We start from the raw sequence: 71,275 nt of genomic DNA on the forward strand, positions 1-71,275 counted from the left end.
CTGTGAACCATCAGATTCTCATGACTGCCCTCTCAGACCTGGGCATCTCTGGATCAGCTCTAGCCTGGCTTCGGTCATACTTGTCCGAACGAACCTTTAAGGTATCCTGGCAGGGGCGTGTCTCTGACTCTCATAACCTCTCCACCGGTGTACCGCAGGGCTCAGTCCTTGGTCCTCTTCTTTTTTCAATCTATACTTCTTCTCTAGGCTCTATCATCCATTCTCATGGCTTTTCTTATCACTGCTATGCAGATGACACACAGCTCTTCCTGTCTTTTCCGCCGGATGACTCAACTGTCTCATCTCGCATCTCTGCCTGTCTCTCTGACATCTCTGCCTGGATGAGAAAAAGACACCTTCAACTCAACATACCCAAAACTGAACTTCTAGTCTTCCCTGCCAGACCTTCAACTCAACACAACATCAGCATTAACATTGGATCTGCGGTGATATCACCTACTAAGTCAGCCAGAAACCTGGGGGTCATCATTGATGACCAGCTGACCTTCACAGATCACATCGCCACAGTCGCTAGGTCGTGTAGATATGCCCTCCACAATATCAGAAAGATCAGACCCTATCTGACGGAATACACGACCCAACTCATTGTACAGGCGTTGATCTTATCTCGCCTGGATTACTGCAATGCACTACTGATGGGTTTACCGGCATCCACGACCAAACCCCTCCAGATGATCCAAAATGCGGCAGCACGCCTCATTTTCAATCAACCTAGAAGGTCTCATGTCACACCGCTCTTCAGATCTTTGCACTGGCTTCCTGTGGCTGCAAGGATCAGGTTCAAAGCTCTGTCTCTTGCCTACAGAGTGGTTAACTCCACAGCTCCATCTTATCTCAATTCAATCATTCAGGTCTACATCCCCTCCCGTCCACTGCGCTCAACCAGGGAACGTCGTCTGGTGGTACCAGCACCACACAGTCGACACCAAGGAAAACTGTTCAGCTCAGTGATCCCAAGATGGTGGAATGAGCTGCCTATCTCTGCACGCTCAGCCACCTCACTTGCAATCTTTAAAAAACTGCTGAAAACAGAACTCTGCATCTTCCTTTGCACTTAAAAAAAAAAAAAAAAAAAAAAAAATTCTACCCTTTCATTCTCACATCTCTTGAAACAGAAACACTTTTTCGATAGCACTTTGCTTTGATGTTGTTTCTTCTTGACTTAGATTTTGTTTGCTTGCCTTGTTCCTCACTTGTAAGTCGCTTTGGATAAAAGCGTCTGCTAAATGACTAAATGTAAATGTAAATGTAAATGTTATTCTCTAACCTCAGCAGATCAGTACCTAGATTACTTTACTCCTCTTGAAGAGAATGAACTAATTTCACTCATCTCTTCTGCAAAATCTTCAACCTGTACATTAGACCCTATACCGACACACTTTCTAAAACAGATAGTGCCAGAAATAACAGAACCCCTGCTGACAATCATAAATTCCTCACTCAGCTGTGGGTATGTCCCAAAGTGTTTTAAATTAGCAGTTATTAAACCGCTAATCAAGAAACCTGATCTCGACCCCTGTCAGCTGTCCAATTACAGGCCGATATCAAACCTCCCCTTTATCTCCAAGATTCTCGAAAAGATAGTAGCTGGGCAGCTATCCTCGTATCTTCATAGAAATAACATACACGAACTCTATCAGTCAGGATTTAGGCCTCATCACAGCACAGAGACGGCACTTGTTAAAGTAGTAAATGACCTCCTATTGACCTCTGATCAGGGTAGTGTCTCTATGCTTGTGCTACTCGATCTCAGTGCAGCTTTTGACACCATTGACCATAGTATTCTCCTTCACAGACTAGAAAATGTTGTTGGAATTAGGGGAACGGCCCTCTCCTGGCTTAGGTCCTATTTGACTGACCGTTATCAGTATGTAGATCTAAATGGCGATTACTCCACATGCTCTCCAGTGGAGTTTGGTCTTCCACAGGGTTCAGTTTTAGGCCCCCTGCTTTTTTCCCTCTACATGCTTCCTCTGGGCAACATTATCCGTAAACATGGTATTAACTTTCATTGTTATGCTGATGACACACAGTTATATGTTTCATCAAAACCAGATGAGATCAAACTGCTTAATAAAGTTGAGCAATGTGTAAAGGATATACGAGACTGGATGCTAATTAACTTCCTTCTGCTAAATCCTGATAAGACAGAAGTACTAGTTATAGGATCATCTGCAGCTAGAAGCAAGATGTTAGACCACACCGTAACTCTAGATGGCCTTTCTGTTACATCTAGTGCAACAGTAAAAGACCTTGGTGTGATTCTAGATTCCAGTCTTTCATTTGAAGCTCATGTAGATAATGTCACCAGGACAGCTTTCTTTCACCTCAGAAATATTGCCAAGATAAGGAATATTTTGTCACGCATTGATTTTAAAATACTACTTTTGACATTTAAAGCATTAAATGGTCTTGCGCCGCAGTATCTAAGTGAACTGCTAGTGTCTTATGATCCATCATGCCTACTTCGATCAAAGGATGCTGGCTGCCTGTCAGTACCTCGTATCCTAAAAACTACAGCTGGGGGCAGAGCTTTTTCTTACAAAGCCCCAAAGTTATGGAATAGCCTTCCAAATAGCGTTCGGGACTCAGACACAGTCTCAGTGTTTAAGTCTAGGCTGAAAACCTATTTATTTAGTCAAGCATTTGAGTAAATAGATTTGGGAAGGACTCATGGACGTAGAGCATTATGGTGAACTGGTATGTTTAGATGCTGTCTTCCCAACTCTCACTGATCACTCAGGTTTGTTGATGGTGAAGTGATCGGTTGCTCTACATCCCAGTGAGCCCTCATGTCTGTGTTTCCTTCTGGCCTACCCTTTTAATTAGGCTGTCATAATTAGTCCTGCCGGAGTCCCTGCTGCACTATTGTAAATCTACATTCACCTCAAACTTTATCTGACTGTGAATACAACTAACTGCCATCTCTCTCTTTCTCTACCTCTCTCTTTTCCTTCTTCCTGTCTCTCTGTCGAGCTACACGTCATTCCACCCTTTGCCCTCTGGACCTGTCTGACTCGTCCTGATGCCCAACTTCTGGCTGGAGATCTCGTCGTCTGGATCCACCGTTTGCCCAGTGGGATGCGTTTGAAAACTGCAGTTGGTCACACACTACTGTGAAGTCGGTCTTGGCCTCGGTGGACGTCGGAAGCTGTTTCTCGGAGGTCTCGACTCAACGCTCGATAGTCCAGGAATGGAACAAGTCTGCCTGCAATTAACTAACTGGACTCCACATTAACTTAAAGACTTTAACTGTTATACTGGACTGCCTGCTGCCTACACAGCATATAATCACCCATATGAGGATGGGTTCCCTGTTGAGTCTGGTTCCTCTCAAGGTTTCTTCCTGTTGCCTTCTCAGGGAGTTTTTCCTTGCCACCGTCATGATTCATACACATTCACTGTTCATGTACTGTTCTTTGGTTGTGTAAAGCTGCTTTGTGACAATGTCAATTGTTAAAAGAACTATACAAATAAAATTGAATTGAATTGAATAACCCTAGACACTGGCCCAAGGTTCACCACGACCAGGTTCACGTTTCCAACCGGTTTTCCCCACTCAGCAACACACCTGCTGAGAAACCCACTCTGATCATTGGCAGCTCTATAGTCAGAAACGTGAAGTTAGAGACTCCAGCGGCCATAGTCAAGTGTATTCCTGGGGCCAGAGCGGGCGACGTTGAGTCCTATTTGAAACTCCTCTCTAAGGGTAAACAGAAATACAGTAAAATTATAATTTACACGGGAGTTAATGACGTCCGATTACAACAATCGGAAGTCACAAAAATTAACATGGAATAAGTGTAACTTTACTAAAACGCGGTCGGACTCTGTAGTTTTCTCTGGACCCCTTCCCAATCTGACCAGTGACGACATGTTTAGCCTCATGACGTCATTCAACCGCTGGCTGTCTAAGTGGTGTCCCTCTAACAACGTGGACTACAGAGACTAAACCTGGGCTGATTAGAAGAGACGACATCCATCCCACTTTAGATGGTGCGTCTCAACTCTCTAGGAATATGACAGAGTTTATTAGACGACCTAAACCCTGACATGTCAGAGTGGAGCCCAGGACGCAGAGACGCAGTCTTACACACCTCTCTGCAGCTTCCTTACAGCCGTCACCGCCCAAAAACTACCATAACCCCATAGAGACAGTGTCTGCTCCCCGAGTACCTAAATTATTTATATCAAGAACCAACAAGAGGAGTTATTCATAAAAACCTAATAAAAATAAAAAACAAAATAACAAGACAACAATCAAATGTGGACTTTTAAATATCAGATCTGTCTCGTCTAAATCCCTCTTAGTAAATGTTGTTAGAGTACAAATGATTTACTCACTGATTTATAATTCTCTTATTACATTTTTGTTTGATTATTGTTTCTTACTTCTTGTCATTATGAAGGATATTTGTTTTTGATGTTTAATCCTGTCAGCAACAGGAACATGTTATACTCTGCTGATGCTGCACTCTGCACACAGACATAAAACAGGTCAGAGGTCAGCATTCTCAGAGTTGACCAGTTCTTGTTGCTATACACCTATGAGCAGTGTTTTATCCTTATATGGAGTTCTTTTTCCTTGTAAAATGATCATCCTTTAACCAAACCAGCCCACATCTGTGACTTCAGGGTGTGTCTCATTTGTAATAAAAAGCTTGCACAAAGGGGGAACGGACGGAGTTGGAGATAGAAATTCCTGGGTGAAGCATTTATGATGCTAAGACCTCAGGCTCCCCTTGCAAGTAAAAAGGCAGATTGTCCTTGTTGTGCTTTATTGTCTCCATTTCTTAATGTATGACAAGTGTTGTGGTAATTTTGGACCCAACAAATGATTTGATAACTGACCATCAAATAGACTTATTCTGTCTTACTGAAACCTGGCTGCAGCAGGATGAATATGTCTCTCTGAATGAGTCGACCCCCTCAAGTCATGTTAATTATCATGTTCCTAGAAACACAGGTCGGGGTGGAGGAGTAGCAGCAATCTTCCACTCAAGTTTGTTAATCAACCCCAGACCTAAACATAGTTTGAATTCATTTGAGAGCCTCACTCTTAGCCTCTCTGATCCTAACTGGAAAAATCCAAAACCAGTCCTGTTTTTTATTGTGTACCGTCCTCCTGTCCCTTACTCTGAGTTTTTAACTGAATTCTCAGAGTTTCTATCTGATTTAGTTCTTAGTGCAGATAAAGTCATTATAGTGGGTGACTTTAATATCCATGTAGATGTTGATGATAACTGCCTCAACACTGACTTTAATTCACTATTAGACTCTAAATGTAAATAAACCCACTCACTGTTTTAATCACACCCTTGATCTTATTCTGACATACGGTGTGGAAGTTGATCAGTTAATAGTTTTTTTTATCTGACCATTTCTTAATAACATTTGAATTTACAGTACCAGACTTTACTAAACCTACAGATAAGATTCTCTACAGTAGATGTTTATGTGAAAATGCTGTTGACAAATTTAAGGAACTGATTCCATCTTTTATTTCAGAGCCATGTACCAACACAGAGGAAGGCAGTTATTTCAATGTTACTCCAGCACAAGTGGACTATCTTGTTAATAGTACTGGTGCTTCACTTGGAACAATACTTGATACTGTTGCTCCTCTGAAAAAGAAGCTAGTGAGTCAGAGGAAGTTAGCTCCATGGTACAATTCACAAATCCGTAGCTTAAAGCAGAAATCACGTAAGTTGGAAAGGAGGTGGCGTTCCACCAATTTAGATGAATATTGCTTAGCCTGGAAAGATAGTTTAATAATATATAAAAAAGCCCTGCGTAAAGCTAGAACTTCATATTACTCCTCATTAATAGAGGCAAATAAGAACAACCCTCGGTTTCTTTTCAGCTCTGTAGCCAGGCTGACAAAGAGTCATAGCTCTGTTGAGCCTAGTATTCCCTCAACTCTCAGCAGCAATGACTTCATGAATTTCTTTACAAATAAAATCATAACTCTATCTTCTTCTCTTTTGACTTTTCCCATCAGGGGTCGCCACAGCGAATCATCCTTCTCCACCTAACTCTATCGTGAGCATCTTCTACCCTAACACTAGCCAACCTCATGTCCTCTGTTATAACATCCATATATCTCCTCCTTGGTCGTCCTCTTGTCCTCCTGCCTGGCAGCTCCATCTCCAACATCCTTCTACCAATATATTCACTATCCCTCCTCTGAACCATCTCAGTCTGGCCTCTCTGACTTTGTCGCTAACTCAGACAACGTGAGCCGTCCCTCTGATGTACTCGTTCCTTATTCTGTCTAACCTGGTCACTCCTAAGGAGAACCTCAACATCTTCATCTCTGCTACCTCCATCTCAGCCTCTTGTCTCTTTCTCACTGCTACCGTCTCTAACCCATAGAGCAGAGCTGGTCTCACCACTGTCTTGTACACCTTTCCTTTGAGTCTTGCTGACACTCTTTTGTCACACAACACTCCTGACACTTTCCTCCACCCACTCCAACCTGCCTGCACTCTCCTCTTCACCTCTTTTCCACACTCTCCATCACACTGAACTGTTGACCCCAAGTACTTAAACTCCTGCACCTTCTTCACCTCAGCCCCCTGTAACCTAACGCTTCTACCTTGATCCCTCTCGTTCAGACACATGTATTCTGTCTTACTACGACTGACCTTCATGCCTCTTCTTTCCAGAGCAAACCTCCACCTCTCTAGCTGTTCCTCCACCTGCTCTCTACTCTCACTGCAAATTACAATGTGATCAGCAAACATCATTGTCCAGGGAGATTCCTGTCTGACCTCATCTGTCAGCCTGTCCATCAACATAGCAAACAAGAAGGGACTCAAAGCTGATCCTTGGTGTAGTCCCACCTCCACCTTGAACTCCTCTGTCTGACCTACAGCACATCTCACCACCGTCATACTTCTCTCATACATGTCCTGAACTACTCTGACGTACTTCTCTGCCACTCCCGACGACCTCATACAGTACCACAGCTCCTCCCTCGGCACCCTGTCATATGCCTTCTCTAAATCTACAAAGACACAATGCAGCTCCTTCTGACCATCTCTGTACTTTTCCATCAACATTCTCAAAGCAAAAACAGAGTTTTGCTTTGAAACTTCTGAAAATGACAGGACTCTGAGTTGTACCTGAAGTCTGAGGTGTACAGGGTGAAGAGGAATGGAGACAGAACTGTCCCCTGTGGAGCACCTGTGCTACTGATCACAGTGTCAGACACACAGTTCTGCAGGCGGACGTACTGTGGCCGGTTGGTGAGGTAGTCCATGATCCAGGAAATCAGGGGAATGTTGACCTGCATGTTTTTTAATTTCTCTCCCAGCAGTGCAGGCCGGATGGTGTTGAATGTACTGGAGAAATCAAAAAAGATGATCCTCACTAAGCCCCCAGGCTTGTACAGATGGGTGTAGGTGAGATGGAGAAGGTGTATGATGGCATCATCCACTCCAATATGGGGTTGGTAAGCAAACTGGAGGGGGTCAAGTGAGGGTTTGACCAGAGGTCGGAGGGACTCCAGGATCAGCCTCTCAAAAGCCTTCATGATGTGTGATGTCAGAGCCACTGGTCTGAAGTCATTGAGGACTTTGGGACGTGGCGTCTTATTCACAGGAACCAGGCACGACTTTTTCCACCCTAGAGGAACTCTCTCCAGGTGCAGGCTGAGGTTGAAGATGTGTTGGAGAACACCACATAGCTGAGGAGCACAGGCTTTCAGCACCCTTGGGCTGACTCCATCAGAACCTGCCGCTTTTGTGGGGTGAAGCCTGTTCAGCTCTCTTCTCACCTGCTCAGCTGAGACTGTTAGGGTGGTGGCTGAGTCGTGTGGGGCAGGAACTGAGGAGCAGTTAGTGAACTGAAGTGGGCTCTGTGGATCAGCCTGGAATCGATTGAAGAAATTATTCAATTCATTGGCTCGGTCCACAGTCCCCACATTCTCCTGGCTGCTGGACTTGTAGCCAGTGATGGTCCTCATGCCCCTCCAAACCTCCCTGGTGTTGTTCTGTTGAAGACTCTGTTCCAGTTCTTTCCTGTAAACCTTCTTCCCCTCCCTGATCCTGACAGACAGCAGTCTCTGGACCCTCTTTGCTGCCTCCCTGTCTCCTGATCTGAATGCCTTCTTTTTGTCATTCAGGATGGCTTTAATGTCCTTAGTGACCCAGGGCTTATTGTTTGGGAAGCAGCAAATGGTTTTTGTGGGTACGTGGGTGTCCACACAGAAATTAATGTAGTCAGAGATGCAGTCTGTCAGTCCATCAATGTCCTCACCGTGAGGTTCACAGAGAGTCTTCCAGTCTGTCTCTTCAAAGCATCCCTGCAGGGCAAGGTGTGCCCCCTCTGTCCACCTCTTTACAGTTTTAATGGTGGCAGACTGCCTGTGAACCAAAGGTGTGTATTGTGGGAGGAGATGTACCAGGTTGTGATCCGACTTTCCCAGAGGGGGGAGGGCAGTGGAGCTGTAGGCATCTTTAACATTAGCATACATCAGGTCCAATGTCCTCTCCCCCCTGGTGGGACAGCTCACAAACTGGGTAAAGGTAGGAAGTGTCTTATTGAGGGTGGTGTGGTTAAAGTCTCCAGAGATCATAAAGAAGGCGTCAGGGTGTCTGGTCTGTAGGTTGGAGGTGACCGTCTGAATGACGTCACACGCAGCAGCAGCGTTAGCGGATGGAGGAACGTAAGCGGTGATTAATATGGTGTGAGAAAACTTTCTGGGCAAATAATATGGACGAAGTCCCACAGCCAACAATTCAATATCAGGGCTGCATACACGCTCTTTCACAGTTACATGACCAGGATGGCACCACCTGTTGTTAATGAGAACGGAGAGCCCCCCTCCTCTCCTCTCGCCTCCTGTCACAGCTCACGGTGCTGAAACCGTCTATATTAACACTGGAGTCAGGAATACCATCATGCAGCCATGTCTCTGTGAAACACATTAACCCTCGAGGCACCTTTAAAATTACCATACACTTTTTACCTTCGGGACCCCAAACGGGCCCTCTCATAAAAGTGAAATAAAAATGCGATATATCAATATTTTTTTTCACTTTCACCACATCAGATCTCTTCAACAGCTTCAGACCTATCCATATATATAAAGGTTTTTATTATTTTTGTATGTTTTTTAGGTTTTTATGCCCTTTTTGTCATGAGAACCCCCGATTTTTCAACAGGCAAAAACGCAAAACATGCAGTATTTACCAAAAATAAGATACAAAGTGAAATATTCCAAATGAGGGTATTAGAGCCTTGACTAAGTGAATATTTGATAACAACTTTGATTTTGATGCATTATTATTTTTGGAGCAATATGAGTTTATTCAAAAAACTTACACCTTTTAACTTCGGGACCCCAAACGGGCCCTCTCATAAAAGTGAAATAAAAATGTGATATATCAATATTTTTTTTCACTTTCACCACATCAGATCTCTTCAACAGCTTCAGACCTATCCATATATATAAAGTTTTTTATTATTTTTATATGTTTTTTAGGTTTTTATGCCCTTTTTGTCATGAGAACCCCCGATTTTTCAACAGGCAAAAATGCAAAACATGCAGTATTTACCAAAAATAAGATGCAAAGTGAAATATTCCAAATGAGGGTATTAGAGCCTTGACTAAGTGAATATTTGATAACAACTTTGATTTTGATGCATTATTATTTTTGGAGCAATATGAGTTTATTCAAAAAACTTACACCTTTTAACTTCGGGACCCCAAACGGGCCCTCTCATAAAAGTGAAATAAAAATGTGATATATCAATATTTTTTTTCACTTTCACCACATCAGATCTCTTCAACAGCTTCAGACCTATCCATATATATAAGGTTTTTTTATTATTTTTATATGTTTTTTAGGTTTTTATGCCCTTTTTGTCATGAGAACCCCCGATTTTTCAACAGGCAAAAACACAAAACATGCAGTATTTACCAAAAATAAGATGCAAAGTGAAATATTCAGGATGAGGGTACTAGAGCCTTGACTATGTCAATATTTGATAACAACTTTGATTTTGATGCATTATTATTTTTGCAGCAATAAGAGTTTATGTACAAAATTTAGACCTTTTATCTCCGGGTCCAAAATGGGCACTCTCATAAAACTGAAATAAAAGTGTTATTTAGAAATATTTTTTTTCAGTTTTACCACATCAGATCTCTTCAACAGCTTCAGACCTATCCATATATATAAAGTTTTTTATCAGTTTTATATGTTTTTTTTAGGGTTTTATGCCCTTTTGTCATAAGAACAGGAGAGAAAAACTCATATGCAATATTTACCAATTTGTTATTTTCTGTCAAAAGATATATTGTTTTGTCATGTGTGTCTGTGTGTTTAAAATGCATGTTGATGCATAAACCACAGATCCCTGTGAGGTGAATTTAGCATGCATGCACTCCACATTTGGTGCACTGGTTCCACACCCTTCTGCACTGTGGGCACAACACACACTGCTTCTGCTTTCTGGAAGTCCCTGGCTGTAGCTTCTCCTCCTCTTCTTTCTCCTCATGACCATGGTCCTGGCCCTGGGCTTGTCGGACCAGTCTGTCTGCAGACAGTCCTCTGTGCAAATGCCTCCTCTTTGCCATGGCTGGGGCAATGAGAGCTCTGTCAACCGACTCTAAGAAGAGATGCCAGCTGCAGCACTTCGTGCTGTTCCAGCGTGGGTCCACAGAAGTGAGCAGGACATAGGCATTGTAACATGACATGTCCATCATGTCATATTCCTGGATATACTTGAAACCTGCATGCATATGAGGTCTGCATGCAGGCAGACAACATCTTCAGCCCATAATATCTTCAGACAACCTCTTCAACCCATAATTTCCAGGTTTGGAGGGCACATACTCTCAAATGCAGTCTCAGGGCCGCTGATCCTGACAAATGCAAAGTATAAGTCCATCCTGGGGTCAAGATGGGAGGGGGAAAGAATGTCAGGGGCTCTTCATGTGTGGCAGACCAAAGGATTTCCCCATTTTTTGATCTCTATTGAGATATTACCACTTTCTCTTCCTCCTCCTCCGAGTTGCAGGTCCCCTAGTTGCCTAGCAGGAGTTCCACCTGACTCTCGGTTGACTTTTCACTGCTGGTAACTTGCTCCTCACTCTCCTCAGAGGACTGCAAGTCTGCAGCAGGGGCCTCGCCTAGTTTCATTCTTCCCCTGATGGCTGTCTTCAGGACATATGACCAGCCAGACAAGGCTGCAAACTATTCTCCCTGCATGTTTATGCAGGTGCATGTCTGTGTTTACTACACATCCAAAAGGAGAGACGAGGCTCTCTCTTGATAAGCCCAATTGGCCTTTGATGACACACACACACACACACACTCACACACACACACACACACACACACTCACACACACACACACACACACACACACACACACACACACACAAAATGTATTCTCAATCACTTTCACTCTGTTTTATAAACTGAGCCCATTGGGCCTTTGATGACTGAAATTTCACATGCGGACACACTAACTCTCTCTCACACACACACTCACACACACTCACACACATAAAAAATACATTTTCACCCACATTCACACTACTCTTTTACATCAGTCCTACACACCAAGACCATTTTTGTGGTGCTCAGATTTCTTATTGCCATGCATTTTGGTAACGTAAGAGAACCAGTCCTCGATCGAAACCTTATGTGATAAAACCCTGCTGACCCTGGTGGTTTTGGGGGGGTCATGAACCGTAAAACCTTTTTTCCCTGTATTTTGAAGGTAGAGGCTTAGATTTATTTGGTATTAATGGGAAAAGAATGATAATAGGTCAGGATTACAGTATATCAAAAATATGTCGTTATAATGGAAGTCAATGGGACCAAAACGGGTCCCGAGGGTAAAGAGTGTATGCATTTTGCATATCTCCTATTCTATACACCTTGTAATAGAGGGGAATTGGAATTTTAAAATTTAGAATAAAAGAAAAATCCTGGGGAAATTTCATACAGATAGCCTTTGAATTGACTGAGATATTGAAAAATGAAAAAACAAAATCAGCAGAATGTACACGTTTGGTACCCCAAGGTGCCTCGAGGGTTAAACTACACTCTGTAAAGATTTTCTCCATCCTCACCAGAGCTGTCAGTTCGTCCATCTTATTGTCCAGTGATCTTACATTACCCATAATCACAGAGGGGAGATGAGGTTTGAATCTTCTCACCTTCTCTCTGAACATCGCTCTTCTCCGTTCCTTATTTCCTCCTTGCTGTTTTTTGCCTCCCCTACATCCCCTCGTTGTCCTTCTTCTGATCTCCTCTGGGATGTTTAAAGTCCCGGACAAAGTTTGATCCTTTACTCCGGTCGTCCTCAGTAAGATCAGCTGATCCCGGGTGTAAACAAAGGAGCTGGCTCCATGGTGATGGAGCAGCTGTTGCGCTCCGGTCTTTCGGATTAGTGAGAGAATGAAACCAAAGGTAAAAACGGAGATAAAAACTCTCTAGAACAACATGATCTGAGAAGAACTTAATTTCAAAACTAGTAACTTATCTACACAAATGGAATAAAAATAATAAGATAAAATACAGAAAAAGACATCACAAGATGAGAACAACGGTAAAGCGGCTGCAGCAAGGCTCGCGCCTGTGCACTAGTGACAGACAGGAGAGACAGGGAGCAGAGGAGGACAGACAGAAACAGGAAGTCTCCTCCTGACTCATCAACTGCAGCTGACTTTCAGTTTCAAAGGAAGTGTGCTGTGCTGCAGAGATTTTCACAATAAAAGCCCCAAGCAGACATTCTGTTAATGATTCTGATCTGAATCAGCTGCTGCTTCTCAGAGACTTTTCTCTGGTTTCACTGATAGAAAACATTTGACATCAGAAACCTCTAAGTCAAAACATCAGCAGGTGTCAGGACCTGGATCAGACTCTGCTGACTGAAGGTCCACTCAGATATTCTAGTGAACTACAGTTTCTGCTGTAGAACCACTTCTGTCAGACGTTGTGTTTTCACTTGTCTTGGCTGAAACAGTGTTTTCTTAGTTTCAACTCATGACTGGAGACAAAGAGACTTTTCAGCTCAGTGGGAATAAACATGAACCTGGGTTGACTGATGTTAATGTGACTGTAGTTACTCTTCTTTTCTTCTTTTAAATAACAACATAACCATTCATTTAGTGTTCTGAAGAGCATTACTACATGTTCTTACTCCTCTACACTGGAGCTTCAGATTGTAAAACCAGAACATGCTGACGTACTGTCAGAACATGAAGGCTCAGAGCAGCATGAGTCATGTTTACTCTGCAGTCAATCAATAGTAAAGCTGCAGTAAGACGTAGGAAATGAACCATGTTGCACAAAAAAGGGTTTTTTGGACATTTTGTACCAAAGTAAATTCTAAAACGTACTTTTATTTGTAACAGCTCATCACCACTGTACATAAAGAGGTCTCTCTCTCTTGCAGCTGATCTTTGTCTTTAGTACTAGAAACATTTCTCCTCATTCATCATCATTCTCACCTTTTAATAGTTTTACAGCAGAAATGTGAAATCACTCCACAACAAACACTTTCTGCAGTGAAAACCTCTCATTTCTCCAACATGTACCTTTTATTTACACCATTAACGACACGTTCAGTTCAGAAGTTAAACTGAACATATTGGATTTCTGCACAAACCTGATTTATGGAACAAATCTGGACTCAAACCTTCAACTTCAACACTGGTTCAAATACTTATTTTCTCTCTTATCTACCTTAAGATAAGAGACATCCTTGCTGTGGATTTCTTTGGTCTGTGATATTAAACCAAACACATCAGTTCACTTCCACGATCCAGAGAACCTCCTGTGCCTTTACAGGAGGTTCTCAACATGTTGTCAGCTACAGAAACAGTCAGTAGCTGGTCTTAACCAGTTTATACAGAGACAGGACGTCTGACTATAGGTGATGCATCAGTGTTTTATTAATATATAATGAGAAGAATCTCATCCTGCAAACAGTGACTAGTCACTAATGATGATAAAATAAAAGGAACAAAAGATTAATTAACACGACAAATAGAGTAGAAAAACCTCCGAACTGCACTGAAGTACAACACTTAGTAAATGTACTTAGTTACTTACCACATGTGGAGGTGGAGACTTCCTGTTCAGATCATCAGGAGGAGCTGACGTCCTGCAGGAGTATTTAAAGCGTCTAGTCGTTCAGTCACTTTAGAGGAAGATGAAGACGCTGGAGCTGTTGATGATTCTGGTGCACGGTAAGAAACCTGTTAGGATCTTAGTGGACGTGAGTTAACTCAATGATCCAATGATCCACTGATCGTTTCAGTGTTCTAACTGAACTCTATGTAGAAGACTGAAGCAGAAGTGATGAAGAGCAGGACCTGACTTCAACAGACGTCTTCAAACCTCTGTTTTTCATGTTCTCCTACTGTCATACAGACAGTAGACTGTATGACTGTCACCTCCACTCTCCTGTCGGTTCCACCTCCTCTGTTCTACCTGGTTAATTCAGCTGCAGCTGTTTGTTCTCCTCACTGTGTTAGAACCGTCTTCTCTCAAGCTGCCGTTCCTGCTGTGACACTGAAGTTTTTCTCTTTCTAAAGTCACAATTTGAATCACATCAGACTGGATTCAGTCATTGGAGCTGTCGTTTGTTCAGTTCTAGTTCCAGAGTTTCTCTAGCAGATGAACCGTGCAGTTAGAAAAAACGTCTTACTCACAGACTTTACGTGAAACATGTTAAACTTCAGATAAGAACAACGCTGAGTTTCCAAACAGGTCGATAGTCAGAGATCCCACAGCGGAGACATGTCCTCATTAAAGTTCCCGTCTCCTGTCTAAACACAGCGTGTTGAAGTGTGAACTTCGCCCACACAGAGCAACACGATACAAAGTCAAACACAGCGTCTGACGGTTTAAACTGGGCCAACGACCTGCAGCACGGCCAGGTTAGAGGAGGCTGAGAGGAAACTTCAGGGCCCGCATGAAAACACTGTGGATTCAACAGTTGGTTCATTTAGTAAGAAACAGACATAGAAGGAGAAACAGGAACCTTTAGACAGACTGCAGACTTCAGCCAGTGTCAGTAACACTGATCTTTTTGGTTTCAGAGCCGAGCTCCGTGCCCGTGGTGTCAGGTTCACACTTCAGTGTTGTTAACGACAGATACAACACTCATTGTGTTTAACTTGAAATGATGATATCAGAGTCTGCAGCTGTAACAACCTGCTCCTGCCTTCAGGTGGCAGCAGGTTGTTGTGTTTAACTTGTGTTTAACTTGAAATGATGATATCAGAGGCTGCAGCTGTAGTTTGATGATGTGTTGGGTTCATTGTTGTTGATGACAGATACAACACTCACTGTGTTTATCTTGAAATAATGTTTCAGAGGCTGCAGCTGTAACAACCTGCTGCCTTCAGGTGGCAGCAGGTTGTTAAATCCGCAGCTGTAGTTTAATGATGTGTCGAGTTCAGTGTTGGTAATTACAGATACAACACTCACTGTGTTTATCTTGAAATAATGATATCAGAGGCTGCAGCTGTAACAACCTGCTGCTGCCTTCAGGCGTCCAGGGTGTACCCCCCCACAGGCACCAGCACTGCCACAGTCTTTAATCCTTAGTGAGGATGATGAATCTTCTTCTTCATTCATCAAACAAAAGCTTTGACACTTTCCCACATGTACGACCTGATCTAAGGATTAAACTGACCTCTGTCCTCCTGTTCCAGGTGTGTCTGTGCTGCTGCTGTCTGGACTGACGGTTTCTGAAGGTGAGCTGATGAAGAGAAGGTGAAGGTCTTCACTGACCCTCCAGTACTGCAGTTACTCAGAACCGTGTCCTGTGTCTCTCTGTCCTCCAGTCTTTTTGAACGTCAGCCCAAACCGTCTGCAGTTCTTCATCAGAGAGTCGCTGTCCCTGATTTGTGTTGAAAATGGACGTCTGGTCGAGGGATGGACAGTGATGAAACACGGCGGAGGACACAACCTGTGTAGACCAGGTCTACGAGACTTTGGCACGATGAACGGATCCTCTGTCTTCCTGTCAGACCTGGGTGACAAGGACACTTCGTTCTACTGGTGTGAAGACAAAGATGGACAGATGAGTGAATACACCACCATCCGAATAGAAGGTAGAGACACTCAGTGTCTCACTTCCTGTTTCTGTCTGTCCTCCTCTCCTCCCTGTCTCTCCTGTCTCTTCATCACTTCCTGTTTCTGTCTGTCCTCCTCTCCTCCCTGTCTCTCCTGTCTCTTCATCACTTCCTGTTTCTGTCTGTCCTCCTCCCTGTCTCTCCTGTCTCTTCATCACTTCCTGTTTCTGTCTGTCCTCCTCTCCTCCCTGTCTCTCTTGTCTCTTCATCACTTCCTGTTTTGGTTGTGTAAAGCTGCTTTGTGACAATGTCAATTGTAAAAAGCGCTCTACAAATAAAATTTAATTGAATTGAATTGAATTGTTTCTGTCTGTCCTCCTCTCCTCCCTGTCTCTCCTGTCTCTTCATTACTTCCTGTTTCTGTCTGTCCTCCTCTCCTCCCTGTCTCTTCTGTCTCGAGAGCAGTTTATATACATGATGATTAATGTGCTGGAACATGAAGCGATGACTTTATCAGTAGCAGCTCTGAACTCAGACCTCGCGTCCTTCGTGTCCAGCTTTCAGTCGTTTTCTCTCAGCAGGACTTTCTGCTTCGTCCTCGTGTCCCAGGGATTCTGGGATTTTCAGACTCCATGCTGACTCTGGCCTGTTGCTCTGACTGTGTCTGTGTTTTTCAGACCATGCGATCCTGGACATCCCTGCTCTGCCGGTGCTGACAGGAAGTGACCTCACCCTGCGTTGTAAAATGAGGAACGGTTCCACAATCCCAGCGTTCTTCTACATTAATGGAAGCCTCTCTGCAGCTGAACCTAAAGAGGAGTTCAAGATCAGCAACGTCCAGAAGTCTGATGAAGGCGCCTACTCCTGTACCCTTGTTACGTATGGGAGATCTCCGATGAGCTTCCTGAGGGTCAGAGGTCAGGACACTGTTGTCTTTTCTAGTCCTATGACCCCCTCACACTCTACAAGTCTTTTTGATGATAATGTGATAATTAAAGATTTTCTCTCCTACAGATCCTCCATCAGCCGCCCCTCCTCCTCCTCCTCCTCCTCTTCAACTTCAAGGTTTTAAACTTTATTCAAACTCAACAACACAAACACAACAGTGATAAAAGGCATGTTCTCAGTCTGTCCGTCTCTGTCTTCCAGTCTCTCTGAACGTCACTCCAAACCTTCAGCAGTTCTTTGGAAGAGGTCCAGCCGTCTCTGTGAGCTGTCTCAAAGATGGAAAGACAGTTGAAGGATGGACAGTGAAGAGGACCATAGAAAACAAGACTCTGGCATGTGGAGCATACTGTTCAATGTCTGAGAGGTTTATTGGTTCCGCCTGTGTTCTGAATACCTACATGATCTTCACTGGAGTTTACTGGTGTGAATCCAGGACTGGACTGAAGAGCGACCAGGCCACCATCACTATAACTGGTACAGGAATAGGTTTCTTACTGCAACACATGCTGTATATGACTCTGGACTGTTGCTGTAACTCTGTCTCTACGTGACTCTGGTCTGTCGCTGTAACTCTGTCTCTACGTGACTCTGGTCTGTTGCTGTAACTCTGTCTCTACGTGACTCTGGTCTGTCGCTGTAACTCTGTCTCTACGTGACTCTGGTCTGTCGCTGTAACTCTGTCTCTACGTGACTCTGGTCTGTCGCTGTAACTCTGTCTCTACGTGACTCTGGTCTGTCGCTGTAACTCTGTCTCTACGTGACTCTGGTCTGTCGCTGTAACTCTGTCTCTATATGACTCTGGTCTGTTGCTGTAACTCTGTCTCTGTGTGACTCTGGTCTGTTGCTGTAACTCTGTCTCTACGTGACTCTGGTCTGTCTCTGTAACTCTGTCTCTACGTGACTCTGGTCTGTCGCTGTAACTCTGTCTCTACGTGACTCTGGTCTGTCTCTGTAACTCTGTCTCTACGTGACTCTGGTCTGTCGCTGTAACTCTGTCTCTACGTGACTCTGGTCTGTCGCTGTAACTCTGTCTCTACGTGACTCTGGTCTGTCGCTGTAACTCTGTCTCTACGTGACTCTGGTCTGTCGCTGTAACTCTGTCTCTACGTGACTCTGGTCTGTCGCTGTAACTCTGTCTCTATATGACTCTGTGTGTTTTTCAGGTGGTGACCTGATCCTGGAGATTCCAGCACTTCCTGTGTTGACAGGAAGTGATGTCACTCTGCGCTGTAGAAACAGAAACGGTGAAACAGTCTCAGCTTATTTCTTCAAGAATAATTTAACCTACGATGGATCTAAATCAGAGTTCATCCTCAGTAGAGTCCAACCGTCTGATGAAGGTCTCTACTCATGTTCTACTGAGACACTGGGAGAATCTGCTCAGAGCTGGCTGGGGGTCAAAGGTCAGGACTCTGATGTCACTTGCTGTTTGGAGATATAACTTAACATGTTGAGCTGATTAAAATGTAAACTGTAAAATCCCAGCACTCAGACAGTTTCTTCTCTCCTCTCTACAGATCCTTCTCCAGCCTCAGATCCATAGTCTTCACCAACTCATGTTGTTTCACATCTGTTTTATTTTTTGCTCTAATTTTCTTCATCAGGGAAAAAAGAGACGTGACAGGAAACGAGAGCTGTGACAAAAACTTGTCAGGCTCGACCAACTGAATCAATAAGCATCATGTTTGATTAATGAAAAGGAAGTCGTGAGAGTAGACGTGTTTATGTCTGCATCAGTTTTCACGTCTGAGCAGATAAAGTAATTATTAAAGTGCTGAAGTGTTGATTGGTGAACTGAGAATGGATCAAACAGCTGATTCTACACGAGAGAACGAGTTGTGGACTGGAAACTTTTTATTACAAATAAATGATTCAAACACGTGTGAACGATGTCTTTCTTGTTTTATTTGTTTCTTCCTCTGTCAGATTTTGATATGCAGTTCCTCCACGTTGTTTTTCTGGACAAGTCTCTAAATCCCAGTTTGTTCTCCAGAACAACAAGAAATTCTACAAAGTCCTGTTCTTCGTGCCATCATGTGGACACTGCACATGTTCAGGAACCAACAGTCCAACGTGCTGCGTCTCCGGTTCCTAGATCTGAATCTGATCCACATCAGACCCCCTCACAGGACTTTCAGAGACTTGTGTGTTCACTGTGGTTTCTCTGCTGTCAAAACTTTCATATTTTTCATCAACTGTCAGGAGCCATTAATAATCACACAGAAAGACTTGAAAGGTCAAATCATAGCATACACATGCATCTTCTCAGAAAAAGTTGTTTCTCTCAGAGAGAAAGAAAAGATTTGAACAGTTTCTTCAGATGATTTAACTGTGTGTTTCTACTGTACTTCCCGTATGTTTAGTGCATGTCTACAGACTGCAGAATTGACTGTATAATTAAATAAAAACACATTAAACATATTAAAATTTTGATCAGTCTGAAGAAAATTAACCTTATGTCCAAGGAACGGTTGCCCTCATTTCTGCCTCTCAGGCTGGGTGGTGGAATTTCTACATCTGTAACAAGGTTTCTGGTGAAGTATTTCTGGAGATGATCTTAGACTTGTAACGTTAAGTTAACATTAACCTAACGTTAATCACCATCACCACCTAAGAATTAGTTTGATGAATGTTTGAGAAGACGAGCAGCCTCAGTGTGTTGGTGTTACCTGTAAGACTCCAACCAGGGCACACAGCTCTTTACCTGTTGGGGTGAACGGGAGAGTTCACGCTCTGTGGAGCTGAGACCTGCTAAAAACCAAACACCTCGAGTTAAAACGTTGCGTGGTCTTGTGTGTTCCTACGTGGAGATGAGGATTATTCGCAGACCAGCGACCACTTTTCACCCGTTAATCGATTAAATCTTGTTGTGTTTGTGTTTTCAGTCAGGCACTGCTCGGGACGCCTCTGTCCTCGGACCTTTCTCCCGCCTCCCTGAGCAATGACCAATAACATTGCCGCTCGAGAGAGGGGAGCGCTGACCTCGGCTCATGATTGGCTAGCTCTGGTGTCGCTCACAGGGTTGCTGGCTGCAGTATAAAACCAGCGGACTGGCTGAAAACACGATGAGACGTGCTAACGGTTAGCAGCATTTAGCAGCAGAAATCTACCGATGTATTTCAACTCATGGCTCATAAAACAGTAAAAACACACTGACACACACTCACACACGCACGTAGAGCTCGGCGGGGGCTTGTTTTCACGCACAGAGCGAGTTTTCGTGAATGTTTTTGTAGTTGTTTTTCTTTAGGGGGTGTGTGTGTTAGCGCCTGCTAGCAGTTTCCTGTGAGTTAGCCGATCGTGGCTAGCTGGCGAAGCTAACTGTTTACCTGTTTGTTCTAACGGTGGGTTTGATTTGTTCATGACGGCGCGCCGTGGTCGGCGGAGGCAGGGGCGGGGATAGCACATGTATAAGCAGGCTCGGTTCTGTAACACGGTTCGTGCTAAACTGGAAACAACAGAGAAGGAGAGAAGGTTTCTGCAGGACACGGTGAGTATGACTGAGTTCACTCTGATCACTGTGCAAACTAGTTTCTGTCCGAGTGAATGTGAAACATGTAGATTTGATCCTGGTTCTGAGAACCCGGAATTCTGAGGCCATTAAAAACCCAGTCCAGGTTTGTGATCATTGTACAGAGTGTTTGTAATCCTTCTACAGAGTGTAGAGACTGAGGTGACAAGTCAAGACACACCTGTACACAGGTGAGCTGGAACTTAACCCTTAGCCTCCCAGGCTGGAGCAGTTGATGGGGAAGTTTTCATCCCACAGCGAGACTGGACCTAAAACATGTTAAATACCTAGTTCTCACCATAATAAAGAACAACTTCCTGAACTCTGAATAGGAGTAGTGTTCAGCACTGACACAAAGGTAATTAAAATGTAAATGTGTGCAGGAATACAAACATAATGAGAATGGTAATAATAATATAGTAGCAGCTTTCAGCAATGAACACATTTTTAAAAAGTCTTCATAGCTAATGTTTTAAGTACTGCCATCTTAAAATAATTCTAACTATTCAACCCCCTGAAAGAATCCTTCATTAGAGCACTTATTTGCAAATCAGGTGTTGTCTCAAGACTAGAGGCTTGAGTGACTTATTCAAAAGAATTTATCAAAGTTAAAGGAGAAATCACTGACTTTCACAAAGAAGGAAATTATACAAAAGGCAAAGTGACTGAATGTTCCTAGAGATACAACTGGAAACGTTCAGAGTTAAAGGAAGAGTGTTTAAACTACCTGGATGTGGCAGAAAAAGGAAACTGTTAAGGGCTGCAACCGGATTTTAGAGGGGGCAGGTTGAGGAAAACCATTGAGTGACTGCAAAAGACCTCCCTTAAAACTTAGTGACAACAGGCACTGAGCTTTGAGTTTGCACAGTAAGATGAAAACTAAACACTGGACTCCGAAACTTACACCACCAAATCAAGAACACAAGAAGAGTCTGTTGAGTTCTGTGGAACCTTCACAAGAATGCTGCCAGAGCTGGTGTCCGGCTATGAATCGCATTTGGAGTAGGTCATAACTTCAAAAGGGCGCTCTACCAAGTACTGGAGACCCTGTTCATGAAGGGTTGAACAATTCTGAGGCTGCAGTAGTTATTAAATTAGCTTGTAATGGGGCTGAATAGTTTTGAGTGCAACTGTACAAATGACAGACTTCAGGGAGAATAATCAAACATGAAGCACACAAATTTAAAACAATGGGACCAGCAGCAAAGGCTAAAAGACATTTTTTAAATATTAGGATAGATGAAATGTACTAAAACCAAGACTTTCACAGCCTTCAATTCTGTCTGTCACAGCTGTGTCTCATTACACAGGCAGGTAATGACCAGTTCAACATATGAATTAATTCATGATTTTGCTCAACTTCCTGGTTTTATTGAGGCTGTTTGTTTGTGATTGTGAAGATATTTTCAAGTCAGTGTTTTATTGTGACTTACTGTTATTCAATTTGCTTGTTCTGTCAGTCACACTAACCCCTCCCCTTTCTATATGTAGATCACTGTGATTGGCTGAGGTGTCCCACGTGGACGACAATCAGGATGTCATTGGACAATGAGCCACCCATCAAAGTCAGCCCCGCCTTCCCCACCACTGTTGGCCTATCGGAGCAGGCTCAGCTGACTAAGCCCCACCCTTTGTGTGCTAAAAATGGCCTCCAGTCACCCAGTAACAGTCATCCCTCGCTCCCTGCCCCCCCTCATCCAGCTCATCGAATAGGAAAGCGGCGTTACTCCATGGGCGTTGGTTTCAAGGGCCTAGCCAAGCGGCGGCGCCGCGCCAACAGCGAGAGCCAATCAGAACCTGTGTTGCCGAGCAACTTCCTGTTAGGTGGGAACATCTTCGACCCACTGAATCTGAACTCGCTGCTGGACGAAGACATCAACAGGTTCGAACCGTTTCTATAAGTTCAAGGGCCGAACTATTAATTTATCAATATATTAAAAGTCCACTAAACATTCGTAATGTATATTATATTTATTAACTAGCTGCTGCAAACAGCTGATCTACAGGAAACATTTCACAGTTCCAGATCCAGAATGTGACTTTTTGTTGTTAGAACAGACTTTTACACGACAGAAATATTATAGAATGAACAGTGTTACCCTTTTGTTGAATATAGAGATTATTCATGTTCTTATCTGGTGTAATTTAGTCTAAATAAAAATAATAATAATAATAACTGAATCTGTTCTTGAGCTCAGTGACAATATTCACATCTAATTTCTAGTGATACAGAATCATTCAGAGAAACCAACATGGATGAACATCATTCACTGTGTCGTCCTTAGAGCGACCAATCAGGAGACTCCAAAGTGCTCACCCCTTCCATCCCGGGCTGGAGACCCCGTTGAGATCTTAGTTCCTCGTGATATCACCGACCCCCTGAACCTGAAGGGAGGGGGTGAGAAGGGGGAAGGGGATGGAGGAGTGTTGCTGTCTCCCTTGAAGTCCAGGAGGAGACACAGAAACAGACACCATGGAGGAGGTGGAGGTGGTGGAGGGGTTGATGCTGAGAAGGAGGCGGTACCAGCTCGACTGTTTCCCTCCTCAGCTGGACCCACAGGTGAGACTGACACACCTGGATCTGTCAGTTGTTTCTGCTCAGGTGTAGATCTGGGATCTCAGCTCTGTTCCTGTTGATATTAAGTGGTTGTTAGAACCATTTCAGTAAGACTGGACTAATAGAGTCCAAACTGGTCCTGACCAAAAGCGGACTTGGATAAAACCAACCAGAACCTGATGCACCTGTGTATGTCTGCATTTCCTCTGTAGACCAGCGGGGGCGTTACTGTTAATAACAGTCAGCTACCTTCTAATAAACTGGTAAAACCGTGTTTAATAACCTTTATCAGGTAAGTTTGAGTAACTTATTAAAGTGTTAGTGGGATATTTTACGTCTGCAGCACCACCAGAAAGTGTTTACCTGTCAGTAGCATGTTAATAAGACTTAATTACAAATTAATTAACGTTAATATCAACTTGGTCTTGTTCCTCTGCAGTTCCCCTGCTGACCAGAGAGGGCAGTATTCCTCCATCTCCTCTCCCCTGTGAACTCAACACAGCCATCACCTGTCGAGATGATGTAGCCCCGCCCCCTATTCTTCCCAGGAGACACACCCACCCTCCACCTGGTAACGCCCAAAAACTCTCCAACCAGGGTGATGGTCGCCATCGAAGACGGCGTCGTACCACCTCGACGAGGTCGGCTGACACAGCAGTCGGCATGACGGCGACCATAGCTCAGCCAACCAAATTCGAGACGCCACTGGTGGGAGGGGCTAAAGCTGGAAGGTGAGCTTTGTACCTGAGTTTAGTGCAATTGTTATATGATTGGAGTTGTTGGTCACGTGACCTCTGTGCTCCTCCCTCTACAGGTGTGGAGGACCTCTGCCTGGCTCTGCTCAACCACCACAAAAGAAGAAGAAAGATAAACACAGGTACCAGTATGGCAACCACAGCCGTTACTATGGCTACCACGGTTTCTATGGTGACCGGTTGGAGGGGTGGGTGGGGTCAGAGGAGGATCCACGGCTCTGTCTGCTTGAAGCCAGTTGGTTCAGAGACAAGACTGTGTTGGACGTGGGCTGTGGTGCTGGTCACATGACGCTGAGCATCGCTCGTAGGTTTGACCCCGCCCACATCCTGGGGGTGGAGCTCGACAAACAATTGGTCCACGCCGCCAATCAGAACATCAGACATTTTCTGTCACATGACCTGGTCCTGGAAGAGAGACGGAGAACTGGACGAGGAACTGCGCTTTTGTCTCCTCCAAGGAAGGAGGGAGGAGTGGAGGTGGAGGTGAAGGAGGAGGTGATGGAGAAGGACGAGAAAGAGGAGTCGGTGGAGGAGGACAACAAGAGGAACGATGGTAAGGAGGTGGTGATAGAACGGAAACAGGAACAGGTGGATGTGACGGAGAAGAGAGACGATGTTGCGGAGGTGGTGGGGGTGATGGAGGAGTTCCATCAGGCCCTCTCCCTCCTCTCTTTCCCCCTCTCATTTAGAGTGAGTCGGGGTCCTCTCTCTGCTCCTCCTCTCCTCCTGCCTCCATCATCCTCCTCCTCCAGGTTCCCTAACAACGTCACTTTCATCCAGGTGAGTCACTTTACTTTAACTATACGTAACCAGCCTGTTAGATACACTGTGAGGTCACCGGATGCTGACATCACAGCTGTGACATCACACAGGGCGACTACATGTCAGAACGAGATGTGTGGCCAGGGCGGGGTCAGTACGATGTCATCGTTTGTCTGGGCGTGACCAAATGGGTGCAGCTCCAATCGGGCGACACGGGCGTGATCCGACTGTTCAGAAGAGCCTATCAGAGCCTGTTGCCGGGCGGATTATTCATCCTGGAGCCGCAGCCGTGGAGCCGCTACAGTCACAGTAAGAGGGCCTCGGTAAGAATAAAACACACGCTCGTAAAAACCAGAACCGCCGACACGTTCGTCTTCAACAACCAATCAGTCGTGTTAATGTTGTGCAGGAGAGGATGTATCGTAACTACCGGAGCATGAGGCTGAAACCGGAACAGTTCACCTCGTACCTGACGGACACTGTGGGCTTCAGCTCGTACAGACTCCTCAAATGGACAGGTACACACACCTGACAGTTAATTATTGAATCCTTCACTTTAACCTGTTCAACCCGAGCGGCCCCTGGTTCGGCTGCCTCAGCTTTTATATGACATGCCGTTTGTTTTGAGGACATTAGCGTGTTGTCGCTATTTAAGTTACCTGGTGTTGGACTTGTGTTTTTTTTAAAGGTAGAAATAGTTTTTTTATGGTTATAATTAAACTTCTTAGCAACAGGTTAATTAAGGACGAGCTGAGGTGGAGCTGTGGTTCCCACTTTATCTCTGATCAAAACTGTTGAACGGACATATTTGTGTGTTTCCAGGTAACCAGCAGCCGATCTACCTGTTCCACAAAGGTTCCGCCCAGAGGAAGTGAGGTCATCAGAACACGCATCATCCCTCCTGTGTCCATGGCAACAGCCTTAAACAGCAATTGACTGACGATCAGGAGGGAGCTGATTGGTGGGAGGCAGGATGACCCACCTGCCGATTACCTGTCCCTCCTTATCGACGCCTGTTTATAGCTTTGACTCTGAGCTTGTAGCTTATTGGCCAATCACGTCACAGAAAACATAAACCCGATCTCATTGGACAGCAGGGCTTCTGTGCACATGGTTGGTTGACAAAAAGCTCGTCAAGAGAAACCAAAGGATTGTGGGTAATTGTTGTGACTTTGTGTGTGACTTCCTGAGTGCTGATTGGACACGGACAGGAAGTGACATGTCTGTTTCTTCAAAATAATATTTCATTGTTTCTTTTTCTTTTTTTTTGTTCAAAATAAAGAAATTTAGCTGCTGCTGCTTTAAAAATGATTTTTAATTACTGATTACTGTAATTTACAGTTTTTCTAGATTGTAAATGACCCATTTAACAAGATTCTGAAAATTATAACATGAAGATATTAGCATTGAATTAATTATATTATAGAATTCAAGAAATTACAGAATCCAAATGCAGTAAATAGCTGTTGTTAAAAGTACATAATGATCATTAACAGAAACAAATGGAATGAAAATGGAAAATGAAACAGCAACGATGTGGATTTGTTCTTAGGTTTATTATTGTTCGTTCTGTTTGAAACACTCGTAAATGTAAATAGAATATACAGATATATTACAGTTATCTGTCGACTGTTTAAATCTAAAAACAGACAAAGTCATTTAAAATGAGACTTTCAGACCCTTTTCTTTTTCTATTTCTTTATGTAAAACTTCATTTTAGTATTACATTCAATTCAATTCAATTCAATTTTATTTGTAGAGCGCTTTTTACAATTGACATTGTCACAAAGCAGCTTTACACAACCAAAGAGCAGTACATGAACAGTGTATGTGTATGAGTCATAATAATGTGATTGTCCCTGATGAGCAAGCCGAGGGCGACAGTGGCAAGAAAAACTCCCTGAGAAGGCAACAGGAAGAAACCTTGAGAGGAACCAGACTCAACAGGGAACCCATCCTCATATGGGTGATTACATGCTGTGTAGGCAGCAGTCCAGTATAACAGTTAAAGTCTTTTAAGTTAATATGGAGTCCAGTTAGTTATTGCAGGCAGACTAGTTCCATTCCTTGACTATCGAGCGTTGAGTCGAGACCTCCAAGAAACAGCTTCCGACGTCCGCCGAGGCCAATCCAGTCTCCAAACGCATCCCAAAGGGCAAACGGTGGATCCAGGCGACGAGATCTCCAGCCAGAAGTTGGGCATCAGGACGAGTCAGACAGGTCCAGAGGGCAAAGGGTGGAATGACGTGTAGCTCGACAGAGAGACAGGAAGAGGGAAAAGAGAGGTAGAGAAAGAGAGGAGGAGAGATGGCAGTTAGTTGTATTCACAGTCAGATAAAGTTTGAGGTGAATGTATATTTAGTGTAGTGCAGCAGGAACTCCGGCAGGACTAACTATGACAGCCTAACTAAAAGGGTGGGTTCAGAAGGAAACAGAGAGATGAGGGCGCACTGGGATGTAGAGCAACCAAACACTTCACCATCAACAAACCCGAGTGATAAGTGAGAGTTGGGAAGACAGCATCTAAACATACCAGTTCACCATAATGCTCTACGTCCATGAGTCCTTCCCAGATCTATTTACTCAAATGCTTGACTAAATAGGTAGGTTTTCAGCCTAGACTTAAACACTGAGACCGGTCTGAGTCCCGAACGCTATTTGGAAGGCTATTCCATAACTTTGGGGCTTTGTAAGAAAAAGCTCTGCCCCCAGCTGTAGTTTTTAGGATACGAGGTACTGACAGGCAGCCAGCATCCTTTGAGCGAAGTAGGCGTGGTGGATCATAAGACACTAGCAGTTCACTTAGATAATGCGGCGCAAGACCATTTAATGCTTTAAATGTCAAAAGTAGTATTTTAAAATCAATGCGAAATTTCACGGGGAGCCAATGAAGTGTAGATAAGATAGGCGTGATGTGATCGTATCTTCTGGTTCTAGTGAGGACTCTCGCTGCTGCATTCTGAACTAACTGAAGCTTGTTTATGCACCTGGTTGAACAGCCAGACAGTAAGGCACTACAGTAGTCCAACCTAGAGGTGATGAAAGCATGGACTAATTTTTCTGCATCATTTAGTGACAAAATATTCCTTATCTTGGCAATATTTCTGAGGTGAAAGAAAGCTGTCCTGGTGACATTATCTACATGAGCTTCAAATGAAAGACTGGAATCTAGAATCACACCAAGGTCTTTGACTGTTGCACTAGATGTAACGGAAAGGCCATCTAGAGTTACGGTGTGGTCTAACATCTTGCTTCTAGCTGCAGATGATCCTATAACTAGTACTTCTGTCTTATCAGGATTTAGCAGAAGGAAGTTAATTAGCATCCAGTCTCGTATATCCTTTACACATTGCTCAACTTTATTAAGCAGTTTGATCTCATCTGGTTTTGATGAAACATATAACTGTGTGTCGTCAGCATAACAATGAAAGTTAATACCATGTTTACGGATAATGTTGCCCAGAGGAAGCATGTAGAGGGAAAAAAGCAGGGGGCCTAAAACTGAACCCTGTGGAACACCAAACTCCACTGGAGAGCATGTGGAGTAATCGCCATTTAGAGCTACATACTGATAACGATCAGTCAAATAGGACCTAAGCCAGGAGAGGGCCGTTCCCCTAATTCCAACAACATTTTCTAGTCTGTGAAGGAGAATACTATGGTCAATGGAAAGCTGCACTGAGGTCGAGTAGCACAAGCATAGAGACACTACCCTGATCAGAGGCCAATAGGAGGTCATTTACTACTTTAACAAGTGCCGTCTCTGTGCTGTGATGAAGCCTAAATCCTGACTGATAGAGTTCATGTATGTTATTTCTATGAAGATACGAGGATAGCTGCCCAGCTACTATCTTTTCGAGAATCTTTGAGATAAAGGGGAGGTTTGATATCGGCCTGTAATTGGACAGCTGACAAGGGTCGAGATCAGGTTTCTTGATTAGCGGTTTAATAACTGCTAATTTAAAACACTTTGGGACATACCCACAGCTGAGTGAGGAATTTCTGATTGTCAGCAGGGGTTCTATTATTTCTGGCACTATCTGTTAGAAAATGTTAGAAAGTGTGTCGGTATAGGGTCTAATGTACAGGTTGAAGATTTTGCAGAAGAGATGAGTGAAATTAGTTCATTCTCTTCAAGAGGAGTAAAGTAATCTAGGTACTGATCTGCTGAGGTTAGCTCGTCACCTGCGTCAACTAAATTGTCTGGTTTTAAAGCTTGAATTTTCTGCCTTATATTTACAATTTTGTTATTGAAAAAGTTCATGAAGTCCTCACTACTGCACAACGTTGTTGTGGAGATATCTGCAGTGGTTTTCTTTCTAGTTAGTTTGGCTACTGTATTAAATAAAATTCTAGGGTTGTTTTTGTTGTTTTCTATGAGAGTGGAGAGATACGTTGATCTAGCTGCACTAAGAGCTTTTTTATAGTTCAGGATGCTCTCCTTCCACACTATCTGGAATACTAACAGTTTAGTTTGGCGCCATTTACGTTCTAACTTTCGAGCAGTCTGTTTTGATTGTTATACCAGGGAGCGAGTTTCTTATCTCTGATGACTTTTCTTTTAACTGGAGCTACATTATCTAAGGTATAACGTAGTGACGACTCGAGATATTCAGTTGCCTGGTCTAGTTCTGTGGTGTCAGACGGTGATCCAATCAAAGTTGATAACTCTGGAAGATTACTAATAAAGCTCTGTGCGGTAGTTGATGTAAATGTACGTTTAATGCGATAGCGCGGCGCTGAGTATACATTATTAATATGACACACTGTAGTTGAAACAAGATAGTGGTCTGAGATAACTTCAGACAGTGGGAGCGTAAGTAAATTTCTTATACTTAAACCGAAGGATATTATTAAATCTAAGGTGTGACCCGCTTTATGAGTGGGTCCTACTACACACTGATCTACTCCTAGCGAGTCCAATATGGACATAAATGCTGTTCTCAGAGGGTCTTCTGGATTCTCAAAGTGAATATTAAAATCTCCAGCAATTAACGCTTTGTCTACAGAAACAACTAGGTTAGAAAGGAAATCTGCAAATTCACAAAGAAATTCAGAGTAGGGCCCTGGGGGTCTGTAAATGATAATTAGCGGGATCGGCTGAGCAGACTTTATATTTGTATCTATACTTGTTATGTTACTATAAAGACATTCAAAAGCTTTAAATTTGTGTACATGCTTTTGTACGATAGTCAGTTTATCATTATAAATAACTGCGACACCTCCTCCTCTACCAGTCAGACGAGGCTGGTGAATGTAGCTGTATCCAGGAGGAGTTGCTTCATTTAAAGCTACATACTCATCCTGTTTAATCCAGGTTTCTGTTAAACAGAGTATATCAAACTCCTGATCTGTGATAGTTTCATTAACAGTAAGAGCTTTAGATGTAAGAGATCTAATATTTAACAGTCCTAACTTCAGATCAGAGGTGCTGGCTGCACAGTCAGTGTGCTCTGAATTTGAGGTCTGTATGTTAATTAAATTATTAAAACATACTTTCTGGGTTTTTCTAGCTTTTTGTTTAGCTCGAGGAACAGACACAGTCTCAATATGTTGAACCCTGAGTGACGACTCTGTGCAGCTAGCAGACACTTGGTTTAGCCTGTTTGTCTGCTCCCTGGCCTGGACTCTGGGTAGTCAGCGACTAGCTAGGCCTGATCTTAGACTATGAGCTATACTGCAAGAAATGAGAGCAGCACCTTCCCGAGTGGGATGGACACCGTCCCGCCCTAACAGGCCAGGTTTGCCCTCAAAGGTACTCCAATTATCTATGAAGCCCACGTTGTTTTCGGAGCACCACCTGGACATCCAGCGGTTCAGCGACCATAACCTGCTGTAGGTTATGTCACCTCGTCTCATTGGGAGGGGGCCAGAGAAGATTACCACTTCGGACATCGCCTTCGCTAATTTAAACACCTCTTTAAAGTTATTCTTGGTAACCTCAGACTGACGAAGGCGTATATCGTTAGCTCCGGCATGTACCACTATCTTTGAAAAGCTATGCTGTCCTAAGGCCCTAAGATTGCCTTCAATGTCCGGTACCCTGGCCCCCGGGATACACCTGACCACAGCCGCTGGAGCCCCTAAAGGTCTGGCTAGTTTCACGTGTCTCATGATCGAGTCTCCTATAACCAGAGTTCTTCCAGGTTTCTCAGCGGGTGAATCACTGAGGGGGGCAAACCTGTTAGACACGTGAAGCGCGGGGGTGGTGTGCTCCGGTGGGCTAGCTTTAGCCTTAGCCTTAGCTTTGGCTGCGCGAGTATGCCGCCGAGTCGTCACCCACTCGCCCCGCTGTGAGGGCTCTAATGCCGGAGTCGGGGACTGGCTATCTCCGCCCACGGCACCCAGACTGTCTTCTAAAGAAATAACACTACTCTTGCTCTCTCTAACCCTCTCTAAAGTCTGGATGCGCTCCTCTAACGCTGATATCTTCTCCGTCAGAGTGCTAACTAGCACACACCTGTCACAGGTAAAATTACACTAACGACGGAGGAAGACGGCCTAAACATCCTGCACTCCACACACTGAACAAGCTGAATATTAGTCATCTTAAACGTACCTGAGTTGTAGAAATGTAGAAGAAATGTTGTGTAGAGTTTAAAAATCCCGCTGTTGCTCTCAGACGAAAACACACGCGCATCCTCCAAGAAGCGGAAACGGGAGAAGAGTGAATTGATTTCAAGTAGATATTACATCTGACATGGGTTAAATTTGACTGAACACGAGAACTTTGAGGAACCTTTAAAAAAAAAAAAAAGATCTAAACCATGAAGAACGAAAATTCAGTGAAACAAATTGGACTAAAATTCACGTTATATATTTATTTATTGTGGAACATTAACAATCTCTCTTCCTTCCTCTAGTATTAAACCAGTGATATTGAGTCGTTGATACAACAACACCTCCAGGATTCGTTGACCACTCGTATCTGTTACATTTGATAAAACGTTGTCACTGTTAATTATTGAATCTACAGGTGACACATGTTCAAACAGGATTAATTAATCATTGATTAGTATCTGTGTCAGCCACACGTTGACCTTCGTTACAGCCCCAGCTCCAGCCCGGCTTCATTTCCATGGTAACCGTTGTGGCCCAGCAGGTCAAAGGTCAGGCCGTCAGCGTTCTCCGTGCTGTCGTCCAACAGTCGGTGAAACTCCGTGTCAGGTTCTTCTTCTGTGACCCCGCCCTCTCCAGTACCAGCAGCTGTGGTCAGGACTGTCCTGCTCACTGTGGGGGTCGGGCCGGACCCTTTGCTCCGAGGTTGCGTCAGGAGGGGGAGGAAGGTCAACATCATAGCCTGGGGTTAGGGTGAGTGAGAGACATAGAATTACTGCACTGACTACTGACTCAGTCTGACCCAGCCTGATTAGACCTGATTAGACCTGAGCTGTCTCACTTCTCTTCTCCTGACCTGACGTTTATTCAGCTGGACTCAGTTCGATCTGACTCAGTCCGAGTTGTGAACATTTTCTAACATGTTTTCCTCATTTTATATAAAATTCACTTATATAAAATACATTTTAAAACCATCTCCTGATGAAGAGAACTGCTGCTTCAACTGGTTGATGCTAATTCTCATTAAATAATACAGTGAAAAACAGAAACACTGTGTAGGGTGAGAATTAATTTATAATATAAAGTAAAAATATATATAATGTTCTTGTGTTTTCACAGAAATAGTAGATACAGAAATAATGAAACTGGTATCTTCCCTGTGACATTTGAATTCCACATGTTTCTCTGCTGTTTTAATTATATATGTAAACTAATTTGATTGCAGCACACTGAAGCACTATGGGAAATGTAGTGCTGTTTGATGTGATGTCATCTGTTGTGTCGTGATGATGTCACCCTGTGTCGGCCGCTCTCCACGCTGTCGTCTCCAGGGTCTTGCTCTTCCTCCCTGTGTCCCGCCTGCTGTCCCAGTGAAACCATTTCATCGAGCCACAGGCTGGTGGTCCCGTTACTGGGAGACTGGAGAACCTCAACGCTCTGACACAGACGAGTAAAGATCATTTACAGCAAGTGGAACTTCATTTAAACTGAACTTGAATTAAAGGGACAGCTCACCTCCTGGGAGAACTCCATCTGCTCCACAGCCTGCAGGAAGTGACGCCACACACAGGATATGACATCACAGGACCAAAATATACGAATAATCACAAAGATAAATAAAATAAAATGGATTGATAAGGTAGGATGTCACGTTCCACATAAACTAACACTTGAACTTTTTACAGTTCTCAGTATATCGAGATCCTACTACCTGTCACAGCTACAGTTCAACCAACACTTCGATTGGTTCCATGTCTTTCTCAGAATTCAGCTACACTGACGCAGCTCAAACCTTATTTGCTTTCATTGTTCAAGTATATTAACTGATTTGACGTCCCACAGATCCAAAGCTTCGAGTGTTTAAAGACAAACTGTCAATGCAACTTTAAAGGCTTAAACTATCATTTCTTAAGAGACATCATCAGCTTCAGCTGACACTTCAACTTCTTTTAAAACCAGTATTTCACTTCAATATTCCACAAACAAAAAAAGATATTTAAAGATATTTCATCGTGTTTACAGCTTTGTGTATGACTAAATGTAATGTAAATGTGAGGTTTGCTCCAGTTAATTTCTCTTTTCCACTTTGATTTCTGTGGCTGCTGCTGTTATGTGAAGTGTGCATTAGTTACCGCGTTCTCCTGGTTCTGCCGTTCTCTCAGCTGTTGAGGACCCTGTAAAATGAACCAATCAGAATCATTTGAAACGGTTTTCTCTCTAGAGTCAGTTCAATTTTCAGCAGGTTCACTGAGCTTTGTCTCATATTTCCATCCAATTAAAAACAAACACACTCCGACTTATCGATCCTAATGTGTGTTTGTGCACAGTGTGTGATGCAGGTGACCTCTGACCTCTGAACTCTGGCTCGATTCCGAGGTGTCTGATGAGGAAGTGGAGTCAGATGAAGAGGAAGATATTTGCTGTTGAGGAACAGCAGAAACCTGCGGACACACACACAGGTTTTGTTTGTCAGTAGTTCTACATTGAACCGATCAGCCACAACATTAAAACCACGACGACGTACGCCTAAACGGGTATAACAACATTCATCATGTACAGTTTTTCTACTTGTTTACTTGTTTACTTCAGACGTTCCTTCTGCAGAACGTGTTAAACTGCAGCAGATCCTGATTTTACTGTTACTGTTACTTTAAAGACTCGTGTACAGTCTGTAGGTGAAGTGATGGACTCACTGTGGTCTGGGCCTGTTGTTGTTGAAGGATGAACACGAAGCTGCTGCTGCTGTTTTCACCTGTGAACTGACACAACACACACACACGGATCAGTCTCACCTGTAACCAATCAGCCAATCACACGATCGGTTCCTGTCCGACTTACAGGAGCAGCCTGGTTCTGATCAAGCAGAGCGACGATCACCAGAAACATCCACATCCTGGACAGACGCTCGGCCACACTGGTCCAAACTGGGAGACGCTGGTCGGTCCTGAAGGTCCGGATCGGTCCGTGTCTCCGGTCCTTATCACTGCCTTTTATATCCAGTGGAGCAGGAAGTGACCTGTTGTCATGGCGCCCTCTGTCCCGCCCCCCTCCTACTGACAGAACAAAAACAACGTGATTTAGTGCGACGGCGTCTGTGGTGACACGTTGAAAACAACAGCGGAAATAGACACTGACATCAGTACGACAGTGTGTGTAGTACAAGTACGAGTACAAGTACTTCACAGTGAACAGTACCACAGTGTGAAACCAGCGTAGTACAAGTACTTCACAGTGAACTCAAGTTTTCAATGTGTGTTATTCTAGAAAAACTTCAGTAAAACTTTAGTAAAACTTCAGTAAAACTTTACTTTAATCATCTAAAAACTCGTGTACTTGTTCACTGGTGACTACAAAACGTTTAGCAGAGTTTTCCCAGCTGTGATTTATTGTCTCATTTATTTCCATGTTGTGACAAACATGTGGTTCGTCCCATGTGGGATTACACACACCACGGTTTTACAACACATCCGTCCTCTGGTCGCATGAAAACAAGACTGTTAAATACAGAATAAAAGTTTTATTAGACACTAGAATGGAAAGAGCTGGAAATATTTATATGTATCTACGAACAACTCCTTACAGGAAACACCAAAGATGATAGAAGTACATGTAGTACAAAGTACTTATTTATCTTTATTAGATTCAATATTATTATATTTAACATTTCACTTATAAAACAACTATATCATTTTTATTTACTACTTTAAATTTATTTCTTCTCTTTTTCTTTTAAAATGATTAAATTTCATCTTTTCTTTGTTATATTTTATACTTGTATATAGTTACATCTATTATTTAGATTTACTTATTTCTGTTTGTTAAATCTAGAGTTAACACAGCTGTCACATCAATAAAGGGCAGTAAAAGTAGCATGAAAACAAAATACTCCAGTACTACTCAAATACTAGATTACAGTAAAAGTACTGATCCACATACTGTTGTGTGTGAGGTGTGTTTGTCAGAGAGCTGTGGTGGAGAAACAACAACAGCACATTCTGCTGACAGTAAACACATTTCACAACCAGGAGGAGGCTGATTTACTGCTGCACCACCAACACACACACACACACACACATACAGAACTCCATAGGAAAAATGTCCAATTTAAGAAACTGTAGCCAAACAGTGAACCAGAACAGCCGTTGTATAAAAAACTCACATAAAGATGGAATAAGAAATAAAATAAGGTCTTCACCTTCTGTTCATTTCTCTTTAACTCCATGTCTCTGACAGATTAGTTCATCTTCAGATACAGATTAGGAAGAACAGCTGGATAATGTAGCAGTAACATCACTCTACATGCAGCCAGAACCCGTCTGGTTCCTGTTTCACCTTCACACGACCTGAGAGAAGAGGAGGGAGGAAACAAGGACAGAAGATTGGACTGGAGTTGGTCACACACTACTATGATGTCGGTCCTGGCCTCGGCGGACGTCGGAAGCTGTTTCTCGGAGGTCTCGACTCAACGCTCGATAGTCAAGGAATGGAACAAGTCTGCCTGCAATAACTAACTGGACTCCATATTAACTTAAAGACATTAACTGTTATACTGGACTGCTGCCTACACAGCATGTAATCACCCATATGAGGATGGGTTCCCTGTTGAGTCTGGTTCCTCTCAAGGTTTCTTCCTGTTGCCTTCTCAGGGAGTTTTTCTTGCCACTGTCGCCCTCGGCTTGTTCATCAGGGACAATCAGATTATTATGATTCATACACATTCACTGTTCATGTACTGTTCTTTGGTTGTGTAAAGCTGCTTTGTGACAATGTCAACTGTAAAAAGAATTGAATTGAATTGTAGAATAAACAAGGACAGAGGAAACAAGGACAGAGGAAATAGGACTTCTGCTTTAGATCCTCTGAACTGACAGAGGTCTCACTCTGGAGGAAACTCTCCACACTTTGAATCTCTTTGTTTTCTTCTCCAAACATTTCCTCCAATCACCAGCTCACTTCCTACTGTTCACACAACACTTGATTGGTCCTGAACAAGACGTCGCTCCCTCTGATTGGTCACATGGTGTTGTGATGTCATCGTGCTCTGACCAATCACAGCCTCAGATTTAAAGTGTGTTGAGCTGCAGTTCCTCTAACGTCCACCAGATGCTGCTGTGATCATCCACCCGTCCTCTTTCCTAACCACTTCAGGGTCACAGGGGTGATGGAGCCTAACTCCCAGCTGTCAGAGTACGTCCTGGACAGGTTGACAGGCCAAACTCACACCTATGGGCATTTTTAGAGTCGCAAATTAACCTGACATCCTCGTCTTTGGACTGTGGAAGAAGCCTCAGAGTCCTCAGACAGAACCCGCTCAGACACGAGACAAGCTCCACTCAGAAAGGCACCTGGGAGCCCTGTGGACTCAAACCCAGGTCCTTCTAGCTTCAATGCAAGTCCTCAGCACTACAGCTGCCCTTAATGAAATATCAGAGAAGTCAGCGGTTCAGAGGGTCCTGGTTTACCAAGACCCAGATCAGTCAGTGGACCAGGTTGCAGAGTGCTCTCTGTCCAGCAGAGGACAGTGGACCATCACTGAGCTTCAGTCCTAAACACTGAATCCATCTTTGTGTGTCCTTCACTCTGTCTTCATTCAGTCCTTACATCTGTCCTTATTTCCTCTGTCCTTCCTCGGTCCTACTCACACTTGACAAATGCAAAGTGAGTGAAATGAAGTGGACTGAGACAGGTCTGTCAGCTCAGGACTCTGGAAGGTGGTTGACAGTTTTTAATCCTCCTCTCTGGACTGGAGCCACAGACCAGTTCTAAGTAAAGAGGAGGAGTTTGAGTTTGCTCATAGTTTCACACCTGTTGGTCCAGTTTTGGGGGGATTTTTTCTTCTCCCCTGAGGGAGAAACTCTGTCAGTGTTGAACAGAGACATTAGAAGAAGCTGAAGTTGTGTGAATCCACAGACACGGTGGTCACAAGTTGATGTGTCTGCTGCTGCTGTTCAGAGAGACGTGTGTCTGATGCTGTGGAGGTTGAACACAGACAAACAGACAACAAGTGCTGATCATCTGCTGGATCAGTGGTTCGAATCCCCAACAAACTGTTTCTATTAGTTTTAATTTAATGAAGTTGTGTCGTTGGCATTTATTAATTTAAAACATGTTTTAAGATTTGATGTTTGAACAAAGTCCCAGAGAGATTTACTGAGAAACTCCTGGAACACAGTCCGAACAATGTTCAACTGACAACGACTAGTTCTTGTTTCCTGTTCAAATACGATTTAGCTCCATGTTTGGTTGAATACAGTAATAAAAAGCTGTTAAATCGGCTTTAACATGACAGCTAACGAGCTCTCTTCCTGTTTCCAACAGCTGCTGGAACAAGTCGCTCACCAGTTAACGAACCACTGCTAAATCTGGAACACCGGTGTTCCAGATTTATGAGTGACCACGTTAACTGATGACCAACTTCTGAATGCGTCGCCCGTTGCTGCTAGTTACAGCAGCTGTTGGAAACAGGAAGAGAGCTCGTTATCTGTCCTTGTTGATGCAGATTTGATTGTTTATTGTTGTTTTATTAAACCTAACAAGTAGATAAAGAGTATTTCTACAAGAACGTCCAGAACTAGTCCGACACAGCTTGAACGTTTCTTGTTCTGTTTTACTGGAGAGTCTGAAATCAGAGGATCCTCAGTGGACTCAGTAAATCTCTTCATGACTTTGGTCTGTGTTCACTCAAACATTAAACCTGTGCGTTTCGTATTTGGAGCAATTTTTAAGTGAATAAATGCTAACTACACAAATATTCTGTTGCACTTCATTACAATAAAATTAATTAAGAAACAATAGTTTGTTCGGGATTCGAACTCGCTTCTCATTGTAGGAAAATGTTCAGGGTCAGAGGTGAAAACCACTGATCCAGCAGATGATCAGCACTTGTTGTCCATGTTCAACCTCCACAGCATCAGACACACGTCTCTCTGAACAGCAGCAGCAGACACATCAACTTGTGACCACCGTGTCTGTGGATTCACACAACTTCAGCTTCTAATAATGTCTCTGTTCAACACTGACAGTGTTTCTCCTCAGGGTTGGTCTGATCTGCACTACATTAACGAGTCATGTCCAAAAAATACAATAAAAATCATCAATTTTGTTCGTAGTTTCGTTTTTGTTGTTGTGAGGTCTTGTAATAAGGAACTCTTATTATGTACTGATCAAGGAACAATCTGTGTTAACATTCACAGTGAACTCATCTCTCTCCTGTCACACAAACGTACAGTAGAACAACACTTCATCTTCTTCCTGTATTTACTTTTCTGTTCCCGCGGCAGAAACAATCTGACCAATAAGCGGAGAGGACGTTCTCGCGTGACGGTTGACGTGACGTGTTTAGGTTTGCTTGGATTTTTACTCAGTGTGAAACGAAACCGAACTGAGGAGAAACTGCTACAAGTTTAGAAACTCATCAACTGATTTGGACCAAAGCAAAAGAATTGAGGTGTGAAAGCGACCATCAAGAGGAGTGAAGAGATTTAACGGCACCTTTCACAGGAACATGAAGATGTTGGTGATCCTCCAGCTGGGTAAGAACTCCTTCCTCTGTGTCTGATGACCCCAGCTTTAGTGGACTCTCTGCTGTTTGTACTGATCCATGTACTGCACGACAGGCTGAGCTTTTCATTGTGTCCATCATTCAAATATAACCAACGTGCTGCAGCTAACGTTCCTTTATTAAACCTCCACAGTTTGAACAGTCATGAAAACTAGGTAATAGGATTTTTTGTTTTGTTTTTTTTACTGTTGCAAGATGGCGCCAGTCTATGTGGCCCGCGGCTTGTCTCTGCAAACTCTGTATTTGTTTATGGTGTGGTTGTCGATTTTGAGTTAAAGTCAACTCTCTATTGATGTATGACCGCCAAACACACCTAAATCTCCGACCATCTTTGAACAGATTGAACAGAAAATCTTCTGGAAACCGGTTCTCCAGTGCATAACAGAAACATGGATTAGTCCAGTGCTCTTTGGGAAAGTTTGCCACCGGGTTGCATATACAGTACAGTGGGTATTTAGTGTGTTGCCTTAGATAGGTTTCTGTGTCCATGTTGGAAGTATAAGGTGGCTGTGCTTTTTCATTTGCTGCCCCAAAATTGTGGAATGTGCTGCCTGTACATCATGCAGGCTAACTCACTTCCTGTTTTTAAAATTTATAAAACACATCATTTCTTTTTAGCTTTCTACTCAGTTTGAGATTTTAGTTTAACTGTTGTTTTATATTTGCTTTATAAATGAGATTGGATTGGAAAAACCTGGTAAAGTCTTGATCTTTTGAATGGGGTGTCTTCAAGGCCTGGAAAAATTTAGAAAAAGTCAGGGAATAATTACTATAACCGATTGAATGCTGCTTGATATAAATCAGCTGAAAACATGATGTGACGTCGGTCTGGTCTCAGTTGAGATTTGGAAACTGGATGTTTTCGTTTGGTCCCAGAGGACAAACGTGCTTCATGTGTGAAGTGGATAAAGATCAGAATAAAATACGTTGTAGTGTTTCTTCTCTTTTTTATCAAGAGCTTCAGGTTAAAGGTTTTCAGAACTAAAGTGTGCTGGAAAGGTCTGATGCAGCTCTTTGATAATGAGGTGTTGTTGGTCTTAATCTGTGGTGATGTGGTTTCAAAGCAGTCTGATCAGCTGCAGCGTCCAATCACAAACAGGACCAGGTGGATTACTCACCTGAGGATGGACCAGTACTGAGACATGAAATAAGGCTGCTGAGATGGACCCTCTCTGTCTGTGTCCTCACAGTTTCCCAGCATGCCTCAGCTGTGGTCTTGTATGAGGGGGACCACTTCCTGCTGCCCTGTGAGTTTCCCACTTTTGACGTAGACGACCCCACAGTGGTGTGGAGCCGCTACGATCTCAGTCCTTCAACCGTCCACCAGCGTCAGCAGGAAGGTGATGACCTTAAAAACCAAAACCAGCTCTACAGAGACCGAACATCGATGAGGACTGACGCTCTGGAAACTGGAGACCTGAGTCTGAACCTGACAAAACTGACACTGTCAGACAGTGGAACCTACACCTGCTCCGTCAGATCAGCTATATGGGGCGAAAGGAGAGTGACAGAGGTCCAACTGCAGGTCAAAGGTCAGTAACAAACCACAACATCTACTGTAGATACAGGTCAGAGGTCAGAGGTCATGTTGTTCTTTATGTTCTCCACAGAACGATTTCCATCCTGGGCCAAAGCTCTCCTGGTTCTCCTGGTTCTTCTTCTTGTTACTGGGGGTCTTTTAGTACATTTCCGTCAGTACTTCATGTCAGGTACGTCACTACTACTACATTACCCATAATGCTGATGGTTCCCATCTTTCCTCTTGTTGCTCCTTGACTGTGAAGACAGACTGAGAGTGAGGAACCAATTAGAACCAGGTCTGAGGTCTGGGATTATAAGAGAAGGACGGGACAGTGAGGTCCTGATACCATCAGTGCTGCTGTCTGTCCTGATGATGTTGTGGTTTGTTTTTGTCTACTTGATGATTAGTGAAATGTTTCGACCTAACAAGAAGGAAGTCCAGGTGCTATGACTCAACTTCCAGAGATCCAATCAGATAGTTCCAATTTCAAACCAGCATCAGGAACATTGTTGTTCTATTGATGGAGGTGAACAGGAGTTCCATTAGTCTGTATCATCCAGTTGGACTGAAGCAGCAGGAACTTAGGATGAACTGTGTCGGAGCTTTAACACCAGTTGTCCTCCAGTCTTCACGGGACATTTCCTCCTTTAGATCCTTTAGAAATTAATCATCAACTTCTTCAGAGCTTTTCTCTGAGCATCATTTAAAACCAGCATCAGATCCATGGGACCAGGTTTTCCTTCAACAGTCAGTCGTCAGCTGCAGACAGTGTCGTCCTGCTGCTCCAGCAGCATTTAAAGCCCCTCTGCTCTCAGAGATTTCACTGATTTACCTTGAAAAGGTTCAGAGAGTGTCAGAGAGGAGACACACACTCTTATAAGAAATGCTCTTGTGTGTCCAACAGTCCAACGTCTCCTTCTTTAATGTCTCCACTGTTCCATCCTGAGTTTGTCCCTCTCCGCTGTCTCCTCCCTCCCCCTCCTTTCATTCACTCTCTGAAATCTCAAACTGGGACAGAGCATCAGGCTGGACTCCAACGTGCTCACTGTTCATTACTGTAGTTGTGGATCAACAAATGAATGTGGTGTGAAGACAGGTCAGGAGCTGTTGACTTACTTTAAGCTGACTGGAACTAGAAAAGGTGTCTGCTGCTGCTGTCTGTCTGTCTGTCCAACTTATACTGTCGTTTGTCTTTTCAGGCCACCAGGTGGAGGTGGATTCAGGGGTGCAGTCTGTCCTGCTGCCCTGCAAAACCAAAGTTCACCTGATTAAAGACGTCAAAGTGGAGTGGATGAACAGAGACAGGAAGGTCCATGTGTATGAGAACGGCTCTGATCAGCCTGAAGAACAGGATCAGTTTTACAGAGGTCAAACAGAGATGAAGAGAAACCTGCTGAAACCTGGAGACCTCAGTCTGACCCTGAAATACCCCACAGACAGAGACAGAGGACACTTCACCTGCACCGTCTACAACAGGAAGGGAAACATCCTGATGAAGAAACATGTAGAGCTGAAGGTCAAAGGTCATTTCAGATTTTTTATGCCATGCTAAGTGTTGCTAAGATATGTAATAACCATTTAGACATGACCGTGACCTTTTTTGCTAACTTATTTTATGTTAATATTAACAATACCAAAGAAAACAGCTGTACAGTTGCTCCTTGGGACAACTTGATTAAATCCTGATCAATGCTCTATGGACAGTTTGTCAACAGTTAAGCAAGTTGAGCTCCAGTTAAAGCCGCACAGTTTCAAGTAGAAGTCTGGGAGTAGGGCTTTGAAGGATCTTTGAATTCAATTCAATTCAATTCAATTTTATTTGTATAGCGCCAATTTACAACAGAAGTTATCTCAAGGCACTTTACAGTGTAAGGTTTAAGACCTTACAGAAAATATTTATACAAAAAATTATAGAGAAAACCCAACAATCCCATTTGAGCAAGCTTTAGGCAACAGTGGAGAGGAAAAACTCCCTTTAGAGGAAGAAACCTCCAGCAGAACCAGGCTCATAGTGGGCGGCCATCTGCCTCGACCGGTTGGGGTGAGTGGAAAGAGAAGAGAGAAAAGAACAGCAGGCAATAAAGACAACAACAAGCATCAAGAACATTGGGCAGATGAACTGGATTCTGGAGCTGTACATCTCCAGACTGAGGATACCTGCAGAAAAGTACAGAGAGAGGGAAACAGAGAGGAGGAAACACAACTACAGGAGAGAGCAGACACAAAGTTAATGACATGCAATGGTAGAATTTGAATAGATAGAGGAGAAAGGAGAGAGGAGAGGAGCTCAGTTTGTCAGTAGAGGTCCCCCAGCAGACTAAGCTATATCAGCATAACTAAGAGATGGTTCAGAGTCACTTGATCCATCTCTAACTATAAGCTTTATAAAAAAGGAAAGTTTTAAGTCTAGTCTTAAATGTAGAGAGGGTGTCTGCCTCCAGAACCTGAACTGGGAGCTGGTTCCACAGGAGAGGGGCTTGATAGCTGAAGGCTCTGCCTCCCATTCTACATTTGGAAACTGTTGGAACCACAAGTAAACCTGCAGTCTGAGAACGTAGAGTTCTGCTTGGAAGATAAGGAACTATGAGGTCTTTAAGATAAGATGGAGCCTGATTATTAAGGGATTTATAAGTGAGGAGAAGAATTTTAAATTCAATTCTAGACTTAACAGGGAGCCAATGGAGAGAAGCTAACGTTGGAGAAATATGATCTCTCTTACTAATTCCAGTCAGAACTCTGGCTGGAGCATTTTGGATTAACTGGAGGCTCTTTAATGAGTTATTGGGACAAACTATTGATAATGAATTACAATAGTCCAGTCTGGAAGTAACAAATGCATGGACTAGTTTTTCAGCATCACTTTGGGACAGGATGCTCCTAATTTTAACTTTAATGTTTCTCAGGTGAAAAAAGGCAGTTCTAGAGATTTCTTTGATGTATGAAGTGAAGGAGATATCCTGATCAAAGATAACTCCGATATTTCTTACAGTATTACTTGAGGCCAGAACTAAGTCATCAATGGTGAGAATGTGATTAGACATAGTGTCTCTGAGATTTTTAGGCCCAACCAGTATAACCTCTGTCTTGTCTGGATTTAGGAGAAGGAAATTGGAGGACATCCAGGTCTTTATGTCTTTTAAGCATTCCTGAAGTTGGACTAATTGATTAGTTTCTCCTGGTTTCATAGATAAGTATAGCTGGGTATCATCTGCATAACAATGGAAATTTATAGAGTGTTTCCTAATAATATTGCCTAAAGGGGACATATATAAAGTGAAAAGAATCGGTCCAAGCTCAGATCCCTGTGGAACTCCATAGCTGACTTTGCTGTGCATGGAAGACTCATCATTAACGTGTACAAACTGAAATCTATCTGATAGATACGATTTAAACCACTCTAGTGCTGTTCCTTTGATTCCAATGACATGTTCCAGTCTGTGTAATAAAATGTTGTTATCTATAGTGTCGAATGCAGCACTAAGATCTAACATGACGAGTATAGAGAGTAGTCCATTGTCTGATGCTAATAGAAGATCATTAGTAACCTTTACCAGTGCTGTTTCTGTACTATGATGTACTCTAAATCCTGACTGGAAATCTTCATACAAGTTATTGCTACGCAGGTGGTCGTACAATTGCTTAGAAACTATCTTTTCAAGGATTTTAGAGATAAAGGGCAGATTGGATATTGGTCTATAATTCGCTAAGACCCCTGAGTCCAGAGTAGGCTTTTTGAGTAGGGGTTTGACTACAGCAACCTTAAAAGCCTGTGGTACGTAGCCTATTTGTAAAGATAGATTGATCTGATCTAATATGGACGTGCTGATCAAAGTGCTGAAAAGAAATCTGGGGTTGTTCTTATTCGCCTCTATTAATAAGGAGTAATATGAGGTTCTAGCTTTACGGAGGATTTTTTTATATATTATTTAACTGTCTTTCCAGGCTAGGCAATATTCATCTAAATTGGTGGAACGCCACCTCCTTTCCAGCTTACGTGATTTCTGCTTTAAGCTACGGATTTGTGAATTGTACCATGGAACTAACTTCCTCTGACTCACTAGTTTCTTTTTCAGAGGAGCAACAGTATCAAGTATTGTTCCAAGTGAAGCAGCAGTACTATTAACAAGATAGTCCACTTGTGCTGGAGTAACATTGAAATAACTGCCTTCCTCTGTGTTGGTACATGGCTCTGAAATAAAAGATGGAATCAGTTCTTAAATTTGTCAACAGCATTTTCACATAAACATCTACTGTAGAGAATCTTATCTGTAGGTTTAGTAAAGTCTGGTACTGTAAATTCAAATGTAATTAAGAAATGGTCAGATAAAAGAGGGTTTTGGGGAAAAACTATTAACTGATCAACTTCCACACCGTATGTCAGAATAAGATCAAGGGTGTGATTAAAACAGTGAGTGGGTTTATTTACATTTAGAGTCTAATAGTGAATTAAAGTCAGTGTTGAGGCAGTTATCATCAACATCTACATGGATATTAAAGTCACCCACTATAATGACTTTATCTGCACTAAGAACTAAATCAGATAGAAACTCTGAGAATTCAGTTAAAAACTCAGAGTAAGGGACAGGAGGACGGTACACAAGAACAAACAGGACTGGTTTTTGATTTTTCCAGTTAGGATCAGAGAGGCTAAGAGTGAGGCTCTCAAATGAATTCAAACTATGTTTAGGTCTGGGGTTGATTAACAAACTGGAGTGGAAGATTGCTGCTACTCCTCCACCCTGACCTGTGCTTCTAGGAACATGATAATTAACATGACTTGAGGGGGTCGACTCATTCAGAGAGACATATTCATCCTGCTGCAGCCAGGTTTCAGTAAGACAGAATAAGTCTATTTGATGGTCAGTTATCAAATCATTTACTAACAGGGATTTAGACGAGAGAGATCTGATATTTAACAGTCCACATTTGATTGTTGTCTTGTTATTTTCTTCTTTATTTTTTATTAGGTTCTTATGAATAACTCCTCTTGTGTTAGTTTTAGATATAAATAATTTAGGTACTCGGGGAGCAGACACTGTCTCTATGGGGTTATAGTAGTTTTTGGGGGGTGACGGCTGTAAGGAAGCTGCAGAGAGGTGTGTAAGACTGCGTCTCTGCGTCCTGGGCTCCACTCTGACTTGTCAGGGTTTAGGTCGTCTAATAAACTCTGTCATATTCCTAGAGAGTTGAGACGCACCATCTAAAGTGGGATGGATGCCGTCTCTTCTAATCAGCCCAGGTTTTCTCCAAAACGTTTTCCAATTGTCTATGTAGCCCACGTTGTTAGCGGGACACCACTTAGACAGCCAGCAGTTGAATGACGTCATGCGGCTAAACATGTCGTCACTGGTCAGATTGGGAAGGGGTCCAGAGAAAACTACGGAGTCCGACAATCAGTTTATAATGAATCAGTTTCGTTGCATCTTTCTTTTACTTAGCAATCAACATTCTTCTGATTTTATTTTGCTGCTGTCAACATGTTACATCATCAACGAAGATTATTGAGCATGTCCCAGATTAAGCCATGACACCACCTTCACCGTGTTTCAGATGAGCTTGTATGTCCGGGATCACGGGCAGATTGACTGATCTCTGTTACTCAATGCACCGGTAGTTTATTTTGTCTTCAGGACTTTCATAATGGTTGAACTGGCTGTGGCCAATGTGTGTCCAGTGGCAATGATTGTTTTTCCATCTTCTCTCAGTTTCACAATAGACAGCTCTCTGGTTTTCATGTTGGTTATGCCTAACTAAATAATAATGCAGTCTGAACAGGCAAAACCCAAATCTGAAATTGAGCTATTCGAGTGTTATTTATTGTTTAAACAGTCAATGTAACAGAACACACCAGGGCAACAAAACTCACCTGTCCGTCACGTGTTCCAACTGACTGAATAGTAGTGGTAAGATCATCATGTGGAGACCAGGGTTCAAATCCTGGCTTTGTCATACCTCCAGTAGGGTTCCTTGAGCAAACCTCCATATTCTTACCCTGCCACCCTTATCTCACTTTTGAGTCTGATAAATGACTAAATTTAAATGTTCCAATATTTTTATTCACATAGCATGGTAAAGAAGACAGGTTGTGTCTAAGTCCTCCACCTCTGTTGAGAGAGGGAGTGTTGATTTGCACATGCAGGGCTTCCCTCGCCCCTCTCTTAAACCACTTGTTCTCTTGGTCCAATATCTGAATGTCACAGTCCTTAAATGAGTGTCCTTTATCCTTAAGATGAAGGTACACAGCTGATTCAGGACCTGAGGTGTTACTCCTCCTATGTAGAGGCTGTTTGGTTTCTCCAATGTACAGTTCAGAACATTCTTCACTGCATTGGACCGCATACACTATATTGTTTATCTTGTGTTTTGGAGTCCGGTCTTTGGGATGGACAGGTTTCTGTCTAAGTGTGTTGGTGGGTTTGAAGTAGACAGGTATGTTGTGTTTCAGCTTCTCTGAAACCCCAGCCATGTAAGGTATGACCAGGTTTTTGCGTTGGACCTGGGACTACAACTGTTCCCTTGGTCTTTTCCTGGAAAAGGGTGCTGCCTGGTTGAAGGCTCACTTGGGGTCTACAGGTCTTAGAGCTGTCTTCAGATACCTGTCTTGCTTCTTTTGGGCTTCTGTGGAGGTGAGGGTGTTGGTTTTTTTTTTTTCACTCTATGGTTCAGGGTCCTGGTGACTCATAGTTTGTGTTGTAGTGGGTGGTGTGAGTCAAACAAAATTGTGGTTGGGTTTTCTGTAAATCTCTATTTATAGTCTGCTGTCTGTCCCAGTGATGACTGCCCAGTTCAGGAAGGCTAAACAGTTATCTTTAGTGTCCTCCCTGGTAACTTTGATATTAGTGTCCACTGAGTTCATCTGAATCAGTGGGTTGGTGTCATCCCGAGGAAGGTGTCAGAGAGGGATGTCTGCAAAGACAGAAACTTCAGATGTGCGATTCAACTTCTCCTAGAACCTTTTGACCAATTCAAAATCATTCATTCAGTTGATTTGGAATAAAACTACCTCATTGTTGACCTTCCATGATAATTTTATTAACAAATTACCACAAACACTACTTAGCAAAATAATCGATAGATGCTATACATCTATCTTACAAAAAATGTATCCTCTAAATTCTGTTTAACTACATGTAGGTACATCATGGTGTTTACGGATGTTTCAAATAATCTATTACAGTCTCAGAGTTTGACTTTGAAATTATTCAATTCAATTCAGTTTTATTTGTTCATTCAATTATATAGCAGAACCAGGCTCATAGTGGGCGGCCATCTGCCTCGACCGGTCGGGGTGAGTGGAGAGAGAAGAGAGAAAAGAACAGCAGGCAATAAGACAACAACAAGCAGCAAGAACATTGGGCAGGTCAACTGGATTCTGGAGATGTACAGCTCCAGGCCGAGGATACCTGCAGAAAAGTACAGAGAGAGGGAGACAGAGAGGAGGAAACACAACTACAGGAGAGAGAAGACACAAAGTTAATGACATGAAATGGTAGAATTAGAATGTATAGAGGAGAAAGGAGGGAGGAGAGGAGCTCAGTGTATCCAGTGATCCTACAAAGCAGCTCTGACACAAATGTAGAAGTGAGCTGAGTGAATACAGCTCCACAAACAATGAGACATTGACTTGATGCAGGTTTCTGTGGATCCATGTGTTTAAATGCTGTGTTAACTAAGATTCATTTGCACAACACAGATGCTGATGTGATGCCCACAACTGTGTGATCACATTGATGTGAATAGGAATAGATGATGTAGTGTTTTCTTCGTTAAAGACCTATTTACCTACAAAGGGTTAAGTGGTATAGTGTCTACGCAATTTAGTAGTTTACGACAGGTGACTGGTTTACGGCAAAGGTCGCAGCCTCTAGCGTGTCTCGCGCCGTCTTTCCTCATAATGGTGGAGAGCTCAGCGGAGGAAAGCCACGTCTCCCTGTCTCACTAATTCTTTCCTGTATTACAGGATATATATAGCTGCTTACAGGTGCTGCAACCTGGTACCTGTAACAGTTTTTTGGGGGCTCGTCCGGGATCACTTCTGCCATGTGGTTGGAAGCTGATCGAGTTATTTCACACCAGTGCAACAAAAGTCACTAGCCATCGGTGACCTGGCAACCAGAAAGCATCATCCAGTGACATCAGTTTTCCTGACTACTGATGAAGAATCGTCATTCCTGCATACAGCAGGGAAGTGCTTCAAGAAATGCTTAAGTGACAATGTTCAGCTGCATAATCTGCTACACCGGATGAAGAGGCTGCGTTTATGCTCTGTGTGTCACATATGAAAAAGACGACTTAGGACTGAGACTGAATAAGAATCCAGGACTTTGGGATCGAGGACGAGGAACGGGGAGGCAGTTATGGCAGCAGATGGTGAAAGGAAAAGCTTGGTGTGGACCATCAAGAAAGATCTACTCACCCTACGCGCTGATGAACTGTTCCAGATTGCCAAGTCAGTGGGTCCAGTGCCAGGATTGGACAAATCTCGCCTCATGATAGGAGATGAGGACGGTTGTTTTGAGTGCATCAGCAGTTTCATGTGCAGTAAGGTAGAATCTGAGGATTCAGGTATGGCACACTTACTAGAGTTAGAGGATGTCTTAGACACAGTCATAAAGAGTCATGTTTCTGGTATGCAATTTAACAATGATGGTGAAGATGATATTGCTGAAGCAGGTAACGTAGTGGTGATATTAATGGGGCTGTAACTAGTGATAGTGAAGTTACTGAAGTTGTCACGGACAGTGTGAGTCACCACGCAGTCGCTACACCCACTAGCTCCCATGATGCAGACCTGCAGAAACTATTCACTAGCTACGAAGAGCTTAGTAAGAAAATTATGCAGTATGTGCCCACACCCACTCCTGTGACTGTACCTCAGTCACCCGTAAGTAAACAGATGGTGACACAAAATAGTAAGACATCTGCCAGTAGAGGTTTAACTGAACACTCACATATGACACCTGACAAAGTGGTCTCCCTAAGAGATCTTTCATACCTCCATCGGAGAGAGTTCAAGATTCAAGGGGGTCAGATTGGAGATCTGGCAGCAGACATCAGTTATGACAGCGTTTGCCAGCAGATTGATGAAGGCTTAAAGGAACAGTTCAGTGATGCAGAGATTGTAAGAGCGGTCCTCAGGGTAATCAGACCAGGAAGTTTCATAGACATGTTAATGGATAAGGATGATTTAACAGTAGAGGAACTAAAAGGCTTTCTTCACTCGCACTTAGAAGAACAAAGTAATACAGAACTATTCCAAGAACTGATGTGCACTAAACAAAAGGAGAATGAGACTCCTCAGCAGTTCTTATATCGCGTCATAGGACTTAAACAAAAGATTATGCTGGCTTCAAAACATAGCAGCGTAGATGTCAGATACAGTGCAAGTACAGTCCAAGATGTTTTTCTCCACACTGTGCATCAAGGCTTAGGACACAAGCATGATGACATTCGTCGAGAGCTCAAACCACTGCTTGCTGACAACCAAGTGACTGACGAGGCAATCCTGAAACAGATTAAAAAGATATTGAGTGATGAAGAGGAAAGACAAAGGCGGTTGGGTCTAACTCCCCGCCAGAAACATTCAAATGTGCACAGTGCCCAACTCGAAGTTAATGCTACTTAGTTCCCTGGTGTTAAAGAGGAAGGGTCAGCAAAGAAACCTAAAACAGATATGATCCAGCAGTTAACAGAGAAAGTTGAAAAACTTACAAACATGGTTGAGCTTATGAAGCAGTCGCTACGGACTCAGATGTCTGAACAAGGCAGCCTTACCTTTAAAGGGAAAGTAGATCACAGGAGAGGGAAACCCTACGGCTGTGATAAGTGTGTGGAGCAGAACGGTCCTGAATGTTCCCATTGTTTCTACTGCGGTGAAGAAGGGCACAGAGCTGTAGGCTGTTTAAAGAAACCCACGCGTCAGGGAAACTTGAGCTGGTCGCTGTCAGGGGACAAACAGTGACCAGGTCTCAAACGCAGTCCCACAACAAGACACGTCCTTCTGGTGGACTTGACAGAGGAAGCATGAACACACCAAAGAAAGACAAACTATCAGAAGACAAGAGACAGAAACAACCAAACCAGATATGTAATGCAACCTCCCATGATTTCACTAATCGGAAAAGTGAATGTGTAGCTAAGCTAATAGGAAGAAAAGCTCTAACCCAGTGTAACCTTAATGGATTAGCAGTCAGTGCTTTGCTAGACACGGGAGCCCAAGTGAGCATGATTGATAGAGACTGGAAAAACAAGTACCTACCAGACTCCAGTGTTATGTCACTAAACGAAATAATTGACAATGAAGACGAGTTAAGAATCTATGCGGTGAATGGTGAGACTCTTCCATTTGATGGTTGGGTTGAAATTAAAGTCAACTTGATAGGGAATGAGGACCCGAACCTTTCAGTAACCGTACCTTTTCTTATTAGCAGTTGTGCATTGGAGAGGCCACTGCTAGGTTTCAATGTACTGGAAGAAGTGGTTCGAGAACAACCTGAAAGACTGATTCCAATTATTACCAGCCTGCTCTGTAATGCCATGTCCATACCATCAGAAAAGGCAGAGCTCCTGGTGAACTTCATCCAGACTGATAAGCCCTGTGTGCAGAGCGGACGCCTGTGGACAGGTAGGCATGACACTGTCATCCCAGCGGGTCAGGTAGCCTGGATTAAGTGCCAAATCCCAGCCATAATGGACCCGTCACACTCTGTCTTCCTTTTTGAGCCTGATGACGGCAATGTGCGACTAGAGGAGCTGGATGTTGGTGAAGGCTTACTTGAGGTGCAAAACAAAGAGAGACCATATGTATCTGTGCCTGTGGGGAATAACACAAAACACACACTCACCTTACCAAGGAAGACATCCATTGGTAGCCTCCATTATGTGGATAAAGTGATTGCAACAGACCCACCTGAAACACTCAAACCCACAGTAACTATCAAAAGTGTTGCTTCGACATCTGATGGTGCCAGCCCAGCGCAATGGCAACCTCCTGTCGATCTCAGCCACCTTGATGCTGGACAAAGAGAAAAAGTTAGCAGTATGCTGTGTGAGGAGGCTGGAGCTTTTGCACGTGACAGTGGTGACATCGGATGCATACCCAGCCTGCAGATGTCAGTCACCCTTAAAGATGAGATTCCTGTCCAGAAGGCATACTCCTCAGTCCCAAAGCCACTGTTTAAAGAGGTAAAAGACTACATAACAGAACTGTTAGTGAAAGGCTGGATAGTTAAATCCAAGTCCTCATATGCAGCTCCTGTTGTCTGTGTCAGGAAGAAAGACGGCAGCCTTCGGCTGTGCATTGACTATCGCCTGCTGAACAAAAAGACTGTCCCTGATCGACACCCCTTGCCCAGAATACTAGACCTGACAGACACATTGGGTGGCCAGACCTGGTTTAGTGTCCTGGACCAGGGAAAAGCCTACCATCAAGGCTTCATCGCTGACGGTTCTCGCCACCTCACTGCCTTCATCACTCCTTGGGGACTCTATGAGTGGGTACGCATCCCATTTGGACTCTCAAATGCCCCTGCAGCGTTTCAGCGAAGCATGGAGCAGATGTTAGGGCCCCTCAGAGACGAATGCTGCACTCCATACCTTGATGATGTCCTTTGCTATTCGAAAACATTTGACGAGCATGTTGAGGCTGTTTGTAAAGTCCTCCAGGCTCTTCAGAGACATGGGGTAAAACTGAGACCTGAAAAATGCGAACTTTTCAGACGAGAAGTCAGGTACGTGGGTCGCATTGTTTCGGCTGAAGGTGTCAAAATCGACCCACGTGACCTTGAAGCTGCGAAGACACTGGCAAGTAAGACACCTCAGACCGTTGGTGATGTGAGGAAGTTGACTGGATTTCTGGGTTACTACCGCTCATACATCCAAGATTTTTCCCGGATTGCAAAACCAATTTATGAGCTGCTTCAAACCAAGCCAGGGAGGGCCCAGTCTGGTACGCCTGGAAAAAGAAACAAATGCCCACAGCTACCTTCCAAAGAGCCTATTGACTGGTCCATTGAGCATCAGGGAGCCCTTGAACAACTGGTGACGCTTCTTACAAACCCACCTGTACTGGCATATCCAGACTTTAACCTCCCCTTCACTTTACATACTGATGCATCAGACCAGGGCTTAGGAGCTGTCCTTTATCACAGTCAGAAGGGCAAGTTGAGAGTTATTGGATACGGATCGAGAACATTGACGCCTGCTGAGCGTAATTACCATCTGCATAGTGGAAAGCTTGAGTTTCTTGCATTGAAATGGGCTGTGTGTGACAAGTTCCGCGATTACCTGTACTATGCCCCGCACTTTACCATTTACACTGACAACAACCCATTAACCTACATCATGAGTACAGCAAAGCTAAACGCAGTGGGTCATCGGTGGGTTGGGGAACTCTCAGATTTCAGATTTGATGTGAAGTACAGACCTGGAAAGTCAAATGTGGATGCAGACACCCTATCCCGTCTTCCCTTGGATATGGAGAAATATGGGGTGACTTGCACTGAGGAGTTTTCAGACGAGGCGGTTCGAGCGATGTGGGATGGGAGCCACGAAGAACAAGAGTGGAAGAACAGCAGCTGAACGGATATTTAATGATTTCATACCCAGATTTGGATATCCTGCAAAACTGCATCACGACCAGGGTTGTGAATTTGAGAATGACCTGTTTCGGAAATTACAACATTTGTCTGGAGTTGGCCGTTCAAGGACATCGCCCTACCACCCACAAGGCAACCCAGCAGAGCGGTTGAACCGCACCATACTCCAGATGTTGAGGACATTAACTAAAAGTGAGAAAATGCGGTGGAAGGACCACCTCCCGCATGTGATACAGGCATACAACTGTACCCGACACGAATCTACTGGCTATTCACCATTCTTCCTCCTTTATGGCCGTTACCCACGACTCCCAGTCGACTTGTTGTTTGGGTTAAGCGATGAGAAGGAATCATATTCACCTAAAGGATATGCAGAGAAATGGGCTGAAAGAATGTCAGAAGCATACAGGATTGCAAGTGAGAACAGCAGGAAGTCCAGTGCAAGAGGGAAAGTAACATACGACAAGAAAGCAAAAGGTGTTGTGTTACAACCTGGAGACAGAGTGCTGGTCAGAAACCTCAGTGAACGTGGAGGACCAGGCAAGTTAAGATCATACTGGGAGAAGACTATTTATATAGTCAAGGAACGGGTCGCAGAGAGTCCAGTGTATGTTGTCTGTCCAGAAAAGGGAGATAAGAAAAAGAACAGGACACTGTACCGAAATCTTCTACTGTTGGTGAATGACCTACCTGTAGAAGTCACTCCACCTCATAACAACCCCACTGCTGAAACAAAAGCATGCAACAGACTGAGAAGAAAGAAAGAAACTGATATGCAAAATCAAGCAGACGCCAGTGAAAACTCTGAACAAGAATCAGATGATGACTGCAGCTCAGGCTACTGGTTGAGGATTCCAGTAGGAAGAACTGAGGAAAGAACAAATACAGACCAAGGACAAGATGCTGAGTATCAGAGGGAGTTAATCCCAGGATCTGTGAAAGAAACTGTAAAGAGGACAATGAATGTTCATCTGTCCCAAAACTGATCGGAAAGGAAAGAAACACAAGTCCTGAAGACTTACCAGATCCTGTCATGTTACCTGAAGTAGATAGACATGAGTATCCACCTGTCTTATCACATACACCTCTGTATGAGGAGGCCCACGATACTAATGTAGATCCCTGTGTTACCAGCTGTGAGGGAGATGATATTAATGAGGATGTAAACAGTGACCCAGACAATAGACCCCAGACTCTGCCTGTAGAGTACAGCCACACCGAGGTTCGAAGGTCAGCTCGTGATAGAAGACCACGGCAGTTTCTTACGTATGAGTCACTGTGTGAACCATCAGTTCAGTCATATGTTACAGTTAACGCAGCAGCCAAACACATCACTCCGTACATACCAACTGCAAGTGCACCTCATTCCACTTATTTCATACCATCCATCACATCTACTTCTGTACCACACCCACATCCTATGTTTTGCACACTAACACCTTATGTACCATATGCTTATCTTGCAACCAACACTCCATCCACATACATTCCATCCACTATTCCTGTTTGCTAAAGAGTGATTTAAGGATCAGAGAGTTTTGGTATAAGGTTAAAAGTGAAATGTGTTTAGAGGTTTAGAGAAATGTCAGGAGCCATTTTTATTTTGTCAGGGAGCGTGTGATGCCCACAACTGTGTGATCACATTGATGTGAATAGGAATAGATGATGTAGTGTTTTCTTCGGTAAAGACCTATTTACCTACAAAGGGTTAAGTGGTATAGTGTCTACGCAATTTAGTAGTTTACGACAGGTGACTGTGGTTTACGGCAAAGGTCGCAGCCTCTAGCGTGTCTCGCGCCGTCTTTCCTCATAATGGCGGAGAGCTCAGCGGAGGAAAGCCACGTCTCCCTGTCTCACTAATTCTTTCCTGTATTACAGGACATATATAGCTGCTTACAGGTGCTGCAACCTGGTACCTGTAACACTGACAGAAGTTTAGCGGCTGGTTAGTGTAGTGGTAACATCACCACCTCCCATGTGGGAGACTGGTGTTCAAATTCCAGCTGTGGCCTACCACCAGTAGGGGTCTTTAGGTAAGACCCCCTCATGCTGTCCTGCCTACCCTTGTAAGTTACTTTGGATAAAAGCGTCTGATAAACGACTAAATGTAAATGTAAGTTTGAAATGTTCCAAGAAAACCAGCAGACAGCAGGTCGACAGTGAGATGAGACATGGACCAATCATCAAGACTCTGATCATCTTCAACAAACCTGGTTTTAGTTTCTAGGTTTCTGTCCCCTGTGACCTTCTGGTCTGATCTGGTTCTGTCCTTCAGGTTTCTCTCCAACTTTGTCCTCATTCAGTAAAGTGATTAAAAACTGCTGCTGCTGTCTGTCCAGCTGATGTTGTGGTTTGTTGTCCTCTCAGTCTGTCAGGTGGAGGTGGAGGAGGGAGTGGAGTCAGTCCAGCTGCCCTTCAGGACCACAGGGGACCTGCCTGAGGACGCTACAGTGTGTTGGAGACTATATGACCTTGACTAAACATTTATCGTCCATAAATATCAGAACGGCTCTGATCAGCCTGAAGACCAGAACCAGTTTTACAGAGACAGAACAGAGATGAAGAGAAACCTGCTGAGAACTGGAGACTTCAGTCTGATCCTGAAGAACCCAAAAGTCAGAGACACAGGAGAATATGAATGTCTGGAAAGATCTAAAAATCATCAGAGCAAAAACAGTGGTTGAAGGTCAGATATGTCTTTTTGTGTCTCTCTCTCTCTCTCTTTCTCTAACTGTCTCTCTCTCTCTAACCGTCTCTCTCTCCTCTACAGACAGAATTCAGGACACAGATCAAACAGTGGACATCAGGAACAGAAGCAGCTCCACTGATCCAACTCCCCTGATTGATGCTGATCAATCAGTTTGATCGGTCTGTTGATCGATCTTTGATTATTGATCTGATCGGACTTTGGATCAGAGACAAACTGGAGGTTTGGAGGTTGCTTCAGGATGTGAAGAAGCGTCCTCCTGTCTTCATCCATCGTATATACTAAACACAACATTTGTGTAAATTAATCTTCTGGGTTATTGGAGTTACCTTTTGTTATTTCTTCATCATCATTACTGTAGAATTGGTACCTCCCTAATTCTACAGTATAATATTTATATTATTTACTAATAAAATGATCAAATTATTATTTTTCTAACATATAGTTAGTCAAGTAATGTTGAAAACTGAAGAAGTAATCCAATGTGGTTCTTATCTACTTTTTAAATGTTAAGGTGTTAAAACACCTCTTTGAATATTATATAAGAAAGTCAGAAGCAACTGACTTAATGTGTTTTTTTTTTTCATTTTCATGTTAATGTTGTTTATGAATTTATCTGAACTGATTGTTTTAGAATGTGCTCATAAATGCAATTATATAATTAGAAAATTAAATTTAATTAATTTATTTGCCTGCTGTTCTTTATTAAGGAACACCTTCTCACCCTCAGATCCACTAATACATGTTGCTTTCAAAGACAGGTGGACAACGTGGACATTTCAGCTTTTCGGTTTTTCTAAAGAGATAAAATTCTATCTTCTAATTTTCACTTGACATGGTAATGTCAAGTGAAAATGCCTGTGGTTTATGGAATTTGTTAGACGAAATCAGCTGCCTTTTGGCTGAAGAACTGTGACCCAGATTGCACTTTTCACCTCGTCATCAAGGCGTCAAACTCCTAGTGCTGATACGATGGTATTGGTCGAGTTCCCGTGTGCATTCACTGAGTAATGTTCATTTCTTTATCCATGCTTATTGTAAGAGATGCTGTCGCAAGCAAAGAGAGTCAAAAATCAGTCAAAAAAGAAAGTATGTAGACTAGTAAAATATCAGCTAGATAGAAGATTAGAAGTAATTATAATGGTGAGTGTGAGTATTTCCCATGGTTTTGCACACAGTGAGGTAATTATTGCACGTTATTCACATTCAGTATTTGTCAGTCTTGCTGTTGTAAAAACGTCTTCTTTGTTCAGCCTGGAAACTATGGTTGTTGTGTTATTCCTGCAGTTTGAGACTGACTGGAATCCCTGCCACATACTGCATGTGCTGTTGTCTCTGTAGTAACTCAGGGTTTTAGGACTATTTGTAGCTCTGATGGACTTCAGTAGCCTTTACCAGGCTCTCCTGTACTCCACTCCACCCTGACTTGAAGGCTTCCTGCCTTTTCCTGAGTTTCTGTTTTATGTCCATGTTAAACCAGGTTTTTGATTGGGAAAGACACACACCGTTCTGGGTGGGGCACAGATGGACGTGAACCAGCTCAACCAACAAGTTGGTGTGCCCCCCAGAGTTGAAATCCTAGATGATATATGATATGAATCATGTAACGCTGGTGTGTGAAGGTTTGGGAACACCTACTCACCCTCAGATCCACTAATGCATGCTGCTCTTAAAATCCCTCACTGCAAATGAAATCTGAAATACTAATACATATTAAATCTTCATCTAGCCAATTAAAAACAACTACCATGGTCACATTATTTGACCATCCAATGAATTTAATCACAAGTTTGACCTTAAAGTTAGGTAGAGGTGTCAAGAAGCCGGTTCTAATGTGGAGATTTTCTTGGCGGTAAGCAAACTTAGCTCTGCTGCTAAAAGCAATATGTTAAATGCAAATGGATATCAGAAAGTGCTTATGGAAAGAGTCGTCATCTGGGATAGGCAGTGACTGCCAAGCTCAGGCTAATGATTCAGTTAACAGTAACTCAGTTACTGCTCCTGATCATGAACCAGCTAAACTGCAGCGATGGAGGTAACACTAGCGAAAACAGTCAATACTGGACCTACGTTTAGGATGACAGTAACAAAACTACAAATAAAAGCTAAAGGTACACTGTACTATTCCGTCTCTATACAGTGATCACATGCAATTGTCAATTGATGTTCTACTGTCCTCTGCTGGACTGAGACCACATCACAACCTGATCCAAAACCGACTGCACCTAACTAACTTAACTGTTCAGAATTCATCCTGCAGCACGACAACAAGTCCACGCGTCCAGCCAGAGTCTCAAATACCTGAAGAACAAGGAGTCCTGCAGCAGATGGTCTGGGACCACACGAAGACACAGAACCACTGAGTCCAGCTCTCCAACAACTGGAACAAACCAGCTGACAAGTAGCTGGAAAAGCTGTGGTTCCTTAATGTTGTCCACACTTCAGCTTCACTCCTTTGTTCCTTACTCATGTAAAGTTATAAACCAATCAGAAATCAGGAGGACTTAAGGTAATGGAAGGAAAAACCAGGTAGAACCAGCTAATTAGATGAAACAGATCAGTTGTTTAGGATTGTATGTGTTACTCTTAAGGTTCAAACTGTGTTTTTTAATAAACTCTAAAGATATTTCCTGATTCCAGATTCTCAGATACGAGTTTTTGCTGCTTTTCTTTTATATTATTTTAATGTTTTAAGGATTTAGAAGTGTTTGGGGTCTGTTGGTTGACAAAACAGACAGAGTGAATGTAAATCATGATGATGTGAATTCATCAAGCATCATTTTCTACATCAACATTTAAAGAAACACCTGAAAATGTGTTTGCATGTGAAACTGTTCCAGTTATTCCACAAATGTAGCTCAGTACTAAGAGTGTGATGAAAACAGAACCAATGCTGGTCATGAGTCAGATGAATGATCTTCTTTGTCCACTCAAAGAGCTCTTTGTTCAAATCAGACAAAGGCTGCTACTGTCTCCATCTCTTTGGTCACTGACACAAGCTTTGTTCTCCTCTTTCACACTAAGACAGGAAGCAGGACCGAGTTCAAGAATCAGTCGTAGAGCAGGAGTTTGGTAAAGTCGAATCAAAAAGGAAGAAATGTTTTTAATTAAAACAGCTAACTGTGATCCACTCTGCAGCAGAGGGAGGTGCTGACGCACCTGAAGAACTGAAGGAGTGAACCTGAAGAACTGAAGGAGTGAACCTGAAGAACGTGTTGACGTGTCTGCGTCAGAACCATCAAGAGAGATGAAGAGATTTAACGGCACATTTCACAGGAACATGAAGATGTTGGTGATCCTCCAGCTGGGTAAGAACTCCTTCCTCTGTGTCTGATGACCCCAGCTTTAGTGGACTGAGCTTTTCATTGTGTCCATCATTCAAATATAACCAACCTGCTGCATCTAACGTTCCTTTATTAAACCTCCACAGTTTGTAATGGGGTGTCTTCAAGGCCTGGAAACTAGAAAAAGTCAGGGAATAATTACTATAACCGATTGAATGCTGCTTGATATAAATCAGCTGAAAACATGATGTGACATCGGTCTGGTCTCAGTTGAGATTTGGAAACTGGATGTTTTCGTTCGGTCCCAGAGGACAAACGTGCTTCATGTGTGAAGTGGATAAAGATCAGAATAAAAAACGTTGTAGTGTTTCTTCTCTTTTTTATCAAGAGCTTCAGGTTAAAGGTTTTCAGAACTAAAGTGTGCTGGAAATGTCTGATGCAGCTCTTTGAGAATGAGGTGTTGTTGGTCTTAATCTGTGGTGATGTGGTTTCAAAGCAGCCTGATCAGCTGCAGCATCCAATCACAAACAGGACCAGGTGGATTACTCACCTGAGGATGGACCAGTACTGAGACATGAAATAAGGCTGCTGAGATGGACCCTCTCTGTCTGTGTCCTCACAGTTTCCCAGCATGCCTCAGCTGTGGACATGTATGAGGGGGACCACTTCCTGCTGCCCTGTGAGTTTCCCACTGTTAGACTGGACGACCCCACAGTGGTGTGGAGCCGCTACGATCTCAGTCCTTCAACCGTCCACCAGCGTCAGCAGGAAGGTGATGACCTTAAAAACCAAAACCAGCTCTACAGAGACCGAACATCGATGAGGACTGACGCTCTGGAAACTGGAGACCTGAGTCTGAACTTGACAAAACTGCAGCTGTTAGACAGTGGAACCTACACCTGCACCGTCAGATCAGCTAGATGGGGAGAAAAGAGAGTGACAGAGGTCCAGCTGCAGGTCAAAGGTCAGTAACAAACCACAACATCTACTGCAGATACAGGTCAGAGGTCAGAGGTCATGTTGCTTTCTGTTCTCCACAGAATGATTTCCATCCTGGGCCAAAGCTCTCCTGGTTCTCCTGGTTCTTCTTCTTGTTACTGGGGGTCTTTTAGTACATTTCCGTCAGTACTTCATGTCAGGTACGTCACTACTACTACATTACCCATAAAGTCAACATCAACAAAGACTCTCAGTCATTGAGGTCATGTTGTTAGTCTCAACTGGACTTGTTTTAAGCTCTTGAAGACTTTTCTCCTTCTGCCCAGAAGCTTCATCAGTTCTGACTGACTGGCTGCACAAAGCAGACCTGTAATGAGTTCAGTTCAATTTATTTACACAGCGCCAAATCTAAATAAAACTATCTAAAGGCACTTCACAAAAAAGAAATTAACTTTAGAAACTCATGGAGAGAACCCAACAATCCCACTTCTCTCACTGGGTCACAGTGGAGATCATGATGTTTCCACCACCATGATGATATGCAGTGACCTTTTTTTACTCCAGATGTAGTGCTGTGTGTTCAAATAGTTTAGTTCCAGTGATGCCTTTAAATCTTTACCTGTCACTCTGAGTTGTTTCTTTACCTCATTGATGACTGTGTGTTTTGCTCTCGGCGTCATTTTGACTCGTCGCCCACTTCTTGGTCGAGTGACCACAGTCCCAAAGTGTCTCCATTTGTAGATTGTTTAATTGCAGACTGGTGAATTTCAAAGTCTTTGACATGACTTTGTAACCCTGTACAGCTTTATGTAAATCACTAATTTGTGATCATAACTCCTCTGAAAGCTTCTTTTGGTGAGGCATGGCTCTCATAATCACTATCTTGTTGTACAGAGCAAACCTAAAAAAGAGTGGTTTCTGTTATTCAAAGTAGATTAAGTCCTCACCTCAAAACTAATTTTCTTCACAAGTATGCTAATAACTGACTTAACATTTTTGAGGTCAATATTCCAAGATCACATTTTATGACAAATCAATGCAGAAACCAATAAAATCCTAAATAGTTCACATGTTTTCTTGCCTCTCTATGTCCAGAAGTTGTGTTGCATGGTTTAAAAGGTAGTTTGATGTTTCTGATGTTGAAAAGGGCAAATCTGCATGAGACAGAGTAGACGTGAAAACTGTAAAGTGTAAAGCTTAGTTGATCATCAGTGATCACCCCCAGGTTCCTGGCTGAATTGACCCTCCTGTTTTCGGGTCAAATCAGACCGATTTACAACTTAAAACACTAAAAATTGTGTTTTATGTCTGATTGTCTTAAGACCTTATGATATCCTCCACACTATGCACTTGAACATATAAAAGTGATGATCACCTCTCATTGAATTTTGAGTGTTTTATTCAACCTTGTTACATCTGTGGTGTTGGATCAAAAGTGACCGCCATAGGAAATGAATGGGTTTCCAGATTATATCCATCCACCAGACAGAAAACATTCCCATACACACCACCCCAGCTCACTCACTCACTTTTTCACTAACTCACTGAAGTTACCACGTATCATCTCTTCACACAGACTAGACAGGTTTCTGTTATGTGAACCCATCTCTTTCCCACACTTTTGTGCTGATCCCCCAAGTGAACCACACCTTCCAGACTAATCAATGTATCATCTTCACACAAACCCGACATATACAGCTTCATGTTTTTCTTACACTTCTTTGAGTCTGAGCCCAATAAGTAGGCGACTGACCAAGCAGTTCTCTGACGAAGAGGTTCTGGTCCAGGTTTTTGGACATGATGAAGAGGGCACTGAAATTGAGATAGAGGAGGAGTCTCGGAAGTGGAAGACAACACAGATTTTGATCCAGAAGTTGAGGAGACTGACCAGTCAACAGGTGGAGAGGGAGAGGCACCTGAAGAACAGGAGACATTCAATTAAATTCAATTCAATTCAGTTTTATTTGTATAGCGCCAATTTACAACAGAAGTTAAGGCAGATGGCCGCCCACTATGACCCTGGTTCTGCTGGAGGTTTCTTCCTCTAAAGGGAGTTTTTCCTCTCCACTGTTGCCTAAAGCTTGCTCAAATGGGATTGTTGGGTTTTCTCTATAATTTTTTGTATAAATATTTTCTGTACGGTCTTAAACCTTAAACACTGTAAAGTGCCTTGAGATGACTTCTGTTGTAAATTGGCGCTATACAAATAAAATTGCATTGAAATTGAATTGAAGTTATCTCAAGGCACTTTACAGTGTTTAAGGTTTAAGACCTTACAGAAAATATTTATACAAAAAATTATAGAGAAAACCCAACAATCCCATTTGAGCAAGCTTTAGGCAACAGTGGAGAGGAAGTATTACAGTATTACTTGAGGCCAGTACTAAGTCATCAATGGTGAGAATGTGATTAGACATAGTGTCTCTGAGATTTTTAGGCCCAAACAGTATAACCTCTGTCTTGTCTGGATTTAGGAGAAGGAAATTGGAGGACATCCAGGTCTTTAAAACATTCTTGAAGCTTGACTAATTGATTAGTTTCTCCTGGTTTCATAGATAAGTATAGCTGGGTATCATCTGCATAACAATGGAAATTTATAGAGTGTTTCCTAATAATATTGCCTAAAGGGGACATATATAAAGTGAAAAGAATCGGTCCAAGCACAGATCCCTGTGGAACTCCATATCTGACTTTGCTGTGCATGGAAGACTCATCATTAACGTGTACAAACTGAAATCTATCTGATAGATATGATTTAAACCACTCTAGTGCTGTTCCTTTGATTCCAATGACATGTTCCAGTCTGTGTAATAAAATGTTGTGATCTATAGTGTCGAATGCAGCACTAAGATCTAACATGACGAGTATAGAGAGTAGTCCATTGTCTGATGCTAATAGAAGATCATTAGTGACCTTTACCAGTGCTGTTTCTGTACTATGATGTACTCTAAATCCTGACTGGAAATCTTCATACAAGTTATTAGTAGTTGTTGCTACAGCAACCTTAAAAGCCTGTGGTACGTAGCCTATTTGTAAAGACAGATTGATCTGATCTAATATGGACGTGCTGATCAAAGGTAGGACATCCTTGAGGAGTCTAGTCGGGATGGGATCTAAGAGACATGTTGATGGTTTAGAGCAGGGGTGTCAAACTCAATTGCACAGGGGGCCAAAATCAAAAACACACTTTAGGTCGCGGGCCGAACAGGATAAACATTTATTGAACACACTAAAATTTTTAAAACTTAACTTTTTTTTACATAAACCTTAAATAACTTATAATATTTTGCTCTCTATAAAAATATATCCTCTGTAAATTAAGTTAAGTTAGAAATAAAGTAAACATTAAAAGAACAACGTTCAAATTTCTTTAATCTTATGTCATTTTATATAAAAATAAACTTTGCTCTCTATAAAAATATCTTCTGTCAAAATTATACTAATTCAAAATGTGAACATGCTGCATAACAAAACCTGGAAATATTAATAAAATTTGTGCTTTTCAGCAATAACAAATCAAATCATTCAGTCTTTGCTCTTCAGTCATTTTATCAGAGCTGCATCTGTTTTTGTCAACAAGCTCGTTTTTATTTGGTGTGAGGTTCTGTGTTGTGGAGATTCTCAGGATGGACTGTAGGTTCTCACCAGTGAGACGACTCCTGTGTGCTGTTTTGTTAGTCTTCATCACTGAGAACAGCTTCTCACTAAGATTTGTGCTACCAAACATAAACAAGGTTCGAGCCACATGTGGACGGAGCTGGGACATTTCTACGGGAATGGAGTGAATAAACTGTGCGGGTCCTGCAGTGTCCTACTTTACCTTCAGTCATTACACTGCAGCTCAATCAGCTCCATCTGAATCTGCACAGGTGAAGTTTACACATCGACGGTAAAATGATTTTCTTGTTCGTCAAAGTCACCAAAGCTCCGTGAGAACTCAGTTTATCAGCAAAGTGCGTATTTGCGTACACCGTTGTGCCAACATTACTTAGCATCGTGAGGACCAGCTTCATAATAACTTGCAGCATCATAAACTAGACTTGATTAACGTGGAATGTGTTCGGCAAGGCAGCTGAAGCGCTGCATTATGGGATCTGTAGTTTATTGTGTTACCAGCACTTCATATCACCGGACCATTAATAACAATAATATACAAATGATCTCGCGGGCCGGATATAATTACACGCCGGGCCGGATGTGGCCCGCGGGCCTTGACTTTGACATATGGGGTTTAGAGGAATTAATTACTGAAATTAATTCAGAATGATCTACGGGGAGGAAGCAGTCTAAGTACGAGCGTGGATCTAGAGTTGTTGTACAATCCATGCTATATGCAGGGAGGATCTGATCAATTTTTTCTCTAATAGTTCTGATTTTATTTGTAAAGAAATTCATGAAGTCATTGCTGCTGAGAGTTGAGGGAATACTAGGCTCAACCGAGCTATGACTCTTTGTCAGCCTGGCTACAGTGCTGAAAAGAAACCTAGGGTTGTTCTTATTTGCCTCTATTAATGAGGAGTAATATGAAGTTCTAGCTTTACGCAGGGCTTTTTTATATATTATTTAACTATCTTTCAGGCAATATTCATCTAAATTGGTGGAACGCCACCTCCTTTCCAACTTACGTGATTTCTGCTTTAAGCTACGGATTTGTGAATTGTACCATGGAGCTAACTTCCTCTGACTCACTAGCTTCTTTTTCAGAGGAGCAACAGTATCAAGTATTGTTCCAAGTGAAGCACCAGTACTATTAACAAGATAGTCCACTTGTGCTGGAGTAACATTGAAATAACTGCCTTCCTCTGTGTTGGTACATGGCTCTGAAATAAAAGATGGAATCAGTTCCTTAAATTTGTCAACAGCATTTTCACATAAACATCTACTGTAGTGAATCTTATCTGTAGGTTTAGTAAAGTCTGGTACTGTAAATTCAAATGTAATTAAGAAATGGTCAGATAAAAGAGGGTTTTGGGGAAAAACTATTAACTGATCAACTTCCACACCGTATGTCAGAATAAGATCAAGGGTGTGGTTAAAACAGTGAGTGGGTTTATTTACATTTAGAGTCTAATAGAGAATTAAAGTCAGTGTTGAGGCAGTTATCATCAACATCTACATGGATTTTAAAGTCACCCACTATAATGACTTTATCTGCACTAAGAACTAAATCAGATAGAAACTCTGAGAATTCAGTTAAAAACTCAGAGTAAGGGACAGGAGGACGGTACACAAGAACAAACAGGACTGGTTTCTGATTTTTCCAGTTAGGATCAGAGAGGCTAAGAGTGAGGCTCTCAAATGAATTCAAACTATGTTTAGGTCTGGGGTTGATTAACAAACTTGAGTGGAAGATTGCTGCTACTCCTCCACCCCGACCTGTGCTTCTAGGAACATGATAATTAACATGACTTGAGGGGGTCGACTCATTCAGAGAGACATATTCATCCTGCTGCAGCCAGGTTTCAGTAAGACAGAATAAGTCTATTTGATGGTCAATTATCAAATCATTCACTAACAGGGATTTAGACGAGAGAGATCTGATATTTAAAAGTCCACATTTGACTTGTTGTCTTGTTATTTTGTTCTTTATTTGTATTAGGTTTTTATGAATAACTCCTCTTGTTGGTTCTTGATATAAATAATTTAGGTACTCGGGGAGCAGACACTGTCTCTATGGGGTTATGGTAGTTTTTGGGGGGTGACGGCTGTAAGGAAGCTGCAGAGAGGTGTGTAAGACTGCGTCTCTGCGTCCTGGGCTCCACTCTGACATGTCAGGGTTTAGGTCGTCTAATAAACTCTGTCATATTTCTAGAGAGTAGAGACGAACCATCTAAAGTGGGATGGATGCCGTCTCTTCTAATCAGCCCAGGTTTTCTCCAAAACGTTTTCCAATTGTCTATGTAGCCCATGTTGTTAGTGGGACACCACTTAGACAGCCAGCGGTTGAATGACGTCATGAGGCTAAACATGTCGTCACTGGTCAGATTGGGAAGGGGTCCAGAGAAAACTACGGAGTCCAACATCGTTTTTGCAAAGTTACACACCGGTTCAACGTTAATTTTAGTGACTTCCGATTGTTGTAATCGGGCGTCATTAACTCCTGTGTGAATTATTATCTTACTGTATTTACGTTTATCCTTACACAGGAGTTTTAAATAGGACTCGACGTCGCCCGCTCTGGCCCCAGGAATACACTTGACTATGGCCGCTGGAGTCTCTAACTTCACGTTTCTGACTATGGAGCTGCCAATAACCAGAGTGGGTTTCTCAGCAGGTGTGTTGCTGAGTGGGGAAAACCGGTTAGAAACGTGAACCTGGTCGTGGTGAACCTTGGGCGAGTGTCTAGGGTTATGCTTCCTACGAACCGTCACCCAGCCGGCCTGACTTCCCGGCTGCTCGGGAACTGCCGGGGGACAGCTAACAGGAGCTAGGCTAACAGGAGCTATGCTAACCGGAGCTAGGCTAACAGGAGCTATGCTAACAGGAGCTATGCTAACAGGAGCTATGCTAACAGGAGCTATGCTAACAGGAGCTAGGCTAACGGGAGCTAGGCTAACAGGAGCTAGGCTAACGGGAGCTAGGCTAACAGGAGCTATGCTAACCGGAGCTATGCTAGCTGGCTTGTTTTCCACGGTGCGGAGCCGAGTCTCCAAATCAGTCAGCTTCGCCTCCAAAGCTGCAAATAAGCTACATTTATTACAAATTCCCTTCTCACTAAAGGAGGCAGAGGAAAAACTAAACATGTGACACACCGAGCAAGAGAGAGCAGGAGGAGAAGAGGGAGAAGAAGAAGAAGAGGGAGAAGCAGCCATGGCTAACAGAGTTTAGCTAGCAGACCTCACAACACAAGAAAACAAGAGTAATAAGTATTATGAACGGTCCTTAAGCAGCACAGGTGTATGTTATAACTCTTACGCCAGTAGTGCTTTTCACTAACACTATGAATTTAGCTTAAAGTTTGTTAAATTTAGTGAAACAAACAGACCTCCAAGCCTACGTAGGTCTGTTGAATCGAGCAGGAGTATATCGCTCAAACAATGAGGCTACAAAAAGTCTGTGGGATGCAGAGTCTGGCAGGCCTATATTATGTCTCTACAACAGTTTCATGATGAGTGTCTGGTTCCTTTCAGAGGTTGCTGTTCATTCAAGGTGTGCATTCCAAGCAAACCAGGGAAATATGGAATAAACATCTGGAGCAGCCAGGCCTGGAATATGCAGGTATACAGTACATGGGTAAACCCAGTACTGGAAGGGCCAATAAAACAAGGCATGGTTGTTGTGCTGGAAATGACAACCGGTCTCCAAGGGCATAATATAACATGTGACAACTTCTTCAAATCATATTCTCTTGGTCAAGAGCTGCTAAAAAGAAAGCTCACCATGGTAGGGACAGTGAGGAAGAACAAGCCTGAACTTCCCCCTGCACTGGTATCGACCAGAAGAAGAGAGGGACTCATCAAAATTAGCTTTTACTGACATGACTGACTGACACACACACTCTTGTGTCATATGTTCCCAAGAAAAATAGAAAAGGGGCGGGAGACGAAAACAACTGAAGGGGTTAAGGGGGACAGTCACTAAATACCTTGTGTTGATGCTGAGGTCTTGGAATATAACTAACAGCTACTGCTGTTGTGTAACTGATGGTGTGCTTTCTTGTCCTGTCAGTCTATCATATGGAAGTGGATTCAAGGCTGGAGTCTGTCCAGCTGCCCTGTAAAACCACAGTCCGCCTACCTGAAGACGTTACTATGGAGTGGAGGGACAGAGACAACAGGAAGGTCCATGTGTACCAGAATCGCTTTGACCAACCCGAACAGCAGATCAGTCTTTACAGAGGTCGAACACAGAGGAAAGGGAAGCTGCTGAAATCTGGAGACCTCAGTCTGACCCTGAAATACCCCACAGATGTAGATACAGGAACCTTCACCTGCACCGTCTACAACAGGGAGGGAAACATCCTGGTGAAGAAACAGGTTGTGCTCCAGGTCAAAGGTCAGTGGTTTTTCTAAGCTGAAATCCAAACATCAGTCTGTCAGAAAGATGCTGGAAACACAGGTCAAGTCATTTATCTACCAGAGCCAAAAATAAGATTTGACTTTTGTTTCCTTTCTAATTAATAACTAACTATAACCCAGTTTAATTTTGATTCACTCCAATTGTATTTATATAGATTCAAATCAAAATAAAAGTGCCTTACCTCTCTCAGGGGGCTTTACAGTGTTTAAGGCTCAACATCTTACAAAATAAAACCCAGCAACCCACTCAGCAGCACCAGGAGACAGTGGAGAGGAAAAACTCCCATTAGAGGAAGAAACCTCCAGCAGAACCAGGCTCATAGTGGGCGGCCATCTGCCTCGACCGGTTGGGGTGAGTGGAAAGAGAAGAGAGAAAAGAACAGCAGACAATAAAGACAACAACAAGCATCAAGAACATTGGGCAGGTGAACTGGATTCTGGAGATGTACAGCTCCAGGCCGAGGATACCTGCAGAAAAGTACAGAGAGAGAGGGAGACAGAGAGGAGGAAACACAACTAAAAGAGAGAGAAGACACAAAGTTAATGACATGAAATGGTAGAATTAGAATGGATACAGGAGAAAGGAGAAGACTGTTCAGTTTGAAATGCCTCAAAGAAAACCAGCACAGTGCAGGTAAACGCTGATATGAGATAATTCAGTGAAGCAGCATGTTAATGAGGTGTTGGTATCTGAATTTTAAGTGTTGGATCCTCCTGAAAATGTAGGATCAGGTGCAGTTCAGAGAATTCAGAGTGACCTTCATCAAATGTGATACTAACATCATCAACAAAACACAATAGACCATTTTGTCTATAATCCACATTTCCAATAGGCTGAGGATGTTGTGCAATAGGACGAGCAGCAAAACAGCAACGAGAAAACCTAGAACCTGTCGCTCCTCACTATATGTTTCCAGCCCACCCCCCCAAACTTACTCACATCAAAGCCCGAATGCTGTCTCTCACAGTCAAACAATTGTATGGTTGAGGAAGAAAGTTGTGTCAGCTCAGCTCCAGAACCACGTTAAAAATACAATCTGACAAATCTCAGTCCAGTTTCCAGCCCTCCCACAGCACAGATACTGTCCTGGTCTGGGTCACCAATGACCCCCTGGTGGCTGCTGTCCATCCCGTCACTTCTTAATATTCTGGATCCACAGCTGCATTTAATACAATCAACCACAAAATTCTCCTCCACCATCTCCAGCACACAGCTGGACTTTCTGGCTCTGGCTTTGGAGTGGTTCAGGTCCTACCTCACAAATAGAGCTGAGTATGTGGCCCTGGGGGATGCTAAGTCGCAGCCCCACTATGTCACCTGTAGGGTCCCCAAGGGGTTCTTGCGCCAACACTCTTTAACATGTTATTCTTCTACGGGGCCACATCATAGGGAAACACTGCTATGCTGATGACACAATGAACTGTACTTGAGACTGAAACATACTTCTCTGAGACTTCTATTAGCTAAAAGACGTGGATGTCAGAGAACTTACTTCAACTACTACTACTATGGTACATGACAACTCTGAATCTCTATGTCCACATGCTTCTTTTTCTATATGTGCTTAAAGGCGTAAACAGACTTTCCTCCAATCGGATTTACTCATTTTATGCTTACTCAGGCCTCATCAGGAAAAGATCATCATATGATCTCAACCAGACAATGGGGTATTGTTCTTAAATGATGCTGTCAATACTTATCTGGGTTCAATGAGCATCCTGAGTTTTCTGAACACAGTTACATAGATAAAGAAACACATGTTTTAGGGTTCAGCTAAGTCAGCACAAAACATTAAACAGCCACAACATTAAACAGTTACAATTTTAAATTTCTTCTACACTAGTCAGTTCAAAAGAGTGTTAGTGTTAAGAGAAAACTGTGAAACAGCTAATCATATTGTCACACTCTGTACTCATGCTAACAGCTAATCATATTCACACTCTGTACTCATGCTATCATTGTTTTGGTTTATACACAGCCTTCACCCAGAACACATAACTGAGAGGGCCGGAATAGCCCGGTTCACACACACACACACACACACACACACACACACACACACACACACACACACACACACACACACACACATAATCACACCCACTCACACTGTGTACATTCTTATATCACATGACTATAAATAAAGGACCAAGGAACTCCCTCGGTGTACTCTCTCAGGGTGTTACACTGAGGAGGGTGCCCTTTGTACAAAGACTACGCTGTCTGTGTCTCATCTGTCTGATTGCAGGGTTTCTTAGCAAGGAGTGAAATCATCATAGGTGAAACTCATCATAGGTGAAACTCATCATAGGTGAAATCATCATAGGTGAAACTCATCATAGGTGAAATCATCATAGGTGAAACTCATCATAGGTGAAACTCATCATAGGTGAAACTCATCATAGGTGAAATCATCATAGGTGAAACTCATCATAGGTGAAACTCATCATAGGTGACAATCTCCTGACATTTCTCTGGTCCTTCGAGCCGGATCCGTGACTGTTTTGGCGACACTGAAGTTCTACACCGAAGTCTGTCGACAGCCAATCCACCTTAGAGGGGGTTGAAAGACCTGAGGCATAAATTCGCCTCTGGCCAGTGAGTAGCGGATCGGCAGTGCCGCCACTACAGTGCATCGGATTCCGACCCGTGTTTGGGTGAACCTGGATCAGAAGGTGAGATACTACACGTAAAGCCGGTGTGAATGTGTTAAGAAAAAAGGTACCAGTGAAACGGCCAGTTAGAGCCGACCTTAGGGAGCAGTTAGAATCCCAAGGTAGAAGTGAGACGGCTAGTCAGAGCAGGTCTAAGGGATCAGTCAGAATCCCAGGAAGGCCAGTCAGAGTCCTATTGGATCCACAGAGGTGGAGGTTTTGTTTGCTTCTGGAAAACGAAGGAAAGAGAAAGAAGAAGATGCACATTGAAGGTCAGTCGTAGTAAGACAGACTACCTGTGTGCTGAACGAGCGGGGGATCAAGGGTTTTAGAACGCGGTAGCAAGTTAGAAGAAGCGTTGCTTAGTTTTAGTTAGGTTACAGGGGGCTGCGGGTTTGATGAAAGTGATGTGTTGAACGACGGTTTTTCTTTGTGTGAAGAAGATGTGAAAGAAAGGTGTGAAGGAGGTTTAAGAGTTTAAGTATTGGGGTCAACAGTTCGTTTGATGGAGAGTGTGGAAAATAGGTAAGAGGCGAGTGCAGGCAGGTTGAGCGGGTTGGAGGAAAGTTGTCAGGAGTGTTGTGTGACAAAAGAGTGTCAGCCAAAGACTCAAAGGAAATGTGTTACACGACAGTGGTGAGACCAGCTCTGCTATATGGGTTAGAGACGGTTTAGCATTGAAGGAAAGAGACACGAGGCTGAGATGGAGGGTAAGCAGAGATGAATTGGGTGGTAGCAGAGATATTAAGATGTTGAGGTTCTCCTTAGGAGTGACAGGTGACAGAATAAGGAACGAGTACATCAGGGGAAGGCTCACGTTGCCTGTG

The 71,275-nt window shown here is 43.1% G+C and overlaps 3 protein-coding genes, 2 long non-coding RNA genes and 1 pseudogene across 5 annotated transcripts; 5 read left to right on the forward strand and 1 right to left on the reverse strand.

Moving 5' to 3' along the window:
- Positions 1-14,133: 14,133 nt before the first annotated feature.
- LOC113166684 lies at positions 14,134-17,574 on the forward strand. The gene is made up of 5 exons (XM_033326725.1): positions 14,134-14,239; positions 15,845-16,114; positions 16,753-16,992; positions 17,090-17,140; positions 17,225-17,574. Exons 1-5 carry the CDS (start codon positions 14,203-14,205, stop codon positions 17,572-17,574), a joined length of 948 nt encoding a protein of 315 aa, XP_033182616.1. The 5' UTR covers positions 14,134-14,202.
- Positions 17,575-18,195: 621 nt separating this feature from the next.
- LOC113168452 lies at positions 18,196-18,906 on the forward strand. Its single transcript, XR_003299428.1, has 2 exons — positions 18,196-18,426; positions 18,541-18,906. It is a non-coding gene; the product is annotated as an uncharacterized LOC113168452 (long non-coding RNA).
- Positions 18,907-20,082: 1,176 nt separating this feature from the next.
- LOC113168427 (7SK snRNA methylphosphate capping enzyme-like) lies at positions 20,083-25,902 on the forward strand. Its single transcript, XM_026369444.2, has 8 exons — positions 20,083-20,513; positions 22,026-22,416; positions 22,820-23,094; positions 23,531-23,822; positions 23,906-24,626; positions 24,719-24,931; positions 25,018-25,126; positions 25,431-25,902. Exons 2-8 carry the CDS (start codon positions 22,070-22,072, stop codon positions 25,481-25,483), a joined length of 2,010 nt encoding a protein of 669 aa, XP_026225229.1. The 5' UTR covers positions 20,083-20,513; positions 22,026-22,069; the 3' UTR covers positions 25,484-25,902.
- Positions 25,903-31,829: 5,927 nt separating this feature from the next.
- LOC113168455 lies at positions 31,830-33,674 on the reverse strand. Its single transcript, XR_003299431.1, has 5 exons — positions 33,518-33,674; positions 33,299-33,340; positions 32,682-32,711; positions 32,463-32,603; positions 31,830-31,908 (listed from the first exon to the last, which is right to left on the reverse strand). It is a non-coding gene; the product is annotated as an uncharacterized LOC113168455 (long non-coding RNA).
- A 5,248-nt stretch (positions 33,675-38,922) lies between these two features.
- LOC113166682 lies at positions 38,923-55,340 on the forward strand. The gene is made up of 5 exons (XM_033326726.1): positions 38,923-38,979; positions 39,827-40,259; positions 40,338-40,436; positions 41,449-41,772; positions 55,213-55,340. Exons 1-5 carry the CDS (start codon positions 38,923-38,925, stop codon positions 55,323-55,325), a joined length of 1,026 nt encoding a protein of 341 aa, XP_033182617.1. The 3' UTR covers positions 55,326-55,340.
- Positions 55,341-58,799: 3,459 nt separating this feature from the next.
- Positions 58,800-68,025, forward strand: LOC117153106 (annotated as a pseudogene).
- The last annotated feature ends 3,250 nt before the right edge of the window (positions 68,026-71,275 follow it).

Source organism: Anabas testudineus, chromosome 18 (assembly GCF_900324465.2).
Source record: "Anabas testudineus chromosome 18, fAnaTes1.2, whole genome shotgun sequence".
NCBI lineage: Eukaryota > Metazoa > Chordata > Actinopteri > Anabantiformes > Anabantidae > Anabas > Anabas testudineus.

What these genes read in the sequence shown, in the direction of transcription:
- LOC113166684 (XM_033326725.1), top strand. Translation starts at nt 14,203, where the DNA reads ATGAAGACGCTGGAGCTGTTGATGATTCTGGTGCACG. An exon ending in CACCACCATCCGAATAGAAG is followed by an intron (nt 16,115 to 16,752) that starts GTAGAGACACTC and finishes TGTGTTTTTCAG; the next exon opens with ACCATGCGATCCTGGACATC. An exon ending in GAGCTTCCTGAGGGTCAGAG is followed by an intron (nt 16,993 to 17,089) that starts GTCAGGACACTG and finishes TCTCTCCTACAG; the next exon opens with ATCCTCCATCAGCCGCCCCT.
- LOC113168427 (XM_026369444.2), top strand. Translation starts at nt 22,070, where the DNA reads ATGTCATTGGACAATGAGCCACCCATCAAAGTCAGCCCCGCCTTCCCC. An exon ending in GGAGGGGCTAAAGCTGGAAG is followed by an intron (nt 23,823 to 23,905) that starts GTGAGCTTTGTA and finishes CTCCCTCTACAG; the next exon opens with GTGTGGAGGACCTCTGCCTG. An exon ending in GTCACAGTAAGAGGGCCTCG is followed by an intron (nt 24,932 to 25,017) that starts GTAAGAATAAAA and finishes AATGTTGTGCAG; the next exon opens with GAGAGGATGTATCGTAACTA.
- LOC113166682 (XM_033326726.1), top strand. Translation starts at nt 38,923, where the DNA reads ATGGCGCCAGTCTATGTGGCCCGCGGCTTGTCTCTGCAAACTCTGTAT. An exon ending in AAACTCTGTATTTGTTTATG is followed by an intron (nt 38,980 to 39,826) that starts GTGTGGTTGTCG and finishes AATCACAAACAG; the next exon opens with GACCAGGTGGATTACTCACC. An exon ending in CCGTCAGTACTTCATGTCAG is followed by an intron (nt 40,437 to 41,448) that starts GTACGTCACTAC and finishes TTGTCTTTTCAG; the next exon opens with GCCACCAGGTGGAGGTGGAT.